Below are 69,213 nucleotides of genomic sequence, written 5' to 3' on the forward strand. Positions count from 1 at the left end.
CCGTTCCCTCTGCTCCTGTCCCTGTTCCCTGGAGCACAGCCCGACCCCCCGGCTGTGCCCTCCTGGCAGGAGCTGTGCAGAGCCACAAGGGCCCCCTGAGCCTCCTTTGCTCCAGGCTGAGCCCCTGCCCAGCTCCCTCAGCCCCTCCTGGGGCTCCATTCCCTGCCCTGGCCATTCTTCAGTGTCCTCTCATTGTCCCTCTGGCTGTGAGTGCCCAGAACTGGCCCCAGCCCGGGAGGGGCCTCAGCAGGGCCAGCCTTGGGGACAATCCCTGCCCTGGGGGTGTCACACCACGGCTGGCACAGCCTGGGGGCCATGACCTGGTGTTCAGCCCTGTCACCAACACTGCCAGGGCCTTTTCCAGCCCTGTCACCAACACTGCCAGGGCCTTTTCCAGCTTCCCAGCTGCTCCTCCCTGAGCCTGCAGTGTCCCATGGGCTCACAAGGAGCTGGCCCTTGGCCTTGCTGGCCCATGGATCCCTCTGCAGAGCCTTCCTGCCCCCCAGCAGATCCACATCCCACCAACTCTGTGTCTGCAGCTTCCTGAGGGTGCCCTCCATCCCCTCAGCCACATCCCTGATAAAGATCAAAATACTCAACAGAGCTGGGCCCAGTACTGAGCCCTGGGGAACCCCACTGGTGACCAATCCCAACTGGATTTAGTTCTGTTCCCTCCTTTCTGGGCCCAGCCTTCCAGGCATTCACTTTCCAGCCTTTTTTTCCTTTTCTTGGGTTGAAATCATTCCTGTTCTGTGCAGGAGCTAGGAAGGAGGAGGAGAGCTTTTTTTCTGTGCTCTTCCATCACTTATCAGTGATAGAGTGGCACAGACTCCTGGGCATGCTGCAGAATTTGGGAGAAGTAGCTGAGAGCTTCTGCCATGCACAGTAAACAACACGGAGTCAATCATGCTCCCCCTCAACACAGAATGTTTTTCAAAGGATTTTTAAAATAGCCATAACACATAAATATTTGTGTCTTTGTGGAAAGTTGCTGTTTCTTACTGCTTTGGGGGCTTGCTCACATCACATCCCATCAATTCTGTTTACTGAAGCTGCAGCTTCCCACTGCCTGTGCCATTCCTCCTGTGTTGGGTGCCCCAAGGAAATGTTCACACCTGCTGGTTCTTGGCTCTCAGGAGTTCTGCATTTACAGGGTGATGCTTCAGTGATGCTGTGCCTGGGAAGGGTGCTTTGTGTGCCATGCAGTGGCAGTGTTACCCCAGGGGCAAACCCAGAGCACACAGGCAGGAGAGAAAACAGTGATGGAAGCACAAGTAGGCTCTGAGCTCCCCATGTTCACTGGCTGACAGCTTTTCTTTCAGGAAAAGACCTTTTCCAATATTATTCACAGAGTAGCACAAAGGGAATTGAAATATTTATATTAGAATAAATATGATTTTGTTCTGTGCTTTGCTGCAAGTGCAGTGATGCTCCTTCAAAGACAGGGACTTCAACACAGAGATCTGCTTTGGAGGGCAATTGAAATGTGTTTGCTTCTACAGCTCACTTCCTAAATTTTGGATCCAATATTTAAATCCACTTGCTCTTTGGTTTGCACATTGATTGTCCTTGTTCCAGGAGTGGGATCAGTGGTGGGTGGTGCTGCTCCTCCAAGCTCCTGGGGTCCTGCTGGGCCAGCTGCTTTATCACTGCACTTTTTCCTCTGTGCCTGAAGTGTTTCTTTCATATCCCCTTTAATTTGCAAATACATTGGATAAAGGACTGTTCATATATATAAACCTGAGCTTTCTTATCAGAGACAAAAGAGTTAAAATATGGGAATGAACTGAATGGGATGGCACTTAAGGTATGTTCCTTTCTCAAAAGATGTTGACTTGGAGTTTTTTGGGGAGGGGAAAGATAAAAGAAAGTCTCTTTGTGGTATGAAATAATAGAAAATATTTTTTCTGAATTTTTGTTTCACACTTTAGGAATAATCCTCTTCCTAATTCTTTATGCTGGATTCCAATACCCTCTTCCTTGCCTTGCTAGGGTGCAAAGTGCCCTTGCTGTTGTCTGGTTCTCCTCCATCTCCCCCTCTACCCTGCTTTTCCAGGCTTCCATGGGCAGCATGAGACACCGAAGGAATGGCAATTTTGAGAGCTCCAGGCTCCTCTATTCCAGCATGTCTCGCAGCATAGACGTGGCTTGCAGCGATGCTGTGAGTACCTGGTGCATGCTGGTGCCTTGGGAGGGGCCCACGGTGGGGAATTCGGTCAGGTCAGGAGCAGGATGGGATGGATTTGTCACTTTCCCCTTTGTGGAGACACTTTCCTAACCAGTGACCTTCAAGCAGCAGCTGGCATGGTGAAACCCTGAGGGTGGATTGCCTTCCTTTTGAGCCCTGCAGCTCTTCATTGTGTTTTCTTCATCACTTCTGGTTTTAAACCACGTCCCACGTGGCAGCAAGAGGCAAATTTGTGTGTGTAAAGAACCACCCCAGCTTGATGGCCAAGGCAGCCAACATATGGTTCTGTTAAACATCCTTTCATGCCTGAAAGATTGCTGACTCCAGCAACTGTGTGGCAGATTCCCTGCTCCTGATGGCTTAGCAGAAAGCCTCAATGGCCAAATCTTAGGACTTCAGCAATTGCTTCCCTCTCCTTTTATTTTTTTTGGTCTTGCATGGTTGTGACTTTTACTGGTTGAATGCGTTCCCTTCCATTTTCCTTGTTTTGGATATAATGCTTGAAAGGTTTTTTTCTGCTTGGAATAACTTTTTCTACCTGCTGTTTAACCACAAGTGTTGTGTTGAACAACTGAACTATGGCTGCCTGTCTTCCCTTTGTGTCCCAGGTGAAATCTTGCCCTACAAATCTAAGCTGTACCTAAAAGCAAACAAAACCCCCCCAACACTTCATCAGCACGTGAGAATTTCTCTTTGCTTTCTTAGCTTGCAGAGGCAGATGAGGGATGAATTTGCATCCCCCGAGTGTGAGAGCTTCTCCGGGGAGTTTCAAGGTTAATAGCAGAGTTAATGGTTAAACAAGCTGGAGAGACTTCACATTCCACTGAGCTCCCATAAAGGAGGACTTGAAGTAGTTCTGGACTCCTGCTGGGGTCTGTGTATTGAATTAAAACAGCCCCTACCCTAAAGAACGTTCCAGTGTTCTCTTTTTAATCTTTATTTTTTTCTTTTTACCATTGGGAAGAATGTTTGCCATAGTGTTTTAAGCAGTATCTTTGTGTTCACAGTGTCTGTGAAGTTACTGAGGTCTCATCTGTTTTGTGAGTTATCAGAAATAAACTTATAAAATTTATCTTCCAGGATTTGGCCAACTTCATCCAAGAAAACTTTAAGAAGAGAGAATGTGTCTTTTTTACAAAAGACACCAAGTCCATGTAAGGAGGAGATATTTTTCTCTTGCTTTTCAAGAATGGGGGGCTGGTACATGAGGGGATTTCTGTCTGCAAAGGCAGGGGGAAAAGTTTTGGGGTTTTTTGTTCAGAGCCTGGATCTAGCAGTGCAATCTCACCTCAGTCTCCTTGTTTGAGTTACTCCACAAGTAACTTGATGCAAAACTAGGGATCTCATCTTCCAGCAGCTCTGTCACAGGGTTTAATATCAAATTCCCTATTTGAAGCATAACTGGGGTAATAGGATGCTTGAAGGATGCAGCACTGTTATTGGTATATGACAAGCTGTATGCATCAGAGGTTTGCATAATTTAAATTTTCCTTTTAAACCCAAATCACAAATTTCATGCACAAACCTTACACAGGCACTAAGTTTTGCTCAGGCTGATGTTCTCTTAAGACAGGGTATTAAACTGGCTCCATTTTCAGGCACAGGTACCAGTGCAGTGCTGGTTTGAGGACCATAATGTTGCTTTGTGGTTTTGGGGTGGGTTTTTTTTTGTCTCAGGAGAAAAGTGATCAAACTAACACAGCTGCAGAAATCCTGATATTGAGCTCTGAGGGATCTCTGACACCACTCTTCTCTGAAGCTGGGAGGGAAATTAGTCTCATTTCAGAAAGTCTCACTCAGGGTCCTGCTCTGCCACCAAAAATGGGATGTCTGGCAAGGCACCAACAACGGATGGAGGAGCTGGTGCTCATCAGCTTCTCTTCCTGCAAGCCCTCTGGGAGAGGATTGCAGGACTTGCTGGGTTATTTTTTCTAGATATTTTTAAGGTAAGCAGGTCTCATTTGCAAGGTACAGCAGAGTAAAAGAAACCTTTCTAAAGGAGACAAGCAATTCCCCCTTCTCCATGTCCTGTGAGGAAGCAGGAATGTGGGCTGTGGAGAGGACCTTTAAAATCAAGCCAGCCCAGCACCACCACTAAAGCATGTCCTCAGGTGCCACATCCATGTGATTTTGGAATACTTCTAGGGATGGTGGCTGCACCACCACCCTGGGCAGCCTGTACCAATGCCTGACACCCCTTTCCATGCATTTTTTTTCCATGATATCCAATCTGAACCTCCCCAGGCACAACCTGAGGCCTTTTCCTCTTGTCCTGTCACTTGTTACCTGGGAGAGGAGATGCAGTGAACTCGTCCTGTGTGGTTAAGGGCAGAAAAAGGGGAAGAAACCCCTCAGCATAGCCTGGTTCCTGAGCTGGGTTCCACTTCCCAGTGCTGGGCAGAAGCAGGTTTGGGGGGGAGGAAGCAGGATCAGGTGCTGCTGTGCATTGTCAGGTGCTAAATCCCAGTAGAGTCCCACACACAACTGGTTCTGTAGCTCCACCTGCTGCTGTCCTTGCTGGCAGAGCTCACTTTCCTGTGCTCAGGATTCCTCAGGGATGGCTATTCCCTCTTCTTTCAGGGGTAACTTATGTAAATGTGGATACCCTGAAAATCAGCACATAGAGGGCACCCAGGTTAACACCACTGAGAAATGGAACTACAAGAAGCACACCAAGGAGCTTCCTACTGATGCCTTCGGGGACATTCAGTTTGAAAACTTGGGGAAAAGAGGAAAGGTAAGTGGAAATATTAAGGATATTCGCGAGGGCCCTGTGGAGTACCAGTGGGAGCTCCTCAAAAGCAAGGAAAGTGAAATTGATTTTATTCTGATGGCAGGAGAGAAGCTACAAAGGACACAAGCTTGTTTTTCAAGCCTTGAAAATAGGTAACAAAGGATAATTCCCTCTGTGTTACGTGTTGGTGAGGCTGGTCATGGGAGTGAAAAGAGATTTTCTCTTTCCAGGCATGGCAGGAGAATGGGTGAATGAGAGTGAATGGATAGAAAATAATCCCTGAATTATTTTATATCCACATAGACCAGCTTGGTCAGGCCTATAAACGATTGCATATTGAATGTTTCCCAGGATGGAGAGTTCTGGAGGGATGTAAGATATTTGTGGAACTTCAAAACTTTGATTCAATTTGTTGGTTTTTTTTTCCTTGTGTCTTTGCTCTGAGTGTGGACAGTGGAGGTGTGGGAAGAAGAAAATAGCTGCTGTTGCTGTTTCTGGTGATTTATACTGATGCTTGTGACAAGTCACATGTGGCTGAGCTCATCTGCCTCCTCTAAATGGCTGACATTTAACACCAGTGCAGGTTGCTTGGGACAATCAAAACAAATGAGGAAAATCAGAGCCTGCTATGTAAATGAATTTGGTTTGTTTTATGCAAAGTAGCAGAAATAAGAAGCACTTGAGTGGGAAATGAGACTGGAAATTTCAAATCAGGCTTAAACAGATCCATGTACTTCACGTGTTTTTTGATATGCAAGTTTTAGCTTTGTAATGCTTTGTTGTAAGCTGCTGTGTGACTGTACTGGAACAAAAAGTGCTTTGTTCTCTTGCAATATTTCAGATTTCTCAAAGGTTAAATGTTCTTTCCTTAGGTTGTGTCTTCTCCACTTCCAACTCTGGGAATCAGTTCATGGGCCCTCAGTTGTTTCACGTGGACTCTCAAGGCCACTGTGCATATTTCAGAGCATTCTTTGTTCAAACACTACACATAGCTCTCCTAGTCCATCCCATCGGAATGTTGGCTGGAATCACATCTCAATTCCCCGTTCTTATTCCCTACACAGCAAGGCACCTGCTGCTCCTGAAGATTGCCAAGTGTTTTCTGTTGATGCACAGCAGGGAGGACTTCAAACTCAGGGTAACCTGAGAATTGCTGTCAATTACCAGTGAGGGATGGGAAGTTTTGTACCCTGCATTGTGCTTTTTAGGACACACAAGTCCTAAAATGTTCTGAGCAGAAATGAGATGTGAACAAACCCATAAAGAGGTTTGAGGATGGCTGGGAGAGCTGAGGGTGAAGAAGAGAAGGTTTTGAAAGGGAGAGCTCAGAGCTCTTCCAGGGCCTAAAGGGGCTCCAGGAGAGCTGGAGAGGGACTGGGGACAAGGCATGGAGGGACAGGACACAGGGAATGGCTCCCACTGCCACAGGGCAGGGCTGGATGGGAGATTGGGAATTAGGAATTGTTCCCTGGCAGGGTGATGAGGCTCTGGCACTGCCCAGAGCAGCTGGGGCTGCCCCTGGATCCCTGCAAGTGTCCCCAACCAGGCTGGACAGGGCTTGGAGCAACCTGGGGGATGAGACTAAAGCATCTTTAAGCTCCCTTCCAGCCCAAACCAGTCTGGGATTCTATAAAATCCCACCCTCTCTAAGTCCAGCTTATGAGCTCTTCATTTCTGCTGTGCTGCTCAGACCCTATAACATCCACGAGCATCTCAGTCGCTGCATTTACTGTTCTGGGAGCCCAGACCCCAGAAAGGCTTCCTGTGTCCCAGCCCTGGCCTGGGAGCAGCATCCAGCAGCTCCACGAGATGGCATCCTTGCACTGCGCAGGAGGGAGGCGCTGAGCCCAGGAGTTCACCGGTTGCACTGGAGCTGACACCTTTGCTGTGGGCAGGGCTGACCCCAGGTATTTTTCCTCTCCTATAGGGGATGCTCTCCAGAAAAACACCCAAAGCTTCATGAGACTGAGGCTTCTTAAGGCAGAAGCTGTGGGAGTCCCTTAGCTCACCTGTGTAGCTGCTGGAGCCTGCTCAGCATCCTCTGTGATGCCCTGAATGCTTTAACTCCTTCTGGGAACCTGTCTTGGAGCACATAAATATTTTTATTCAAGTTCAGTGTCTCTTAGGTGGAGACATTTCCTCTGCAAAGTAATCCTTTCGTGTTGCTCTCCTGCAAGTACTGGGCAATCAATATTAAATCCTCTATGGTTCAGGTCCAAGCTCCTCCTTTTCATCTCCTGATTTGGCTTGTGCAGCCATGGATGTCTTCCAAAAGTGGGGAAACTGTGAAGGGGCTTTTGAATAGCAAAGCAAGACAAGGCCAGAGAAGCTTTTAAATAAATGGAGACATGTTAAGTCCACCTGAAGCCAGATTATCTCTCTTAGATGGTTTTTGGCATCTTTGTAGAGTGCTCAAGCTTTACTACAAATTTAATGTATTTGTTTTGTCTTGTACTTGAAGCACTGGAGTGGGTAAGTGTTGTGATAGGGACACCTCTCACATAGAGCCTGGAATTTATTTGAATAGTGTAATCAAAATACAACTGTCATTATTATTATTATTATTATTATTAGTTCTCTTGCAACAATGCTGCCTCTGATTCATAATCCAAGCTTTAAATAGTACCACTGGAGTTAATTGCTGTAGTGGTGGTGAGTTCATCCTTGCAGAGCTCCTCTGAAGCCCAAGGTCACTGCCTGTTGTATTTACTGGGAAATGCCCCAATGAAGGAGGGAATGATGCATCTGACTCCATGTTCTCTGAGGGCTAATTTATTATTTTATGATACTATATTCTATTAAAGAATACTATACTATACTAAAGAATACAGAAAGGATACTTACTGAATGCTAAAAAGATAACAATGAAAACTTCTGACTCCAGAGTCTGACACAGCTTGGCCCTGATTGGCCAAAGAGCCAAAACAACTCCCAGCAGAATCCAATGGAACAATCACCTGTGGGTAAACAATCTCCAAACACATTCCACATGAGCACAGCACAGGAGACGCAAATGAGATAAGAATTGTTTTCCTTTTCTCTGAGGCTTCTCAGCTTCCCAGGAGAACAATCCTGGGCAAAGGGATTTTATCAGAGGATGTGAATGCCACAACTGCTCTTACCTTCTCTAGAGGAAGCTGGGCTGGGTGCCTGCTTGTAGGGGAAGGATAAAGGTGCTTCAGAGGAAGAAACAAGGATTTCATCATCACCTTGCCTTTCATCTCCTGGCTGCTGGAACGAGGCTGTGCAGCAGAGAAGAAAATGCAATTGCTGGCTTGTTCCCAGCCACCTCGATTTATCTCCTCTATGTTTGTTCTCCTGTTTTCTCTCCCCAAGTACATCCGCCTGTCGTGTGACACAGACTCAGAGACCCTCTACGACCTCATGACCCAGCACTGGCACCTGAAGACCCCCAACCTCGTCATCTCCGTCACGGGCGGCGCCAAGAACTTCGCGCTCAAGCCCCGCATGCGCAAGATCTTCAGCAGGCTGATCTACATTGCCCAGTCCAAGGGTAAGCACCTGCTGCTGGGCCTCTGCCACTTCACTGCTGCACTGCAGGGCTGCAGGGGCAGCAGCTCCAAGGGTCTGGGGGGGCACAGAGGGCTCATCTGGCTGCTGCACTTGTGATTTATTAAAAATACGGATATTGATCTAGTACTGATATCCAGCTGTGATGGACAAAGACTCTCCAGCAGTTTAAAGTTAGAAAGTGTGTGTTTCTTGTGGGATAGCTCCCAAATGCACACCGTGATTTACAGGTGATTACAGAGTCCTTTTATCTATACAAGTATTGAATACCCAAAATACAAATACATATTCATAACTTTGGTACCTCTCATTCCCTGCTCCGTATGGTAATTAGTTTAAAAGCCATTAAGCATGTGCAGTTTGTTCCTTGAAATGAGTTGGTGGTCCCTTTAATGGGGAGGGGTCCCAAAATAAGGAAATAAATGAAGTCTTCCTTGTTCTGACCTTTCTACCTTCTCAATGCAGATATGACAAATGAACCCTTGGTAGAACTCCCATTCCCCATCTTCAATTGGTTTCAGAACAGAGGAGGCAACAATTGTCTTATGTTCCTAAAAGCTGTTTATCAGTTCCTATATTCTCCATTAGAAACCCAGCTAACCAAACGTTATGTTGACAAGCAATCAATTATTACTTAACTACTGGGTGATGGTGTGGTGGTGTTTGCAGGTGTCCCAAGACCAGGGAAGAGATGAGAATGTTGACTCCATGTTTCAGAAGGCTTGATTTATTATTTTATGATATATATTACATTAAAACTATTCTAAAAGAATAGAAGAAAGGATTTCCTCAGAAGGCTAGCTAAGAATAGAAAAAGAATGAATAACAAAGGCTTGTGGCTGACTGAGACAGTCTGGACAGCTGGGCTGTGACTGGCCATTAATTAGAAACAACCCCATGGGTCAATCACAGCATCTGTTGCATTCCACAGCAACAGATAATCAATGTTTACATTTTGTTTCTGGGGCCTCTCAGCTTCTCAGGAGGAAAAATCCTAAGGAAAGGATTTTCCATAAAACATGTCTGTGACACTTAACTTCATCAGGGCCTGCCCGTTTATTTTGATTAACTCTTATAAAGCTTATCTCTAACTAAAACCTCAGCTTCTGTAAAACCCCTAAATTCATTAAAGTTTACGTCCCGCTTGGGACACGTGTGGCATTAATGGTTTGGAAGTAGCAGGAGTGGGATTTAGGGGAGTGGACTCAGGGGTGCCTGTGATAGCATAAGGTGAGTTGTGTAGCTTCTCTTTTGTGCTTAATTGAAGAGCCACCCCCCAAGGTCACAGAAGGGGTTTGGTTATGTCTTTGATGCCGTGGGAGGGTGGGTGTTTGGCTGTGCTCCCCCAGGTGAGCGGGTGTTGTTCCAGGAGCCTGGATCTTCACCGGGGGAACACACTACGGGCTGATGAAGTACATTGGGGAGGTGGTCAGGGACAACACCATCAGCCGCAGCTCCGAGGAGAACGTGGTGGCCATCGGCATCGCTGCCTGGGGCATGATCTCCAACCGGGAATCGCTCATCCGCACGGCCAGCAGCGACGTAAGGAGCGGGGCATGGCTATGGGAAGGGTGAAAGTTTGACAAGGAAGTCTCACAGATATGTGTGCTTGGCAGAAAGATTTTTACATGTAGAATCTGAAGAAAAAATAGGAATGAAAGCAAGTTTTGATATAGAAGAGCCAGTCTTACTGGCTAACCAAGGAGGCAAAGGCTGTGTTAGTTAGAAGGGGTTTTTATGGCTTAGAGCAAAGGATAAACCCACCCCAAACCAGAAGAAGTTTTTACCAAGCAGAAAGAGAGCACAGGCAAACAAGGCAGCAAAGTTGCAAGTAGAAAAAAGGTCTCAGAATTTCCCACTGCAAGAAAATTGAAAAACAACTTCCAGCTGAAACTGTAATGTACTGACTTTTAGTGATTGGAGAACAGTAACATGAATATGGTAATTATAGTAGTTATGATAGGCTATAGATAAAAGTTAAGGTATAGATTGGTTCTACTGTATGAAGATGCTCAGCAAAGAAAAGTATATAATGCATTGTAGCCAAAAGAAAAGTATAGAATGCATTGTAACCAGAAGAAAAGTATATAATGCATTGTAACCAAAACCAGGGGGTCTCCAGGCCTGCCTGAAGCTGGAGCTGACAGCTGTAGGCACAGCTCTGTCACCCACAACCCTGAATTGCTGTAACCTCTTGGATGGAATAAACTGCATTTTGGAGAGCTGCCTGGAGTCCCACATATCTCATTTAGGCTCTTACAATGGGGTTATTAATGAGCTTAAAATTAAGGTTGGACAAACTGGGACTTCTGAGAGTCCAGCTGTCAGCCCAGTGCTGCCACCATATTCACAGTTTAACCACATCCTCAAGTGCTGCATGGATGGGTTGGTGGGGAAAGAAAGAGGAGGCTCGGCCTCAAAATGTCAAGAGCTCTTCCCAGAACAGAAGGAAAGTAAAATGTTCTCATGCCCAAGTTAGTCCCACACATCAGGCCTGGTGAGGAGGATTTCAGCTGTGCCAGATTTTGGCATGTCTGTGTGGGAGTTCAGCTGCTCTGACTCTGTGTCTGGGATTGCTTTAGGGTATAACCCACTCCCATGGTTATTCCAACTGTGAATTCCCCATGCACTCCCCCACAGCAGGGGTTCCCATGAGCTAAGGCACATGGTAGGTATGTGCTGCTGCTGTTTAGGATCTACATCACAGAATCACAGAATAATGAGGTTGGAAGAGACTTCTACTATCATCAAGTCTGACCTATGCCCTAACACCTCACCTAGACTATAGCACCAAGTGCCATGTCCAGTCTTTTTTTAAACACATCCAGAGATGGTGATTCCACCACCTCCCTGGGAAGAGCATTCCAGTACTTTATTATTCTTCCAGTGAAATTTTTTTTCCTAATATCCAACCTGTACCTTCCCTGACATAGCTTGAGGCTGTGTCCTCATTGTCACTGCCATCCTTCCTATCAGAAGCTCTGGGGTAGCCCCCCCTTGTCTCTTGTCCACCAAACACAGCAGAACACCTCTAAAAAACTGTCCCACCACATAAATAAGGTGTGTGTGTCCTTGAATCTTTGTCAAACACTGTGTGTGCCCTTAGGGGAGCTACTTGGCCCACTACATCATGGATGACCTGAAGAGAGACCCCCTGTACTGCCTGGATAACAACCACACCCATCTGCTGCTGGTTGACAACGGCACCCACGGGCACCCCACCACAGAGGCCAAAGTGCGGACCCAGCTGGAGAAGTACATTTCAGAGAGGGTTATCCCAGGTATCCTCCTCCTTCCTGCTGCCTCTGCATGCTTTGGGGCTGAGCCACAGTCATTTCCTTGGAATAAGAAAGCACTGGCAGCATCCTGTGGCTGCTGAGCTGCAAGGTTCACACCATGTGTCTGAACTGCAGTGCATCTGGAGCTCTTTCAGGAGCAGCACCTTCCCTCATCTTCCTCTCTGTGTGTCCTTTGTGTCACAGCAAATGCATCATTTCAGCTACACAGCCCTTCCCTCCCTTCCTCTTAGAAGCTGGCCCTTCTATATCCATCCCCCTGTCACTGAATTCCAGATAGCTGGAGCACAATTACACAGGAGCTGAAGTTAGGCTTTTTCCCAAAATATTTATTTATGAGGGTGATTGAGCTGCCTGCAACCTGCTGCTAAATAATTTCTCTTTCACCCACTTCTTTACCAAACAAAAAAAAAAAAAAAGAAATCAAAGGTCTTAGCAGGAAATTCTTAAAAAGCTTTTGGGTGTGTTGTTGTTTGGGTTTGGTTGTTTTGGGTGGTTTTTTTTTGGAATGTCTCTCAGACACTAGCAGCTAGAGTTATAGAATTCTTACCTTTCTTTTCCCATAGAAATGTGAACTCAGAGGTTCTGTATCTTGACTTTGTGATAAGAACCTTTCTCTGAGACTCAGAATAGTGAAAGGACTGGATAAATACAATAAAATTTAATTTTAAGGACTTCAGAGATAGCAAAAATTAGGATTTGTAGAACAGAAAGCTTCTTTTGGAGAAGGGTGTCTGAATGTTAGGCAAAACTGAGTTTTTGTTAAAAACAGCTGTTAGTAACTCTGGCAAAATCAACAGCAAACTAGTATTTGCATTAATGGTTTGGAAATTCTTTCATTGTACTCAGGAAAAAAAATTGTTCAAACTGCATTAATTGATTTAATATTTTCCCTTCTTTTTTCTTTTTGCATATTTCACAGAATCTAATTATGGTGGGAAGATCCCAATTGTGTGTTTTGCCCAAGGTGGTGGGAAGGAGACTTTGAAAGTAAGTTCATTTCTTTTCTTTATTTCCAGGAATGACAATAGGGGCATTGCTCTGATAGTGAAGACTGATTGCTCCAGAAGAAACTTGATGAAGTAGAGAGTGCTGTTATTTACAGAAGCTTGCCTAGCACTTGCTACAGAAGGACCTTGTTTGCAATTTAAGTTTGTTTCTGTTAAATTTTTTCTGCCTTGGGCTGACATCCTGGAAAAGTATTGGCTGGGACATTTCAGTTGTCTCAGTTCTTCCACACCCCAGCATGTGAAGGGACATCCACCCAATTCCATGGGCAGGAACACCTTCCACTATCCCAGATTGCTCCAGTCCCCATCCAGTCCAGCCGTGGGCACTTCCAGGGATCCAGGAGCAGCCACAGCTGCTCTGGACACCCTGTGCCAGGGCCTCCCCACCCTCACAGTCAATCATTTCCTCCTAATGTAAATAATAAATTTCTCCTCTTGTAGTTTAAAACCATACCCTCTTGTCCTATCACTATCTACCCATGTAAAAAGTTTCTCTCCCTGTTTCTTATAAGTGCATTTGAAATACATTTGGAGTCTAGTTTAGATCTAGACCTGGTTTAAGTCTTGGCAGCTGAGCAGGGCAGGAGGGCTCTGCTGACTCTGACCCCTACAAGGAGAAGAACCAGGCATCACCTTCAAACAGATGACAGTCAGGAGGAGGCTGAACAGAGCAAAGAAATTCCTTGAAACAGGATGTGTAAGTGACTCTGAGGGGAGGGGGAAAGGGAGATCCCTTCTAAATCTCTCTCAGGGTTAAAACCCAGGGTTGGTACTTGCCCATCCACCTTGCCAGAGTGAGGATGAGGGTCTGAGAGAGCAAAGGGACCTGACCCAGGGCTTTCAGAGTGAGGGGATGTGGAGTCAGGCTGTCAGGAGTCAAGGGAACAGGAACAGTGAGGACAAGCTCTGACCAACTGCAGGAAGAGCTGGTTTAGCCTGTACAGAGCTGGGAAAGGGGCTGGATTGTGCAGTAGAGTAGGATGTAGAAAAAATAAGTTGAAGCAGCATTATATATTTGATTTTGTTTTTGTAGGTGTTATCTTCCTGTTCTCACCAGAGCTGTGCTGTCACTGTCAAGGTTAATCAAACTTGGCATGTCAGGAGGATAAACAATGTGAATTCAGAGCATGATCTCTGCTACCACTTTGTTGCTGGTGTTAATCAGTTGGTTTGAATCAGTGTGTGAAATTCCAGATTGCTATCCCAGCCTCCCTGCATGTTTCCTGGGAGTTTGGTTCCATTCACATGATGAATTTTGTCTTTACCCAGTTGTAGCTGAATGCAGATGCAGTGTTAATCAGAGGTCCTGAGATGAAATTAAGCATCCTGTCAGGTTTTAGAGGAAAGCTGTGCTCAGAGGGTTGTGTTGAATATGTCCATTTCCTTTTAGCTCCAAATTGCTGATGTTTGAGAAAGGAGCTGACTGACTGCCAGGTGCTGTAGCTGTGCAGACTTATGATTTCACAATTTTTGGAGAGACCTCAAACCCACCGTTCAGCAGTGATACATAACACAGACTTAGTAGCTGCCTAACCAGAATGAGTAAAAGCCTTGTTAAATCAAATGCATAATTCCTGGCAAGAGTTTCCTCTAGGAAGTACCTGGATGATGGTTCCTTTAAGAGTTCATGCCACCCTCTTGGCTATTTCATAGAGTCATGATAACACTGAAGTTGGAAAAGATCTCTTAAGATCCCATGGTCAATCTAGCACCATTATCATGTTCACCACCACATCATGTTCTCAGGGGCTACATCCACACATTTTTTGAACACTTCAGGGATGGTGACTTCCTTAAGCAGCCTGTTCCAATCCTTGATAACCCTTTCAGTGAAGAATTTTCCATGATATCCAACCTAAACCTCTCCTGGTGCAACGTGAGGCTGGTTTATGCCATTATTATTATTATTATTATTATTATTATTATTATTATTATTATTATTATTTATTTCTCAGTGTAGGAAGTGCAATGAGCTATTTTGAGATGAAGCCTTTTTTCAAGGAGTAAGTTGAGTCTCTGACCAGCCCAGATGACTCAGCAGAGTCCATGCTGTGGATGTCTGTCCTTGCCATGCCTTGGTCCTGGCAGTGCTGGCCAGGAGAGGTTCCCTCTTCCTCAGCTTCTGTGGCTGGTGCGTGATGACAAGAATCAGCATCAGTGAGGGAGAGGTAAAACTGCTCCAAGCTTCTGTTTGAAATTTCCCTGTGATGTAAAACATGCACTTTAGCTGAACCCTTCTTTAGAAAACCCCTTTCATCTAGCTGATAAGAAAAGCCTCCTTGCCTTTGTCAGAGACCTGCTCCAGTTGACAGGAGGAATGTGTGCACGGTTTTGATGACTGAGTTGATTTTTTTTTGTTGTTGTTGTTGTTGTTCTCAAGAAACTCTCTTACCTAATAGCTGTTCTGTCTTTCCAGTGCTTGGTGATAACTTGCAATGACTCCCTTTGTGCAATGTGCTGGCAGCCAGCTCATGCTGTGACTCTGTTCTCAGTGTAGGGATGCAAATGAAACCAGTGTCTCCTATGGTCTTTGCACCAGGAGGGTTAATGGTCCTTCCAGCACGATTCCAGCAGATGTTTGTCTTGCTGTTAATCCATGTACAATGTTGCTGTGTGAGAAATTATGTCAGTGGCTACTTGGAGACTTTCAGTAACATTAGAGTTTGATGTTCTTGGGATGCTACAGAAGTGATCTCTCTGTAAAACACTGCTGCTGCTGCCTCCAGCAAATAAATCCAGAGCCCTTGGTCTCAGCTGAGCAATGCTGTGCCATAAAGCAGCAGTGACTGTGGCTGGGCAGCACTGTTGTGTGACCTGAATGCCATTTCCACTTGGCTCTTGTCCTGATCTGCTGATCCACTCTCAAGCTGAGCAGCCTGGCCTAGTGGAAGGTGTCCCTGCCCATGGCAAGGGGTGGAACAAGATGTGCTTTGAGGTCCCTCCCAACACAAATTGTTCTGTGATTCTGTGAAAACTTGGCAGATGGTGATTTCTGACCCTCAGTCTCTCTGGGGCTCTCACAGCCCTCTCTCATCAGATGATGATGATGCTTTAAAGAGTTGTCACTGGTAATGTAGCAGTGGATAACAATAAAAATACTGCTGGGGACCGTGGGTTACTGTTGTTCTCTAGGCTTCCTTACTCAATAGCAGGCTCCAGTAGCAGTCATGCTCAAGTGCTCTCCTCTCCCTGTGTGTCCTCAGTCCATCAACGTGGCCATCAAGAGCAAGATCCCGTGCGTGGTGGTGGAGGGCTCGGGGCGCATCGCCGATGTCATTGCCAGCCTGCTGGAGGCTGAGGGCACCCTGGCCTCCTCCTGTGTCAAGGAGAGCTTGCTCAGGTTCCTGCCCCGCACCATCTCCAGGCTCTCCGAGGAGGAGACTGAGAGCTGGATCAAGTGGGTGAGTTGATGCTGTGGGAGGAGGCTGGAGGGAGCAGCTGGTGCCTTCCAAGGCAGGGGAGTTGCTGTCTGGGGATACCTACGGGGTGTGCAGGGCTCCTGGCCATGGTACAGCTATTCTCCATCTACAGGGATTGGAACAAAAACATTGGGGGAGCTGCAATCAGGTCAGCAGGTGTCTGGTCACAGGACAGCTAAGAAGGTTCCAGAAGGATCTCTTCCCTGTGGAGGGTGGAGCTGCTGAAGGCAGTGTTTGTTCCCTGTCTGGCCACTGTCCTCACAGCTTCTGCTGGGCTGCCTTGGAGTGCACCTCCTCCTGCATCAGAAATGGACAATATTATTTGTCTTCTGTATGCTAAAATGAAATGAACTCTACAAAGCTTCATTATGGGAGAAATTATCTGGTTTTGACAAAGCACACAGAGCTAGAGACTGTTCTCTAGCAAGCTGCTTGACATAAGTTGAAACTTGTGCTGTCACAATCTTTTCTACTTTAAGAGTCACTTCTAATTACTGAGATTATATCTTCTTGTTAAAGATGATCTGCATAGGGGAATCACAGTTATTTGCTCTATGTTCAGAGGATAATTATTGTTGTCCTTTGGTGACTTTAAAATCAAGCTCATTATCTACTTCTATTTGGGTTTGTTTAAATTTGTTAAAACCCAGGACTGATAAGAAGCCGTTTTGCTATGATGTGGTGACAAATTTCTTTTTAATAGGAGATCTGCGACTAAACAGCCTTGATAGCTTTGAAACACAACTTTTCTCTTTTTTTTTGTTTTTTTTTTTTGTAGATCAAAGAAGTCCTTGAGAGCCCTCATTTACTGACAGTGATCAAAATAGAAGAAGCTGGAGATGAAATTGTGAGCAATGCCATTTCCTTTGCCCTGTACAAAGGCAAGTAATTGTTCTTCTGAGTTTGTTTGGGGATTTAAAAATAAATGGCAAAAGGATGGCTGTTTATTCTCAAGAAGAAGTTTGCTTAGAGCAGTGCCATCTCTCCACAGCTAAGCTCCTGCCACAGTGTGGAGCTTGCCTTCCCCTGAAGGGATGTGGGCAGGCTGCAGCAGCAGTATGGGATCTCTCAGGGTGGGAAAGATCCAAACCAGGTAATTGGGAAGGCATTTTGGAGAGCCCTGGGGATGCTGACAGGGCCCCATTGGGAATCCTGCAAGATCTCTCCTGTGTAGGGAGTGCAGGACTCTGAGGAGCCTGAAGGAAGTGTTGTGCTGATCTTGGTAATGAGGTGCTCCTGGCAGCTCCTTTGTGGTCTGTCTTGGACCATAAATACATCCCTGAGCCTCCAGCATCCTCCAGCTCCCAGCTGGGAAGATGTGCATGAGTCTTGGAAGGAGTCTTGTCCTGGTGGCGTGTCACGGTCACAGTTTCTGATAAAATCCCTTCACCCAGGATTTTCTCCTGGGAAGCTGAGAAGCATCAGAGAGAAAGGAAAACAAATTCTTATCTCATTTGCTTCTCCTGTGTTGTGCTCACATGTGGAATGTGGTTGGAGATTGTTTATCCAACAGGTGATTGTTTCATTGGTTTCATGTGAATTGTTTTGGCTCTTTGGCCAATCAGGGCCAACCTGTGTGGAGGCTCTGAAAAGAGTCAGGAGTTTTCATTATTATCCTTTTAGCCATCTGTAAGTATCCTTTCTGTATTCTTTAGTATAGTTTAGTTTATTATTTTTGAATTTAGTATGATAAAGTAATAAATTAGCCTTCTGAGAACATGGAGTCAGATCCACCATTCCCTCCTTCGTCTGGGAACCCCACAAATACAGTAGTAGTGTGAGAAGCAGAGATGATAACTATGCCTGGCCTTGACCAGAGGTTGTTCCTGCTCTGCAGCTTTCAGCACCAACGAGCACGACAGGGACAACTGGAATGGGCAGCTGAAGCTGCTGCTGGAGTGGAACCAGCTGGACCTGGCCAGCGACGAGATCTTCACCAACGACCGAAACTGGGAGGTACAGCCCCCTCCTGAGTGAGTGCAGGGGGCTCTGGGGAGGGACTCAGCCCAACAGGAGCCCCACTGTCCCAGCACCTCAGCCTCTGTGCTCAGAGTGTCTTCTGCTCCTGCATTGATTGTCACATGCCATTCAGCATGGAGAAGAGGAGGTCAGACCTCCTTGGGAGCTGCTGCTTCCTCCCGAGGGGCAGCTCCAATCTCTGCTCTCTGTGACAGGGACAGGACCCAGGGAGCAGCTGGAGCTGTGTCAGGGGAGCTCAGGCTGGATATTCTTCCCCCAGAGGGTGCTGGGCACTGCCCAGGCTCCCCAGGGAATGGGCACGGCCCCAGGCTGCCAGAGCCCAAGGAACATTTGAACAATGGTCCCAGGGATGCACAGGGTGGGGTTGTTGGGCTGTCTGTGCAGGGCCAAGGGTGTCAGACTTGATGATCCTTGCAGGTCCTTTCCAATACCTCGGGGTATTCCATATCCATAAATGATCATTTTGGATCATTCCAAAATGATCCATTGTCGCCCTGATTTTTTAAGTTCTTCTAAGCCTTCTGATGTTTACATTCTAGTAATGAACTTTCTCACACACGTTATGTAAATAACTCATTGTTTTGCATTCTTTTATGGAAGAGGAGAAATTTAATGGACTGTTGGTTTGTCCAGTGTCATTGGAGAGGTGGCACTGTCACCCTCCAATCCACTGTCACTTTTGGAAATTGATAAATCTTGGAGTCAGAAAATAAAAAGGCCCCTTTTACCTTGGAAAGAGCAGCGAGTCTGCATCGTGTTGTTTTGTGCCCTACAGTGACAATCCATCATTCCATGATGATCCCTTGTACAATCAGTGGTTGCAAAGGTGATCTGCCCATGCCAGAAATGCTCTGGGCCACCCAGTCAAGGCAACTGTGTACAGGGAAAAACCTGATTGTGATGAAAACGTGACAGTAACTGCATGTCAGGCCTTAGATAAGGTGTACACTCTCACATGATCCCCAACATTTGCTTTTCCATTCCTCCCTAGTCTGCTGACCTGCAGGATGTGATGTTCACAGCTCTGGTGAAAGACAGGCCCAAATTTGTCCGGCTCTTCCTGGAGAACGGCTTGAATCTGCGCAAGTTCCTGACCACAGAGGTCCTGAGGGAGCTCTACACCAACAACTTCAGCAGCCTGGTGTTCAAGAACCTGCAGATTGCCAAGAACTCCTACAACGATGCCCTCCTCACCTTTGTGTGGAAGATGGTGGAGGATTTCCGGAGAGGTTTCAAAAGATATTACAAGAACAGCAAGGATGAGATGGAGATACAGCTCTCAGTGAGTGATGAGCAGCTTGATCCTGCTCTGAGTGAGGTTATCTGGCTGCAGTGATTAAAGCAGGAAGTGCCTTTTACACAAATATTCTTTAGTACCACTTCAGGAAAAACAGAGAGGCTGATTCTTCCTTGTCAAATACAAAGCTTTAATAGAAACATCAAATATAGCCTAACTCACAGTAGTGTGTGACAAGTGGCAGAGAGCTGAGAGAAGGGATTGGTGAGGTGGCTGTGAAACAAAGATACAAAAACAGGAGAGTCCATGCTCAGACTTGTTCCAGTTGAAAACATTTGGTGAGCTCAGGCCTGAATTCTTGCTCTCTCTTTCAGGAGGAGTGTCCTATCACAAGGCACCCATTGCAAGCTCTGTTTATTTGGTCAGTTCTTCAGAACAAGAAAGAGTTGTCCAAAGTCATTTGGGAGCAAGTAAGTTGAGTTCTCCTTTATTTCTCTTTGCAGGCAGTGCACTGGGGTTCTGTGTCTTTGGTTTATTGGCCTTTGAAGGCTCCACATCCAGCTTCAAACACACCACCACAAGAGATGATTGCTAGATGACTCTCTGTAGGTTCTATATTGCCCATTCTATGTCTGGGTGGGGACTTGATACTTTGATTTCCTAAGGCTGTGTGTGAGTCAGCAGTGCACATCCACTGTCTGTTGTAACCTGTGCCTAAGCTGAGTTCCCACCCGTTCCACAGCATGGATGGGTTCTGATTCCAGGTGTTTGATTGAAATTCAACTTCTAATTTGGATTAGAAAATGTAATTTAATGATTGTAGAAATCAAATAGATCATTCTGGACTGGGAACTGAGAAGGTGCAAAAGGGAGGAGAATTTTGAAAGGATTCCACCTGGTGTAGTGGAAGGTGTCCCTGCCTGTGGCAGGGGGTTGGGATGAGATGGTCTTTAAGGTCCTTTCCAACCCAAATCATTGTGGTTTCAGGGTTCTATGATCATGTTCCCTTCTCAGAGGGATGTGCATGACTTCACTCTCTCTCCACAGACCAGAGGCTGCACTTTGGCAGCCCTGGGGGCCAGTAAGCTCCTGAAAAGCATGGCCAAGGTGAAGAATGATATAAATGCTGCTGGTGAGTCAGAGGAACTGGCTAACGAGTATGAGACAAGAGCAGTAGGTAAGTGCCTGCTCTGTGAGTCCTTTAGAAACTTAGTGGGAAGGGTCAGAGAGCAGGGAATTAAAACCTAGATATCCAACATTAAATACATTTCTCCTTTATGTCAACATGTGATTTTACTGCTTGGAAATTCCTTCCACACCATTTGTTCCTAGTAGAAATTTTGTGTCCTGTCTTAAGAGCTTGGCTTCAAAAGTTGGGTGTTGTGAAGTGGGGCTTTTTTTGGGGTGGAGAATTTCTTTCATGGGAAAGAAAGGCTATTTAGCTCCACTGGCAAGGCTGAAGAAGGATACTCACAAACAGAAAGGAGAATATGGAAAAGGGGAAACTTTCCTAATGAATACTGGTAGGATTCAGGTTGGGAAAAAGCACCCTTCAGATTTGTGGGAGTACTTCTGGGGAGTGAGAACAAGTTGCAGGTAAAAAGTAGATTGATGGTTCTGTGACTTTATAAGGACCAGCTCAAGGCCATGCTGGAAATATCTTGCTTGTTTCCAGAGAGTATCTCTTATTCCACAAAGCAAAAACTGCTTAAATAGACTTTTTCAAAGGTATCTACATCCCTCAGGCCTGATGATTTAGCAAGACACTAAGGAGTGAACGGTGCATTTCCCAGTGAAAAAGCATCAGATTCTGAATATTTCAACCCTACTGCTAATTTTGGACTGACTATAATTCATCAGATCAGTGCCAAACAGAATTTAAGAAAAGAGGATGAAGCAAGTAGATTTACTGAGTCATTTAAGAAGAAATTCACATTTTTTACTCAATTTTTTAGTGCAGAACTAAATGCTCTCTGTGTGATTTAGTGTTACAGTTTTCCATCCAGGCTCAAACTCTGTATCAAAAGTTGAAGATGTGCAAGTGGGGTTGTAAAGGGATTTCAGCACACTCATTCTGCAGTGCTGAAAATGTGATATTACAAATACTACACTAAAGATATTTGCACCCAAGTTGGTGGGAAATTGAAGTTGGAGCTGCTTCTTCCTTCCAGAGCTGTTCACCGAGTGCTACAGCAACGATGAAGAGCTGGCTGAGCAGCTGCTGACTTATTCCTGTGAAGCCTGGGGAGGGAGCAACTGTCTGGAGCTAGCAGTGGAGGCCAGAGACCAGCAGTTCATTGCCCAGCCAGGTGTGCAGGTAATGGCAGTGAGGGAAAGGTGTGCAGGTCACTGCAGCTCTTGTGCTCTGACAGGGGCTGCTGGCTCCTCTACCCACAAATGTTAATCAGGAGGGGAAAAAAAAATCTTGGCTTGGGGCTATAAATCATAATGAACTGGGTGATAAAGACTGCCTGAAGTGATTTCTGCTCTTGGCTTGCACAGTGTGGATGTAATGCCCAGCCTGGATGAGCATTGCATATAATGCAGTGGTTTAGAAGTGTTTTATCAATAAGGTCAAGTCCTGCTCAGCCTCATTTTTAACTCCTCATCGTGTAGATGGAGCATGGCTGCCCTAAGGAGACAGAGACCTTTCTGGTTTGTTGCAACAGAAATCTCTAGTATTTTGACTGAAATCTCAAAGTTTGGGGTTTATTTTTACCAAATCAAATGTTCTAAATAGCATTCCTAGGTGATTTTGTTGCTGTAAGCACAAATGAGGGTGTTTCCTTCTTCCCTGCAGAATTTCCTCTCCAAGCAGTGGTATGGAGAGATTTCAAGAGACACTAAGAACTGGAAGATTATACTGTGCCTGTTCTTTTTCCCTTTAATAGGCTGTGGTTTCATCTCATTCAGGTAATCAACTGACTTTTCATTAGTGGGAAAATTTTTCAGAGGGAAAGCAAGTTAATTATTGTAGAATCTTAGGGCAAGTCAGGCTGGGTGGAGATCATCCAGTCCAGCCCTGTGCTCAGACAGGGTCAGCTGGAGCAGGTTGCCCAGGACTGTGCCCAGTTTTGGATCTCTCCAAGGGTGGAGACTCCACAGCTCCTCTGGGGAAGCTGTTCTAGTGTTCAGTCAGTCTTAGATAAAGGGATTGAAAAGCCAAATGAGCTTTTTGACAGTTTGTGTTTCACTCTGATCTTGGATTTAAGATCATAGAATCACAGGATGGTTTGGGTTGGAAGGCACCTTAAAGCTTATGTTGTTCCAACTCCTGCCATGAGCAAGGACACCTTCCACTATCCCAGGTGACTCCAAGCCCCATCCAAGCTGGAAGATTACCAGTTTGCTGGAGTGCCTGAGGGCAGTGGGTGCAGGATGTCTTTACCTCTGAAGTAACATCCTGAGCTAGACTTTGCACCCTTTGCTCTTTCGCCTTTAAGAACACAGATGTTTCTAGGCATTAAAAGCTATGCTTTGAGACCTTTTCCCTCTTTTAATTCCTCAGGAAAAAGCCTGTGGAGAAGAGTAAGAAACTCTTCTTATATTATGTGTCTTTCTTCACCTCCCCCTTTGTGGTCTTCTCCTGGAACGTCATCTTCTACATCGCTTTCCTGCTGCTCTTCGCCTACGTGCTGCTGATGGATTTCCAGAAGGAACCCACGGCCCTGGAGATCATCCTCTACGTGCTGGTCTTCATTCTGCTTTGTGATGAAGTGAGACAAGTAGGCAGCTCCTGCAACCCCAGAGAGTTTAGTGTTAGAGCCACAGCCTCGTGGCTTTTTCCCTCCAAGGCAGTGCAGGTGCTCAGAGGAGCCATTTCCTAGCAGAGCTGCTCAGGGCTCAGTGAGGGGTTTTTTCCTCTGGTGTTTCATTCCTGCCTGTGCCCCTGTAGCTGCAGTGTCTGTGCACCAAGGGGATGATGATGCCAGTGCAGATGTTCCCCAGGAATGCCTGGCTTGCCAAGGTAGTTGGTAACAAAGGGTTAAATTTAGCACATTTCTCTTGGTGCAGAGCTTTAGATTAATCATTTAGATTAGCTTTAGATTAAGTCATGCCTGCCTCTCTTTCCTACATTCCACCCACTTTATTTTTTATTTTCCCAGTAAGCTGCATACCTTTATGCATTTCCATTTAGCTTTTGATCATCTGTACAGCTTTTGGTGGCTCAGTGCAGACTCAGGGACCAGCTGTGATGTGGGGCTGCCTTTGTAGCCAGCCACTTCGCTGGTATCTCCTCCTCACTTCACATGGAATCTGGTGGGTTTTGGGCAAGCTGCTCTCTGCCAGTCCATGGCCAGAGCAGTGGGAGGATGCTGGGGCAGTCAGAAGAGCAGTGGGTGTGTGGGTCTGGTGCTGCTTTCTGACTCTGCTCTAAGGTCTGAGCCCCCTTGTGAGTGTTTGTGGGTGATCTGCTGGATCATCCCACCCTGCAATAATGTTTTTTTACTTGAGCTCAGATGACATTTCTGATGCTGTTGTTACTGTGGTGTTTTCCCTTTTTAATAGTCAAGGTGGAGCTGTGTTTATGGCACCTTTACTTGCTAAGAAAATGGGGGAAAAGTAAAAGACATTTTTGCCATGAAAACACTAATGGAGTGTTTGTTTCTGCTGATTTAGGTTCTGGTGTCTCTGGACCTGTCCTTGCACGTCCTGTGTGTACCCAGCAAAAGTCCTGGGGAAAACCTTAGGGATAGAAACCTTATTTTCCTATCAATGTCCCTTTTTCTTACTACCCTGAGCAAGTAGAACTACTGCAATTCCCTTTAGTAAGGGAAAAATTGAAGATTTCGAGTTATCTGCAGACAGTGTTCCGGCTCCTGAGGAGGAGAAATGGAACACAAAAGCAGAGCAGTGTCCCAATCCTCTAAACTTCTTGGGGAAATTCCTCCCTGGCTTCCCCTGAGATAGACAATGTGTGCATTGCTCTAACTCTGCATCAAAATTGTGTCTGTGTCCTTTGTATTTAAAGAAATAAAAGAGAGGGGTATCTCAGATTGTGCTTTTACATCCAAGGCAAGTAAGGGCAGCTTGCCTGGGCTCCCATGTAGCTGTTGCAGTCAGATACCCAGTCCTGGAGAGAAATCAGCCCTTGGTCTGGAGCAGTCTCTGAAATGTAAGCCACTGGCTCAGCCCTGCTTTCACTTCTGGTGGTCCCAGGGATTTGTAAGTAGCTGGAGCTCTCCCAGTCCTGTTTAGAGCCATAGGGAAATTGGAGAGGCCTTTTCCCTGCTGTCTCCTTAGGCACATGGAGGTAGCCTCCAGCCAGGTGAGTGGGTGCACTGGTGGGGTGCGAAGGAGAGCCCTGTTTTCTCCTGTGGAGGAGGAATCTGGACAGAACCTCTGTGCACTTCACCTCTCAGCAGTAGGAACTGCTTGGAATTTGGAGAACTGCACCTCAGTCCCAGATGTTTTGTTTGATTTGGGAGCTCCTGGGCAGAGACAGCACCTAGGAGAGAGAATACTCCTTTTGATTTCTGATTGTTTCCCATAGAAGCACTAAGGCCAGAATTGCCTTCCTTGGATATGCCAGTTAGAGATTCACTGAGCAGTACTCTCCAAAACTTTGATTATTTCAGTGAAAATTGAAATTAAAAAGAATTATGATTGGGGATGCAGTTTATTTCTCCAGGCCTGGCAGAGGTTTGTCCTGGTGAAGCTTCTTGTTCTCATGAGTCACCTCTGAATTGACTCCTGAGGTTGGTTCTTGCACAGACTTGGGATCCAGGCTGCTGTGCCAGTCAGTCTGGGAATGAGCAGGGATTCTCACTAGACTTACAATTCAGAAATAGAGAGCTCTGTAGTTAAAAGAATAAATTAAGTCTGCATCTTGAATCCAAAGCATGTGCATGTAGCTGGGGGCAGATCAGTGAATGAGCTCTGTGAAGGGAGAGAAGCCAGGATGCATCAGCTACCCCTAAACTGTGACACCCCTCCCCTCTGCAGTGCTTCCTGGGTCACACCAAGACCCAAAAAACCAGCTTGCCAGTCACTTGTGGCATTGCTGGGTACACTAAAGCCCTCTTTCTGGGGAAATTGAAAGCCATCTGAACTTGGTGTTATCTGTTGTGTGACAAAAAGCTAATTGGGCAAGGAAACTGTGCTGTGTGGAGGTTACTTTCTGTTCTCTTTCCTTCCCAGTGGTACATGAATGGCAGCAAGTATTTCTCAGACTTGTGGAATGTTATGGATACCCTTGCAATCTTCTACTTCATAGCAGGGATTGTGTTCAGGTGAGTAGTGCCTTCTCTTGTGTCCATCTTACAGCTTTGCTTCCCTCCCTTAAGGTGGGTTTTTACTACAACCTGTAATGAAGTTTTGGGGAGCAGTGTGTTCATGAAATTCCCTTTATGAAGGCCCCAAACACTGACAAAAAAAAAAAAAAAAAAAATCAGGGGATCTTTAGGATTTTCTGTGGCTCCTGTTACTGGCTATTTAGTATGACCACCTGGGCCTTGTGTTCTATTTAAGAGGACTGGGATTGTCCCTACAGCAGCCCAACAATGTCATTATCTCCCAGAAGCTGCTCTACACGATGGGGTCAGTTAAAAACCATGGCAAAGAAATGATGGAAACACGTTTTCCAAAGGAATTGTTCAGTCAGCTGTAACTTAGTCCTTGTTGCCTCAGGGCAGTGGAGCAGTTGTTGCACTGTGGTGGTTTCACAGGGCTGTGGGAGTAGCTCCAGGTACAGATTTCTGTGCAGTTAATAGCTTTAAGGGTAAGAGAAAAAATGAGCAGGGATATGATGCATGTCAGGAAGGAAGGGTGTAATCAGTGTCCCTTAACCATCTCTGTCACCTGTCATTACATGGGGGAGGCCATGGGGCCCTGCATAGCTGTGCTCTGCTTTCCAATTACTCACCTTCCACTCTCCATTTCAATGTTTCTGTGTGGTTTTACCTGATTTCTGCATGATTCACCCAAGGCTTCTCTTTGTTTTCTTCTGCTGTCTCCATCAGGCTTCACTCTGATGAAAGCTCTTGGTATTCCGGGAGAGTAATTTTCTGTTTGGACTACATAGTTTTTACCCTGAGGCTCATCCACATTTTCACAGTTAGCAGGAATCTAGGACCTAAAATTATTATGCTGCAGAGGATGGTAAGATTCTGGCAGCTATTCAAGAGAGTCTAAATAAATGATGTGACACTTTTTTTTTTCCCTTCCCTCTTAAGAGCGAAATCACCATGTTCTGGTGATGGCAGCAAGTTTAATCTGCTAAACAGGATGAATTAAGATTTAAATGGGATCTAATTAAGAGCAGGGCATTTTTCTGTGTCAAGAGAGAGAATAAGGATCAGGCTGAAGAACAGAAGAGGAAATTTGCTTCCTGGTAGCTTTTGTCTTCCATACCTCAAACGTTTCAGTGGTATTTCTGTTGCTCCCATGAGTATTCCCCAAACAAGACAGTGATGATAGAGGGTACAGGAGGAGGATTTTGGTCCTCCACTGCATCCATCACACGAGTTCCTGAGGAAGAGGGTGCTGAGGGTCCTCTCCTACAGTGCTAGAAATTCATGAGCCCATTGGCCAGAGTGTCTGTGCTGTAAATGCTGGTTGGAAGCCATCCAGAGTGGCATTTCCAGAAGCTTTCATCTCACAGGGATAAGGTGAGCCACAGTCCTTTTTACCTGGTTCTGGCTTTTGTGGAGCCTGTGTGATGCCAGGGGGATATCCTGTATTCCAAAACATGCCTTGCTTTTGTGGTTGCATAAATACCTTTGAAGTTCTCTGAATGGGAGTGGTCACTTGTTACCATGTGCGTTGGTGAAACGAGGAGCAAAAAGCCATCCATGTGTGGCTTGCACCATATCTACAGTGGGGCACTGATTGATGCCTGCTGTCCCTTTTTCAGATGATAGATGTCTTCTTCTTCCTCTTCCTCTTTGCTGTGTGGATGGTGGCCTTTGGTGTGGCCAGGCAAGGCATCCTGAGGAAGAACGAGCACCGCTGGGAGTGGATCTTCCGCTCAGTCATCTACGAGCCCTACCTGGCCATGTTTGGCCAGTACCCTGATGATATTGATGGTATTTACCTTCTGGGCGGTCTCTCCTGGCTGGGTCCAAGGCTCTGTACTCCTAAATGTTGTCCAGCCCTGTGCTGACCCCTTGCCTCCAAGTCTAAAGGGGAGCAAGGATGGAGGGATGAGGGCAGGAGCTGGGGCTGGGCCCATGTCTGGGTTTGAAAAGATGGGTGTCTGCTAAGGAAGGCAGGAGCCTCCCCTGAAATGGAAAATGGAAAACCACCCCTCCCTTTTCTGAATTGCTATAAATTTTAAATTAAGGGGATCTCAAACAAAAAAATATGGGAGCAGGAAATAACAGTTCTTTAATAGGCAAGAAGATAAAAAGATAAACAATGCAATAAACTAAAACACTGACAGAGTCAGAACCCAACCTGACACCCTGTGGGTCAGGGTGTTGGTGTCAGTCCCATTGGAAATGTGGCTGCAGCCCTCCTGCAGTGTCAGGGCTGGTTCTGTTGGAGCAGGGATCCTGTAGAGAAGGATGGATTCTTCCTCTGAAGATCCAGTGGAAGAGAGCAGCTGCTGTTCCTCTGGGAAATCCAGTAGAGAAAAGCCATGCTGGTGTTCCAGAACCTCCACATTATATTGGGGTAGAATGCTTGGCTCCTCCCTCTGGGCTCACATCTCCCAGTGGGATGCTGTAGTTCTTATCAATCATGCAGTGACATTCAATAGCCTCTTATCAGCAGGTGTCTCCCCAGACAACAGCCATACAGATGGTGAATAGAACACAATTTGCTTGGCAATCCAGGAGAGCCCAGCAGAACAGGAGCTCACTGTTTGCTCTGCACTCTCTCTCTGAGGTACCACCTACAACTTTGACCACTGCACCTTTTCTGGGAACGAGTCCAAGCCCCTGTGTGTGGAGCTGGATGCCAACAACCAGCCCCGCTTCCCCGAGTGGATCACCATTCCCCTGGTGTGCATTTACATGCTCTCCACCAACATCCTCCTGGTCAACCTGCTCGTGGCCATGTTCGGGTGCGTACCCCAGGAGCTTCCCGGCCATCCCAGCACTGGCATTTCCCCGGGAAAGGGAGTGCACTGCTGGAAAAGAGGAGGAAGCCACCCCATGCCTCTGCAGCTGTCCCTGCAGCCTGGGGGAGGTGGTGCAGTGTCCTGGGCAGGGATTGCTGCCTGTCCTTGGCCTCCATCTCTGAGCATCCTCTGGGCTGTGGGCTTGGTGTGAACGCCCGTGGGTCACACAGGGGGTGATGCTGGGTCAGGGCCTTCTTGCCCAGTGTGAGCTGCTGCCCCAGTGACCTTGCTAGAGTGAGTAAATGAGTTGTTCTCACTCTTCAGGACACTGTGGTTTAGTTAACCTGAACTTGCTCCTCCAAAGGTTGTTGCTTTGCTGGGTTCACACAGTGCTTTGTGCTGCAGGTTTGATCTGTGTCTGCAGTGTCCTTAATACCTCTACTACAAATCTTAGGAGCTTTTAAATTTCTTGTTAGTGTTCTAGATTTAGATTTGGGCTTTTTTTGGTTTTTTTTTTTTTTTTTTCCTAAGAAGAGAGTTATCTGCTCAGTTAATAAGACACAATATCTTGTGAAGAAGCATCCTGTTCTCATGTGTCTAGGCTAGAAGATTGCTTAGAGCTGAGGTAGTAAAAGTACATGGAGCATTTTCTTCCTATTCAGATTTTTTCCAGTTTATTTGTAACTTCAAGGGGTTTTTTTCCTACTGTCTTAGTTCCACCCATTTGCAAATTACTAAGAAGGAGAACAGGCTAAATAACCTCCTAGTCAATAAATGAATGATTGGGGCCCCTAACATCAGAAGCTGCTGGGATGAGTCCAGAGGAGATTTTCCAAGGGCTGGAGCCCCTCTGTTCTGGAGCCAGCCTGGGAGAGCTGGGGGTGCTCACCTGGAGAAGAGAAGACTCCAGAGAGACCTCAGAGCCCCTTCCAGGCCCTAAAGGGGCTCCAGGAGAGCTGGAGAGGGACTGGGGACAAGGCATGGAGGGACAGAACACAGGGAATGGCTCCCACTGCCAGAGGGCAGGGATGGATGGGATATTGGGAATTAGGAATTGTTCCCTGGCAGGGTGGGCAGGCCCTGGCACTGCCCAGAGCAGCTGTGGCTGCCCCTGGGAGTGTCCCAGGCCAGGTTGGACAGGGCTTGGAGCAACCTGGGATGGTGGAAGGTGTCCCTGCCCATGGCAGGGGTGGAATGGGATGAGCTTAAGGTCACTCCCAAGCCAAACCACTCTGAGATTCTGTGGCTATAAAACCATGGCCTGGTACAGTAGAGGAATGCTCTGTTCTTGGCTCTGCTGCAGCTCTTTGGTGAATAACTCATGCTGGGTGTGTTCTCTCTTTCCCACCAGCTACACAGTTGGATCAGTGCAGGAGAACAATGACCAGGTGTGGAAGTTCCAGCGTTTTTTCCTGGTGCAGGAATACTGCAGTCGCCTGACCATCCCCTTCCCCTTTGTCATCTTTGCCTACATATACATGGTGCTGAGGAAATGCTTCAAGTGCTGCTGTAACAAGGAAAGCAAAGAGCCATCCATTTGTTGTGAGTTGGATTTGTCCTCGTTGCCCAAAAGTCACCTCTGCAGCAGGTGCATTGTAGTGCCTCCATGGCATCCTGTGCTTATTCCAGGAATTTTGTGCTGTGCTGGGAAATTTCCAAGGGCCATGTAGACATCTGTCATGCAAATCCACTGTGCTGCTGGAAATCTCTTCAGTAAGATGGAAGTTTTCAAGTGAGATTTAGCCAGTGCTCTCTTGTCCAAGCCATTTTGATGTAGAATTGCCTTGTGTGTGTAAATCATTAAGACTTCACATTAATCCTAACTCTTTAAGGCTGCCTGTGCTGTTTCCCAGCTTTGCAAGGTTTTTTGTAATTCATTCTGCTTGCTAGGGAGTGACTGAAAGAAAATAAACAGTTTCCATGTAGCCAAATGAGCAAACCACCTCCAAAATGACAAATCAGTTCTTGAGCTATTTCTCCTTTAATTTCTCTGTCAGAGGACACAGATAGGAATTGTTTTAACAAGCTTTCCCCCCACCTCTCCAGCAAATGCAGTGTTTTCTCAGCTGAGAGAGCATAAGTTGAGTTAATTGACAGGCCTGCTCCCATCCATCAGCAACCTGCCTGTTGCTCTGCAGCAGAAGCTGGATTTGTTACCAGTTTAGGAGGAAGAGCCTGCTTTGGCTATAAAATTGCTTAGCACTAAATCATTTTGGCTGTCCAAATTGCTGTGTGGATTCCTTCCACATTCCAGAAGCTGTTGGATGGCAGATATTCCTGCTCAAATGATGCACAGTGGATGCTGCAGCTCTGAAAGAATGGGAGAGTTAATTAGAGCCAGAAAATTATTGTGGTTTTGCTGATGATGGGAACTGAGAACTCTGTGGAGGAAGCACATTGATGTATTGACTGTTATAAAATCCTGCCTTCCCATTTAACTCTTATGGAAGTGGTTGGGATTTGGGTGCTTAAATGCTTGTTGGAATGTAGGAGAACAGCTGAGGGGTGTGTGAGCTCAGAGGAGCACTGGGTGGATGGAAAGGGACTTCAGCCCTGGGCTTCTTTTGTCTCAGTTAATTTTATTTTTTTTTCTTTAAATCCCTGTGGTTTACCCTATCCTCCTGGAACATGATAAAATGCTGAAGTATTACCCTGGAAGGCTTTGATGCCTCAAAGTGGGCTCCTCTGTATCAACTCTTGAATTTACAGCACCACCACAAAATGCTTCTTAGAGAAGACAATTTTTCATCATTCTGGAGGGTTTCAGTTCAGTGAAAAATCCTACATTGTGGTTCTTAGAAGTGTTACTCTTAATGATCCAATATGGGATAATGTAGAACAAATGGAAAGCTCAAACCCAGATGGGAACTTGCTAGAATGTCCTGTACCTGTTGAAGCAGAGGCACCTGTGTTAACCAAGACTCAGAGAAGTCCAGAAAGACTTTTGGAGCTTGTAAGGTTGGGGAGGATGGGAGGTGTTTTTTGTTTGTTTGGCTGTTTTGGGTTTTATGTTTGCTCATATTTTGTATTTTTAAGTGACTCTGGAGCATTCAGTGCAAGGTGTTGGTGTCACATCTGTCAGGGGTGGGCAGTGGGGCTGTGAGTGCTCAGGATGTGGAGAAGGGAATCATTCACCTCAGAATGCACACACTGACCCAGTCTTTTTGCACCTTGGCTTTGGAAAGACAAATTAAGCTTTTTTTTCCTTCAAATACATTTCCCAGGCTCAAGAAATGAGGACAATGAAATCCTGGCATGGGAAGCTGTCATGAAGGAAAATTACCTCGTGAAAATCAATACAAAAGCAAATGATTCATCAGAAGAGTAAGCCTGCCCATCTTTGTCTTCATTCTCTTAATTTTCTCTTGAACATTTCTAGTGAAGGCAAGTTTTCAGCAGCTCTAAATGTTTACAAATTAATGAGTAAGTAAGCAATCTCAGCATAAACATGCTTTTTATTTCTAAAGTGAAATGGTGCTTTTTTTTTTGCCTGCTGCAGAGAGGAAAATGTCTTCCCATGGTGTTTTGAGATCTCATCATGGGAAGCAGTGCCACAGCTGACTCTTGTTGTAGGACTAGTTTAGGTTGGATGTTAGGAAAAAGTTCTTGATGGAAAGGGTTGTCCAGCCTGTCCAGCCCTGGAACAGACTGCCCAGGGCAGTGGTGGCACCCCTGTCACAGGGTGGGGATTTAAAAGCTGTGTGGATGTGGCACTTGGGGACACAAGTTAGTGGTGGAATTGGTTGGACTCAATCTTTTCCAACCCAGATTATTCTATGGTTATACATTTAGCAGAGAATGTTTGCCACTGGATCTGGAATCTCTGACATTCCCACAGCAGTAATCCAGATGGAGATGTGTACTTAATAACATGAGTAGGGAAGACCTCTGAGGAGGGGAGATGATCTTTGGAATCATGGTATTTGGGGCTTGGACACTTAGACTTGGATGTTTCTTTGACTGCCAGCTCATGAAAACATAATCTTTGGGATCTATCTCACTGTTTTCAGAGTAATAGTATAAGAGAAAAAAGAAACAGAAAGAAAGCAAGAAAACAGAATGCTGCTAGAGAGCAAAACCTGCTCTGTATGATTGTTTAACTTTGCTAACTTCGGGCAGCCTGAGTATTTCCCTTCATCAGAGAGAGCTGATAGGAATGGGCAAGAAAAACCACACCCTTCCTATCTGTGGGCATGAACATTGCTGTCCACAGATAAGTGTTTAGGATAACATTACCCAGAGACACCCAGCATTGGGTAAGAAGCCAAACAAATACCAAAACCATCTCCTTGGTACTGGAAGCAGAAGTGTCTTGAAAAGGAAAATGGAATAGCATCCTACTACTACTACTACTAATAATAATAATTTCCATGTTAGTTCGTTCACTTGTACTAAAAATGATGCCAGTCATGTGCAGCCCTGCTTCCCTGGGAGGATGAAGCCCTGGGGGAGGTGGGGTGTGGTAATTGGCCAAGTTTTCCTTGGTATCCAGACTGATCCCTTTGCTCTATGTTCTTCTTCTGCTTCTAGGATGGTGCATCGATTCAGACAGCTGGATGCAAAGGTACTTCTGTCCCAGACTGCTCTGGGCAATGTGATTCTCTCTGGTGAAGCAGGGGATGTTCCATGGCAAGGAAAATGAGCCTCCCAGAGTTGTGTGCAGTCTTTGTCACTGTCACCAGGGCCCCATTTTAATTTTACCCTGCTGTTTTGATTCCATGGACAGGAACGTGTAGGGAGTGTACTGATTAGGACAAGAGGGAATGGTTTGGAACATAGAGCAGGATTAGGTGGGATAATGGGAAGAAATTCTTGGCTGTGAGGGTGGGCAGGCCCTGGCACAGGGTGCCCAGAGCAGTTGTGGCTGCCCCTGGATCCCTGGAAGTGCCCAAGGCCAGGTTGGATGGGTTTGGAGCAGCCTGTGTCCCTGCCCACAGCAGGGGTGGAATACAATGAGCTGTCAGATCCCTTCCAAGCCACAAGAGCTTCATATTGTGCAGGAAAATGAAGCAGAAAGACACTTGCTTAGTGCTGGAGGAGTGTTTCTCAGTATTCCTTGTGGGATGGAATAAAATAAAAGCAATTTCCACCTTAAACTGCAGCACTGAGCTGTGTAACAGGCCCATGAAACACCAATGGGAAGAAGGGGTGTCACACACCTGACATGTCCCCTTGCCAAGGTGTCTGTCAATTTTAGCTTCTGGTGCTGTTGGCATGGGGTCATTAAGCAATAGAAAGCTACCAATCTACCAGAGAGCACATTATGAGAATTGCCATACAAATAATCTTTTTATGACTGTGATGTTGAAAAGACCTTCCCAGTGGGTATTTTCTGAGGCTTGACTGAATTATCTGTTTGGCCTCTGAAGTGGGGAGTGGCTTTGGTATGAAGCACAGACTTTTGAGAAGCTCACAGGTGAAAAGAGCCACATATACTTCAGAGTACATATTTTGGTTGCTGTCAAATAATTTAGATTGCAAAATGATAGTTTGCTTCCCAAGACTGAAAGGGAAGTGGTGAGTGAGTCTGTGGCTAGTGATGCTGCTCTTGAAACTGAAAGGAGATCCTCCTAACCTTAATTCTCTCCTGAAAAGAAATAGCCATCTCTTGTTTCCCTCTTCTGCTAACTGCTGGTTAACCCACTGAAATACAGAGGCATCAGGGCTGGCTGCATTAATTGCCCTGATGAACACTGTAATTGGGAGTGTCTTCTTGAGCACTCTTGCATTTGGTGCAATACTTGAAGAGGCAATTACTCATTACTTCCTTTTCTCATTAGCATTGCTTTCCTTCAGCTAGATAGACTTTACCAAAATAACCTCCTTCTTCTTTGTTTTTTTAAAGCTCTCTGATTTGAAAGGCCTTCTGAAAGAGATTTCCAGTAAAATTAAATGAGTGCAACTGAAATCCAAGAGCAGCTACTGGAGCAGGGTAAGCCCTCTTTAAATCCATTCTCTGCCTTGAAAAAGCCTACCAGCATTTATGGTGTTCAATAGGTGTGTCTTTGGAAGAAGAGCTAGCATTAATTGTTGATGCTTGTATTCATATTGTCTGATACTGGGAAAGAAAGGAGACTGGAGTTCTGTTCCTCATTTGTGTTTTTCTTTCTGAAAAAATACAGTTTTCCATCTGGGGTTTCTATCAAATTTTGGCACTGTTTAAAATACCTTGTTTTGCTCACTTGCCTTTGAAAAACTGTGACTAACCCAAGGTTATTTCAGTTGTCTTTGTGTTGGAGGGCCTCTAGAAAATGCAGGGCTGCTGTGCTGGATCCTCTACCCTTGGTACCTTTTAACTCTGAAGAGCAGTCAACCCGAATAGAAAAGACAGAAGTGAGGGCAGGAGTAAGGTTTATTTTTCCATTATCAAAGTGGGGCATTAGGCTGAATTAGCCTTCCTGTGTCCTGTACAATAAACTGCAGTGTGACGAGCTGACCCAAAGCCTCTGGTCCAGCTGAGTGTCTGGTCATCAGCTTCTGTACTTTCACCTCCAGTTTTAAGGAAGAATTAATTGGCTTGGATCCCACAGTGGGGTGTGAAAGCAGACAGAACACTGATGGATGCAGAGAACACTGTCATCTTTAGAGACAGCAGGTTAAGAAGTGTAACTGCTGAATGGGAGAATCTGGAACAACTTGATCAGCCTGGACATTAGGGCCTGGCTTCTCCTTCCACAGAGTGGTTTTGTCCAGGAGAACTTAAACCTGTGCCAAACATTCCCAGTTTTCCTGGGAAAACTGAATATTCACTTGAGCCAAGTTCCATTTAGTCATGAATGACTTGCAACCACCTAATAAAATCTACAAGGATCACCAGTTCCTGGGCTGGTTCTAGGAGGTGCTGGACTTCAAGTGGCCTAAAAAACAGGCTGTAGAAGAGATAGTGGAACACTGGAGGCCATTTAGGCCAGCACAGATCAAAGGGAGCTGCAGTGTGGCTGGAAAAAGGCTGTAATTAGATACATTGGGCCAGCCTGGGACAAGGCTCAGCAGCTTATGATGGAGCTTGTGGAAAGGGATCTCTCATTAGAGATGATAGTGCCTTCAGAAGAATCCTAGAATCCCAGAATGGCTTGGGTTGGAAGGGACCTTTAAGTTCATCCAGTTCCACCCTCTGCCAGGGCAGGGACATCCTTCCCTGGACAAGGCATCCAGTCACCTGAGCTGATGTGGAGAGGATGAAAGCAAAGCCTTGAGGTGGGCTGGGAGCTCTACTCTCCAATTCTTTCTGTTGCTCACACAGGTACCCATTCATGAAGAACAATTGCTCGGAGCTGGCAGTAACCCCCAAGCAGATGGCAACAGAGGCACCAGACTATCACTGTCTCAGCAGGAGTCAGCAGGATTTTCTTGCTATTTTTATTTTTGTTGATCAAACAGCCCTTTCTGCTTGTGGCAAGGTTGTGGGGAAACAGGAGATGACTGCTGATCTCCTGACATGATTCCTGCATTACCCAAACTCTTCTCATCTTCCCTAATGTCCAGTGGCAGCAATTAGTCCTTGTAAGCTGCTGTTGCAAAGCACTCCTATTTTTAAGAGTTCTGCTACTGTTGCCAAAATCCCTTTGCTTTTCCATTTCACTCAAAGGGACCTGTGCATGGGTTTCCTTCAAGCACTAATTGCTTGTCTGAATGAATCCACCTCCCTTCCCATTCCATCCTGTAGTAGCTGGATCTTGCTTGTTGCTTGCAGAGGCTGTCTGTCAGACCTGCTGGGGTCTGGAATGCTGGTGTGCCAGAATGCAATGGATTTTGGCATCATCCCCCTGAGGAAAGCCTTTGGTCCAACCCTGCATCCCTATTTCAGACTGTACAGGAACATTGTGGACTTGTTCCCACCCTACCTGAAACCTTTCAGCACTGCAGAAGTTCAGCTATTACAGCCCTGCATGGAAGAGACATTAATTCAATGTCTCTTCAATGTCTTTCACTGATTCACAACCTGGAAGTGATTCCAAAGGCTTTGTGGGCAAACCTTGCTTGGTTTCATTAGTGAAAATTTGCATCCTGGGAATGTTGGAACTCATTTGACTTTTCCAACGTGTGTTTGCTGATGTTTCCATCTGGAAATGGAGAAGAGGTTGTTGGAACCTTTAAATAGAGCAATGCTCCATATGGTGAGGTGGTGCTTTGTGCTTTCTGTCTAAAACTGCAGCTGAATTCTGTCACATTTGTTTGGTACAACTGAGAGCACAGCCAAGTGAAGGCACTACAAAGAGCATTTATTTACAGGGCACTGTATCAATCTTCCTTCCCAGGGTCTAGGAATCATGGAATCATAGACTCACTAGAGGAAAGGGCCTGCAAGGATCATGGAGCCCAACCCCTGGCCCTGCACAGACAGCCCAACAACCCCACCCTGTGCATCCCTGGGACCATTGTTCAAATGTTCCTTGGGCTCTGCCCAGCACCCTCTGGGGGAAGAACCTTTCCCTGATCTCCCTCCTGCCCCTGCCCTGCCACAGCTCCAGCCATTCCCTCAGGTGCTGTCCCTGTCACAGAGAGCAGAGATTGGAGCTGTCCCTCAGGAGGAAGCTGCCAGCCATACTGAGACCTCCTCCCTCTCTCTCCTCCTCTTCTCCAAGCTGAATAAGCCAATTGAATTCAGCTGTTCCTCATACAGTTTCCCCTCCTGTCCCCTCATCATCTTCATGCCCCTTTTTGGATACTCTCTGCTAGCTTTATATCCTTATGATATGTTCAGAGAGGTTGCTGCTCTTCTCTCCCTGCATCTCATGACCCAGCTGTACTGTATGCTGTGCATGACACCATCCTGGGGAATCCAGCACTAACAATAGCCCTGGTATCTGTTTACATGGGGAAATACCTGCTGCTGAAAAGTAAAGGAGCCAGGCTTTCACTGATTCACATGGCAGTTAGCTTGCTTCATAAATTCTTGAGATAAGGTTGCTTTCTGGAAATTATTTTTCCCATATCATCTGTCTGTCTTGGATGTGAAAATTGTGCTTTTTGTTCACTCCCTTCCTATATAAAACCTGTGGAATCCTTTGAACCCTTCAGGGAAATCCCAAGGGCCTTGCCTTGGAAGAATATACAATAGAGTCTCCACCTAGACTGAAAGAGAAGACTTCTGGACTTCTGCCATGGAGCCTTGCAACACTATGAACCACCCTTGTTCCTTCCCCCATACGTCCCAAACTCTCATGGTTTTTCCTTTTCCTGTTTCCTCATTGGTTGGGGTACCCCTGGTGGCCAGCCCTGTCTTCCCTGAAAGCCAATCCCTTTTGCACTGCCCTTTGTGCTGCCCCCATTTGCCCACTGACCCCTACTTAACCTGGTGCAGAGCATATGTCCAGGTCTTTCTCCCTGATCCCTTTGGCATGGTGGATGCAATAAACCTTTACTGGAATACATCATACAAAGACCCTTCCTGTCTTTCCTCTGCTGAGCTAGCTGTGCTCTGTGTGTGTGTGTGTGCAAGGACTTGAAATGGCTGCTCTTGTGGCCTTGCTCCAAGCGGCGTCTGAAGGAGATGCTTTGAAGAAGGCTGCAGCACTTCTGCCACGCTGCCACGTGGAAACAAAAACCTGCTGTGTGATTGCCCAAAGCTCTGGAGATATGTTGCTGTGTGAATGTAACTGTGAAGCCTTGTTCTGTCAGGTCTGAATTCTGGAGTCAATCCAGGTCCAGCGCTGCATCCAGGGGCGCCAGCCTGCGCCTCACACGCCGCTCCCTTCCCAGAGGCCACGGGGGCTCTGCTCCAGGCTCCCGTGGGCCCCAGCCGGGTGCCCATGGAGCTCCGGCCCGGCAGGGCTGCGGGCCGGCACCGCGGCTCCCCGGGCAGCAGCCGGCCCTCTGCCCCCTGCCCTCGGGAGCCCTTGGCCAGCGGCTGCTGGCCGTGCCTCAGGCCTGTGCGGCCTACTTTCAGCACTTGCATTGGCTGCTCCTTTAGGGTGCTTGCACCATACTCAGAGACACAGAACACCTTCTCTTTCTCCTCCATGAGTTATCCCTGTCTTCTGCACTTTCCCAATGCATGGGATATTAGGTGCTGGCCTCAGACACACAAACAATGCTGCAATAAACTTTAAACTCGACTGGTTTTTTATTCCAGAAGGCACGAAAAACCTGCAGAAAAGTCCAGAGAGACATGATTGTGTCTCTGTAGAGTCTCTCTATCCTGTGAAATGCAGTAGCTGTTGGTGCTTTTGTGCAGTTGCTAATCCCTACTATGGAAAAGTACATTTCAGGAAGGAGCAACATCATCTAACAGAGACCAAGTGTTGCCAGCAGTTGCTCCAGGTGCTCCGGCCATCAGCCCCTGCAGGAAGGAGCACAGCCCCCAATGCAGGTGGGCTTTGGCTCCCTGTGGCACAGAAGCCCCCCGGGGGCACAGGTCTCTGGGGCAGGAGAAGGGCACCAGCGCTGCCAGGGCTCAGGGGGTGGCAGCTCTGCTTGGGCAAGGACTCTGCCATGGAATGGAACCCCGTGTCCAAGGCCCCTTTGTGACACGTGGGAAAGAGAAGCTTGCCCAGGTTCTCTGAACACGCAAGGGGGCACAACGGGACAGAGCAGTGCTGTGAGGAGCCCTCGCACAGTGCAGTCGTTCGTGTCCCACCCAGAGCTTTTCTGAAGCGTTGTTCCTTTAGCTGAGCTCGAGGCCAGACCACAGGACTTGCTGACCCGTGGTCTCCCTGAGGCCTTCTGCAGCTGCCCTTGAGGGCAGAGTGTGGGACTTGGTGTCCCGGAGCTTTTCCAAGGCATCTCACCTGCAAGAAGCTCCAGTCACTGACAAGGAGCAGAGAGCCCCGAGAGTGCTCAAGATGGCCTGGGTGGACGAGGAGGAAGAAGGCCCTGGAGCTGCCCCAGCACAGGAGACCGAGGAGGTGGTGCCATTCCATCCACCGCAGGAGGGTGAGTGGCACAGCTGGGCCGCAGGAATGGTGCCTGCAGCCGGCTTGACCCCATGCCATGCCATGCCATGCCATTCCCTGGGGAAATGCCCACAGACAGAACGGAAGAGGGCCCGGGCAGACACCCTGCAGTGGCCCTGCTCCATCCCCCGGGGCATCCTGGGGCTCTCCCAGCCTGGGAGGGCGCAGGGCTGGGCTGTGTTCTCCGGCCTCTCCCGCAGCCCCTCAGCTCTGGCTGCGCTCGCTCTTTGCCAGATGCAGCCCTGGAGCGCACACAAGAGCAGGAATCCATCCGTGGCCGCTTCCGCAGCACAGCGCAGGTACCTGCAGCCACCCCCACCTGGGCTGGGCCTGCTGTCCCTGCTCAGCCCAGCACCGTGTGTGCAGCATTCCATGCAACATCCCCGGCTTCCTGCCCTTCTCCTACAGTTTTACTGGAAATTCATCAAGAGCATTCAGCAGGAAGACACCAGCACTATGGGGACTGGGCTCAGAGCACAGTCTGAGCTCCTCAAACATAAGACCAGTGCCACCCTGCTGCATTTCCTCGTGGAGAAGGGTGTTCCCAGGCCAGAACAAGTAAGCAGCCTGTGGCCAGGCTTCAATTCCCGCGTGAGTCATGTGGCTTCCCGAGCCATGCCTGCTGGTCCCTGGGGAGCCTTTGAGGCCATGGCAGTGCGCACAGAAGGGAAGCACTTTTCTGGGGAAGCTGGAAACTTTGCTCCATCTGGCAGCTTCCCAAGTCTCCCCATGCCTTCTACAGGTGCACTACCTCACTGAGCTGCCTCCCAGCTCTCTGCCCTCTCATAGGCACAGCTGCCAGGACGGTGCCCGTGCCCTGTGCTGCTGCCTGGGCCCAGCCCTGTGCGGTTCCGGGCTCCTGCCGGCCGGCTCCCTGTCACTGCCCTGTGCCTTTCAGGTCCTCGAGTGCCTGGACTTGAGGGAATGCAGTGACAGTGTTCTGGAGATCATGGCACAGAACCTGCAGAGCGAGCACAGGGCCAGGCGTTACTTGGCACTCACAAGCCGCATAGTGCTGGGCAGGAATCCGTTGATGGTGAGAAGGGGGCAGTGGCTGCAGCCGTGCAGGCAGCCTGGGGCTGGGCAAGGCAGTCGCTTGGCCTTGCCTGGGCTTGGGGCGCTGGGGCAGCTGCTCCCAGCTCACCTGCCTCCCGCTTCAGCTGCCCCAGTGCTTTGGGACAGGCCTTTGGCCTCTGGGCCCTGCGGCAGCAGGCTGGCCTTTCACAAACTTGTGTCCCACACAGGCTGAAAAAATGTGGAGCCTGACTGAAAGTCTTGTGGGGCTCCTGCAGGAAAATGATAGCAACATGATCAGGATGACCATTCTTCTACTCAGATATTTGCTCCTGGATAATGGTGCCCCAATACCCACCCCCATTGCCCTGCAGCTGGCTGAGGCGCTCCTGCCACTCTTTGACCACGTAAGGCTCTGTGCCCACAGCCTCGGCCACCGGCTGCTGCCCGGACACTTGGTGCCCTGTGCAGATGCAGGCCTGTGCCCTGGGGGGCCTGAAGCAGCTGATGCTGAGGTCTTTTGCCCTTCCTTTCATACAGGGTGATATCCAGGTGCAGCTGAGCTCCATGTGTGTCTTTCAAGAGATGCTGGACTTATTAACAGAAGATGGAAGAAAGGCCCTGAAGTCCCACGTGCGCCAGAGCCTGGTGCCACTCTCCTTCCACTGCCATGATGAGAATCAGATTGTTGCGGAGGTGACGACCTGTGGCCACCTGCTGTCCCCCTGGGAGGGTGCTGGGCTGCCTCCTGCCCTGGCACCTTGTGGACTGCAGCCTCCTTCAGGCTGTGGCACTGGGATGCTCCTGTGCTCTGGCCTGTGGGGCCATCTGTGCCTCTCTGCTGCTCTCCAGGCCTCCCGGGAAACGCTGCATTCTGCAGCCAGATTCCTGAAAAGGAGGGATATCGAAGAAATGCTACAGGTGGATCAGACCTGGAGGTTTGGAGAGGGCCTGGTAAGAGAAGCCGAGAAGCCCCAGGCTCAGCCTGGAGAAGGCCCCTGAGGGCGGTGCTCAGTGTGCGGGGCCGGGCAGCTGTGCCCCTGCCCGCTGCTGCAGCCAGAGGCCGCGGGGGCTCTTCTCCAGGCTCCCGTGGGCCCCAGCCGGGTGCCCATGGAGCCCCGGCCTGGCGGGGCTGCGGGCCGTCACCGCGGCTCCCCGGGCAGCAGCCGGCCCTCTGCCCCCTGCCCTCGGGAGCCCTTGGCCAGCGGCTGCTGGCCGCGCCTCAGGCCTGTGCGGCCAGGGGAGGCCGGGACTGGGCGCAGGCAGCGCCCGGCCCGGGGGCTGAGCCCGCGCCAACCCTTCCCTCCTGCCGCTCTCTGCAGCTGGCAGAGGACAGGAGCAGAGCGGCCGAGCACCTGCGCCGGGCCCTGCGCTACCTGCGGAGCCCACAGGAGCCCCTGCGAGAGGCGGCCATCAGGTTTATCGGTGAGCCCCGAGCCTGGGCTCCCTCCCCCGGCCCGGCCCGCCGCAGCTCGGCCCCAGCCCCGCCTGCTGCCCCGGCCGGTCCCCGGCAGGGAGCTGTGCCGCTGGCGCCCTGACAGGCTCTGTGTTCACAGGCATGGCCGGGCGGCGCCTGAGGGGGCAGCAGCAAGAGCTGCAGCTGATCTGCACTGGTGAGTGAGGCCAGTGGGCTGACAGCGGGGGCTGCCGGGGACAGCTGCAAGCCCTGCCCGGGCTGTGGAGCGCTCTGCTCCCGGGGGCAGAGCACACACAGAGATTTCAGCGCCACGTGAGCCATTCGTCGCCAAGAGCTTCATGCTGATCCCCTTGGTTCCTGCTCCCTCCTGGCCATGGCAAGAGCCGGCTGAGATGGCCCTGGCAGGGGGCTCTCCTCGGCTCCCTGCAGATCTGGGATCTGACCTTGTCTCTGTTCCTCTCTCTTGCAGCCCTTGAAGAAATGGCAAATGACAGCAGTCCTGCCATCAGAAATCTTTCAGCTGAAACTGGGTTTGTTCTCCGGGCTGTACAGAGAGCTCCCTACTCCACATGGCGTAAGCTGCGAGATCAATTCCGCAGTGCATGGACGAAACGGCCTCATCTGTGCAGCACTGCCTTGCTGTGCTGCTGGAGCTCTGTGGAGAGATGATCTGGAAGACACTGTCTGCTGGGGCCACTTGAGCCAGCAGGGATTTTCTTTTTCTTCAAGATTGTTCTTTTTCATATTTTCATTTTTCTTCTGTATGTAAATAAAAATTATGTATAGTAGACAGACTCCCAGGATCTTTTCCTTGCCAGGATTGGCAGGGCTTAGGGGAGGAGGATGAAAAGGGTGCTTGTGCTCAGCCAGCTGCCCAGGCGTGCAGTGGGCAGGGAAGATGGCCAGAAGCCCCTTGGCCTTTGGTGGTTCTGCTGAAGCCTTTGTGCTGCCCACAGAGCGGCTGGGCAGAGACCGGAGCTGCGGGGATCCCTGCCAGAGCGGTGCCTGGAGATGGCCACAAGCCCTGTGCCAGGCAGGAAGCGCCATCCGTGTCCTGCCGCCCGTGTGCTGCTGCCTGCCTTGCTGAGGGCTCCCAGGTGCCTCTGGATGGGGCTGCTCTGGAGCTGCTGTGGGGCTGCGGTGCTGCTGCCGGGCAGCTTGGCCGGGCTGGGGCAGGGCCTGAGGGGCTGGGGCGCTGGCAAGCCCTGAGCAATGGGCTGTCAGAGGCCACAAGCAGCCCCCTGGCAGCCGCCTTCTTCCTGACAGCCGGGTGCTCTGGCGCTTCTGCAGTGGGCGGTGTGAGGGACCTTCTGGAATCAGGTCTGGAACCCTGGCCCCGGCCTTTCAGGGCTGTGAGGGCAGGAGTTGTGGGGCTGGGCGTGTGCCCTCCCTGTGCTCCAGACTGGAGCTCCCAGCCCCTCAGCCTTAGGCATTGAGCTCCACTGCCTGCTTGCCGAGTCTTGTTCCTGTTGCCATGGGGGAGGCCGAGCTCAGTGCCTTTAGGCCCCATTGAGCCAGAAGAGCAGCAGCTTGAGCCCAAAGGGGCCACAGAAAGGCCCTCTGGACAAAGGGCATTCCTGGCATTCCCAGGGCAGGGACACATGGGAGTGTGGTGGGCACCTTCAGGGTGCCAAGCTGGCTTTGCACTGGGCCACCTCCCTGTGTGCAGGGCTGGCTCTTCGCTTTGCTGTCCTTGGCCTTTTGCCATTGTGCTCTTTTTGCTGTCTGCAGCAAGGGGCAGCCCTATAAGGAGGGTGAAAGGCCCTGTCTCCAACATCTCAAGGGGGAAATGGAGCTCTCCCGGCCCTCAGCCCATGCTGTAAGCAGAGCAGAGCCTTTTCCCCAGCCCTGATGGATTTCTGCCTGCTGCTGGCCCCTGGCCACCATGACCCACTGCACTCGCATGAGTCACCTACAGGATGGCTGGTGCCTCTTGATTTGCTGATGGGACGTGAAGGTCACTGAGGGAAAGGTGGGTGTCCCAATGCTGAGGGCACATGTGGGTCACTGAGCAGACTTGAGGCTTCCCCAGCATGTTGCAGGTGCCTTCTGTGTGACTGAATGGAAGGCAGATGCCCCATGGGTCGCTGAGGTGTCATGATGGTCTCTGAATGGTGTGCAGATGCCCTGCATGTCACTGAGGCCAGTGAGAGTCCCTGAGGGGAGGTGGGTGTCTGTCGTGTCCCTCAGGGTACAGCGGTGTCACTGAGGGAACGGGAGTGTCACTTGAGGGGGACACGGGCACGCCGCGTGTGGCTGAGCGCACATGCCGCTGGCTGAAGGGACGCCAGGGCCGCTGAGGGGCCGTGGGCTCGCCCTGAGGGACACGGCAGGGCCGGGCCGGTCCCCGCTGCGCCGCCGCCGCCACCCGCTCGCTCCCCGCCGCAGGGAGCGTTTCCCGCCCAGGCGCGGGCGGCCCCGCCCCGCCGCTCCCCTCAGCTGCGGGCGGGAACTCGAACCCGCTGGGGCCGCCCCGCGGGGCCGGGCAGCCTTTCAGAAGCCCTGGGGGAGCAAGCACTGACAGAGTCAGAGGAGCTGTTTGTTGCTAAAGGAAACCACATATTTGAACTGAAAGATCCTATATTTACTTTAGAGGTTCTTGCCAGCACCTTCCAGGACTCTCTGCTGTGCACACAGCACTTTTCATGCCCGCTCCCAACAGGCTTTGGAACGCAGAGCCCAACCTGGCTGGCTCTGCCACAGCACAGCCCAAACACAGGCGGAGGAAGAAGCAGTGGGGGCTGTTTTGTGGCCATGCCCGAGAGAGACTGGAAGGGTGCCCTCCCTCTGCTCTCCCTTGGTTGGCTTTCTGACTGGCTCTGAGCCTGGGGCTGCCGTTCCTCACCTGTGGGGAGCAGAAGCACAGCCGGGATCCCGGCACTGCCCTGACAGCGCTGTGGGCACCGGCACGGCCGCATGTTCGAGTCTCGGGCACCGTGCTGCTGCTTCATTTGCCCTCAGGCACAGCCAGAGCTCCCTGCTAAGATCCCTGGTTCTGCCCTCTTCCTCATCCTGTGCAGGGATGGAGCACTGCTGTGCTTTCAGGAAGCTACTCTTGAAAACTTCCAGCATTCCAAGCTCCTTTGCCCTCCATGGATGCTTGCCATGGAATCCCTCACAGCTGAGTTCAAAGCATACTCAGGTTGGCTCTTCCAAAATTCAGGGGCTCTAAGGTGCTCAGCAAGATCTGGAACTGCACAGTGCTGTAGAACTGCACCTTCAGCACAGGGACCCTTCCAGCCTGACCTGCCCTCATTCCCCTTTGTCTGTGCACAAAACACGGCGTGGCAGAGAACGGCAGCAGGGGCCTGTGTGTCCCAGGGCCCCAGATTTGCTTCAGCTCCAGAGAGATGCAGGCAAAGTGAAGAAGCCAAACTGTTTATTAATGGAAGGCAAAGCAAAGGGATGAGCTGGGAGGGAAAAAAGGGGATCGGCAGGATCTGAGGGCTAAAGGGAAAGAGTTGTCCACAGGGAGGGAGAGTGGAGGGAAAAAGAAGGGCTGGGCAGAAGCTAAGGGCTAAAGGGAAAGAGTTGTCCACAGGGAGGGAGAGTGGAGGGAAAAAGAAGGGCTGGGCAGAAGCTAAGGGCTAAAGGGAAAGAGTTGTCCACAGGGAGGGAGAGTGGAGGGAAAAAGAAGGGCTGGGCAGAGGCCGAGGGCTGGAGGGAGGGAGCTATCTATAAGCAGGGAGAGGGCTGAAGCAATGCAAGTTTCCCGCAGGCCAATCATCAGCTGTGTCTGGAACTCCAGCTGGTCTCTTCTACTCTCAAGGTAGTCTCATCTTCCATTGCATTTGGAGGTCTTAAAGAAACACTCGCTCTTCTGAGCCACTTCTGCAGCTTTTTCACTGAATATCTGTTGAACAACTATGTTTGTCTGCGAAGGGCTGTCATCTCTCCTCAGGGCTAGAAGGGCTGGAAGAGAGAGGAACAGAGCCACGGTAAGAGCCTGGATCTGTGGGAATCCTAGGAGACCTTCCTGTGAGGGCCATCCCACCCAGCTCTTGCCACGGCCACAAGAGAGGGGGGTGTCTGAAACCTCTGTGCGCACTGCCCACGCCACTCTTCATCCACACAAGGAGCGAGGCCGGCCCCAGCCGGGACAGGGATTGCAGCTCCCTGCTCAGGCTCTGCAGCTCCCTGCGCCAACCCCCGCAGTCAGCCCGCTGCCGTCACTCACCCTCACAGATGACTTGGAGATCTCCTGGCTGCCCCTTGAGGAGCACCCCGGCGCTGCCTGTGAACACAGAGCCTGTCAGGGCGCCAGCGGCACAGCTCCCTGCCGGCGGCGCTGCCGGCGCTGTGGCCACACGGGCTGCTGGCCCGGCAGGGCTCAGCCCGGCCCTTGCCGCACGCTGCCGCCCCAGGGCACGGCTGCCAGAGGGCGGCAGCAGCAATGCCCAGGCCGGGCGGGGCTCCACGGCGCCGGGCCCGGCTGGCGCTGCCGGGGCAGCAGGCGGGGCTGGGGCCGAGCTGCGGCGGGCCGGGCCGGGGGAGGGAGCCCGGGCTCGTGGCTCACCCATGAACGTGATGGCCGCCTCTCGCAGGGGCTCCTGTGGGCTCTCCAGGTAGCGCAGGGCCCGGCGCAGGTGCTCGGCCGCTCGGCTCCTGTCCTCTGCCAGCTGCAGAGAGCGGCAGGAGGGAAGGGTTGGCGCGGGCTCAGCCCCCTGGGCCGGGCGCTGCCTGCGCCCAGTCCCGGCCTCCCCTGGCCGCAGAGGCCTGAGGCGCAGCCAGCAGCCGCTGGCCAAGGGCTCCCGAGGGCAGGGGGCAGAGGGCCGGCTACTGCCCGGGGAGCCGCGGTGCCAGCCCGCAGCCCCGCCGGGCCGGGGCTCCATGGGCACCCGGCTGGGGCCCACGGGAGCCTGGAGAAGAGCCCGCGCGGCCTCTGGCTGCAGCAGCGGGCAGGAGCACAGCTGCCAGCCCCGCACACTGAGCGCCGCCCTCAGGGGCCTTCTCCAGGCTGACACTGGTGCTTCCAGGCTGTCCTTACCAGGACCTCGGCAAACGTCAACAGGTTCTCTGTCTCCACCAGCTGCTTGAGTTCCCTCTTCTTCAGGAACCCGGCCGCACATTGTAGTGTTTCCCGAGAGGCCTGGAGAGCAGCAGAGAGGCACAGATGGCCCCACAGGCCAGGGCACAGGGGCATCCCAGTGGCACAGCCTGGAGGAGGCTGCAGCCCGCAAGGTGCCAGGGCAGGAGGCAGCCCAGTCCCCTCCCAGGGGGACAGCAGCAGCCCATGATTCCTCACCTCTGCCACATGCTGATTCTCATCATGGCAGTGGAAGAAGAGTGGAGGTAGGCTCTGGCACACAATTGACTTAAGGGGCTTTTTTCCCTCGTCTACTACCAAATCCATCACCTTGAAGAAGAGGTTAAGGGAGAGCAGCTGCACATGGCTGTTGTCCTAGAGGAAAGGAAAAACAAGTCAGCACCAGCTACTCCAGGCCCATCTGAACAGTACAAAAATCCACGGGGCCTAAAGTTTCTGGGCAGCAACCAGTGCCCAAGGCTGGGGACACAGAGCCTTACGTGGTCAAAGAGCAGCAGGAGCGCCTCAGCCAGCTTCGGGGCAGTGGTGTCAGATACCAGGATGTCATTGTTCTTCAGCAAGTTAGTCAACACAGAGAGCGTCATTCTGACCACCTCTCCATCTGTATCACTCAGCAGCTCCAGAAGGCTTTGAGAAACGCTGCATATACGCTTGGCCTGTGTGGAACCCAAGGCTGTGCTAGGAAGCCATGGTCGGCTGCACCGCCACCACCGCCCTGGCACTGCAAGCCCACCCTGCTACTGCAGGGCCCACAGGCCAATGGCCTGAGCCAAAGCACTGGGGCAGGTGAGGCAGGAGAGCTGGGAGCAGCTGCCTCAGCTCCTGAAGCCCTGCCAGCCCAAGGGGCAGCTTTCCACAGCACAGCTTCAGCCGCTGCCCCCTACTCACCATCAAGGGATCCTTGCTGAGCACCACGAGGCTTCTGAGTGCCAGGCGACGCCTCTCCCTGCACTCGCTCTGCAGGTACCTTGACATGATCTCCAGTGTGCTGTCAGCAGCTTCACTCCAATCCAGGCACTCGAGGAACTGAAAGGCACAGGGCAGTGACAGGGAGCCGGCCAGCAGGAGCTCAGAAGCGCACAGGGCTGGGCCCAGGCAGCAGCACAGGGCACGGGCACCGTCCCAGGCAGCTGTGGCTGTGAGAGGGCAGAGAGCTGGGAGGCAGCTCAGCCAGGCAGCGCTGGCCTTGAGGCTCACCTCCACAAGGAATGCCAGGGCGGGCAGATCCCAGTGTGGCTCCTCCCTGCCGAGCAGCCCAAGCAGGCGTAGAGCAATCCCAGAACACAAGGAGAGGGAGACAGGGCGCATCTTCCTGGAAGGGCAAAAAAGGCACCAAGACCATGAGGTGGAGGGGCAAACTTCTCCAGGACTGACTCACAGAGGTCTGGTCTTTCTCCAGCATCCCTGGCAGGGATGTGAGCGCTGTGGGAGGTGGCCCCTTCTGGGCACCCTCCTCTCCCAGCCTTTTCCAGTCTCCTTGGCCGTCCCTCAGTGACGAGGCTCTCTGACCCATGACCACAGGGACTGAGTGGGGCACAGGGCACAAATGCCGGGGGCAATGGGGAGCAGGGGGTCTCACCTGGCCAGCAGACCCACGGCATAGTGCTGGGTGTGAGCACACAGCAGCGTGTCCCAGCCACACTTGCGCTCTATAGACATCACCTCATTGTCACAGCTCAGTCGGTAGAGCAGAGCCTTCATGGCCTGCACTGCAAACCTGTGTGCAGAGCAAAGCCCAGGTCACACTGGGAGCGATGGCACTGGCCACAAGGGCATGGGAAGGCCAGGCGGACTGGGACCTGTTGGGCTTGTTGGGAACATAGTGTTCCTCCCGGCAATCTCTCCAGAAGGTATCAACTTCCTCTGGTGGCATCTGCTGTGTGGTGATGACAACATGGAAGAGCAGAGCCACAAACAGGCGGGAGGAGTAAAGCAGCATCGCCTCATGGCACTCAGGCATGATAACCCAGATCACCAGAGTTGCCTGCAAAAGAAGCAGCCCAAGACAGCGCTCAGTGCCGAGGTGTCCATGGGGCAGGGCCCAAGGGCAGATGCAGGTGGAGCAGCGGGCCTGGTGCCCCCTGAGCCTGCCCCTAGACCAGGGTTCAGCCCAGCGCCTGAGGCATGGAGAGGATGGAGAGCTGCTGGGGAGGTGACCGAGGGGTAAGCAGAGGCCAAATCCAGAAACTCACAGCCAGGGCAAAAATGTCCCTGTCGTCCCCGTCAGAGGAGCATGCGCTGTGCACAGGCCAATCCTCCATCACGCAGAGCAGTGTTGGCAGCACTTTCTCGACGGCTGGTCCCGATGATCCTATAGTTCTCCATATCATTGCAGCAGCTCTGTGGGATCAGAGCTCTGTGTCAGGGGCATCTCAGTGCCAGTACCGTGCCCTGTGCAGCTGTGGGGGCCCAGGTGACAGAGCCCCGGTGCCCTGAGGGGCAGGGAGGGAGCATTGGCAGCAGGATCGGGAAGCAGAGGGGCCCCAGGGTCTTGGACCTCTGTGCCTGTCTGGCAAAGCCCATAGCACAGGCTGTGCAGGGCCATGGGCCCCAAAGGCTGGTGAGCCCTGAGCTGTGCAGGCACGTGGGCCCCGTACCTGTCACACGTTGGGGCACAGCGCAGGAGGGTCAGCACCACGTCCACAGGGTGTTCTTCAGCCAGCCTCACAATGTCACTTTTCAGCCTGGCAACCACAGTGCCATGGGACACCAGCCTCTGGTGAATGTTCCTTACAATTGCTGGCACCTGGAGGAGGCATGGGGGAGATTTTGAGTGCTGTCCAAGGCAGCAACTTGCCCAGTTTCCCCCAAGAAGTGCTTCCCTTCCCGCCACACTGTGCTGGCCTCAAAGGCTGAGGGGGCCCAGTGACCATGGCTTGAGGGGACACATGCTCCTGGCAGGCCTCCAGGCCTGGCCCCAGGCTGCTTACCTGCTGCTGAGAAGGAACAGAACTCTCTTCAAAAGAATCCTTAGTGGGAACATGAATCACAGTGGGAGCGGGCATGGTGTCAGTATCTGTGATTCCCTGAGTCTCTCCAGTGTTGGCGGATGTGATGACATCCTCAGTCACTGCCATGTCATCCTTTGCCCTGTGATCACTGGAATTCATTTCAGCCTCAGAGTCTTCTGAGCGCTCAGCCGAATCTGGTTTGGTGTCAGTATTAGCGATGCCCTGAGTCTCTCCAGAGTTGGCCACATCGTCAGTCAATGCCATGTCAGCCTTGGCCCTGTCCTCATTCATTGCAGCCTCAGTGTCTTCTGAGCACTCAGCCAAATCTGGTTTGGTGTCAGTATTAGCGATGCCCTGAGTCTCTCCATGGTCGGTGTTTGTGATGGCCACATCCTCGGTCATTGATGTGAGAAGAGCCTTTTCCCAGCTTTCAGTCACTGAGGTGTCAGAGTCTTGTGAGCGCTCAGCTGAATCTGGGCTGACATCAGGCTCTGCCTGGAGCTCGGTCAGCCCCGACTCAGGCTGGGCTCTGCCCTCAGCTGCTGTGGTGCCAGTCTTCCTACGCCGAATGCGCAGGAATTTCCGGAACCTCTGCAGGAGAATAAAGAACAGAGAAGGCAGGGACTTTGCATGGCATGCTCCAAGCGTGGTGCTGGGCTGAGCAGGGACAGCAGGCCCAGCCCAGGTGGGGGTGGCTGCAGGTACCTTCAGGGTTTTGCGGAAGCAGCCAGGGCCGGGTTCCTGCTCTCGTGTCTTGTCCTGGGCTGCATCTGGCAAAGAGCGAGCGCAGCCAGAGCTGAGGGGCTGTGGGAGAGGCCGGAGAACACAGCCCAGCCCTGCGCTCCCCAGGCAAGGAGAGCCCTGGGATGGCCCAGGGGATGGAGCGCGGCCACTGCAGGGTGTCTGCCCAGCCCCTGTTCCATCCTGTCTGTGGGTATGTCCCCAGGGCATGGGATGGGATGGGATGGGATGGGATGGGATGGGATGGGATGGGATGGGATGGGATGGGATGGGATGGGAGGGATGGGATGGGATGGGATGGGATGGGATGGGATGGGATGGGATGGGATGGGATGGGATGGGATGGGATGGGATGGGAGGGATGGCATGGGATGGGATGGGAGGGATGGGGCCAAGCTGGCTGCCACCATCAGCTCTGTGGGCCAGCTCTGCCACTCACCCTCCTGCAGTGGCTGCAAGTGCTTGGGCTCTTCAGGCTGTTTTCCTGGGGCAGCTCCAGGGCCTTTCTCTTTTTTCCTCCGGAAGACTTTAAACAGGCTGAGAAATCTGCCTGCCATGCCAGAGTCTGTCCTTGAGGGCACCTTAAAAACACATGCCTTGTGAAAGTTCTGAGTTAGTAAGTCCTTTAGTTCTGCCTTGAAGGCATCTGAGACAGAGAAGCCTCATGAAGACTGCAGGACAGCAAGTCCTGCACTTTGGTCTCGAAGCCTCCTGCCACAAGGACAGGAGACACCTCGTAAACGGTTTTGGTCACTAAGTCCCAGGGTCACGCCTCGAGTGCACAGGCCAGAAGGATGGGAGATGCCTCAGAAAAGTTCTGAAGTCACCAAGTCTGGCCTTGCAGGCACCTGGAAAAGAGAATCCTCGGGAAAGCCACAGGCCACCAAGGCCAGCAGTCTTTCCACGAGGTCACCTGTAGGAGTAACAACTCGGAAGAGCTCCGGGTAGGACACGAACGAGCACGCTGTGTGGGGGCTCCTCACGGCACCGCACTGTCCTGTCCTCTCCCGTCGTGTGCTCCGAGCACTGTGGCCTGCTCCTGTCAACGCCGGCTCCTTTGTCACCACGTGTCACAAAGGACACCCTGTCCCATTCCATGACACGGTGACCGTGCTGCAGCATGTCACAAATGGCCCTTGCACACACTGCTGCCTGCCCTGGGGCCACCCCAAGCCCAGCCAAAATGGCCCAGGCTTGAAGGAATGCCTGGCCCCAGGTGTCTAAGGCAGCCCCACAGGATCTTTAGGAAGGCTCAGAGCATCAGCAAACGCTGCCCTGCTCTGCGGGCTCAGGGCAGCAGAAGGAGCCCCCAGGGCTGCCCACGCAGCCGTGCTGGGAAGGGCCCGGGGCCTTGCAGGGAAGCTGGCACGGCCTCCTTGGGACACGTCCCGGCCCGTGGCCATCCTAAACCTGCAGGTGTGACACGCACAGGGAACGTGTGGGCCCGGGCACGAATGCTGCTCTGAGCCCTGGGGCCCGGGCAGCGCTGACAGCAGCAGCTGTGGCAGAGTCCCCGCCCAAGCAGAGCTGCCACCCCCGAGCCCTGGTAGCGCTGGTGCCCATCTCCTGCCCCAGAGACCTGTGCCCCCGGGGGGCTTCTGTGCCACAGGGAGCCAAAGCCCACCTGCATTGGGGGCTGATGGCCGGAGCACCTGAAGCAACTGCTGGCAACACTTGGTCTCTGTCAGAAGGCAGAAGCTGTTAGTCAGTCCTGAAAGGATTTTTTCATGGAAGACATTGGCAGTAGCACCACAACACCATCAGCTGCTGAGTTTCCCTGGACGATTCGATTGTACAGAGGCATTGTCATGTTTAATGTGATCTTCTGTCAGTTCTTCTGGGAAAAACACTAGCCCAGTCTGTGATGTTCAACGCTCCAGGTGCTGCCCGTGTGTCTGTGTCGTAGATGATACAAGGCAAATAAATATTTCCTCCAGACCCAAAGAGCCTGAAAAGTCACAGGGCTGCATCTCTTTTTGATTCTTTATTTAATGCTTTCCAGAGCCTGCTGAGCATTCTCAAGGTTTTCTCCCTATCTCTAGGGCACCTTCTCCAGAAGTTCTGCTGTTCCATCCTTTTGCATTTAGTGAAAGCTACCTGCAGTGACCAGTCAATCAAAGCCCTGGGAAAACCTGAACTCCTGGGTGAAATTGGGCAAAACATTTCTCTCCCAGATCTGAAGCCATTAAGTGCCAAGCACTGTCCCCAGTGTCATACCCTTTCCCTTGGAAGTGTGCTGATGCCATTTAAGAGGGGTGCCAATGAAAACTACTTTTAACCGTTTTGTAATTTCTGCATTAGCATTCAAATCCTTGACCAGAAAAATCCCATGGAGACATTTCTGGGATTCTTAAATACCAAAGCTGTCATTTTTACACTGGATTTCGGAGTCTCTGAACAGTCACACAAGAGTTTAGTTCTAAACCATACAGAAAAATTCCCTGGTGTTCAGCTACAATTTTTCCATTGGCATATACTCCTTATGACTACTTTAGGCAAGAGCAGCAAAGCCAAGAATGAGCCAAAGAGGCCATTCCTGTGTTCTAATGTGCTGCACAGCACTAACTGGGAATTCAAGAATGGATTCGTGTCACCCTTGAGTAAGGAATGGGTAAACAAGTGACACACTCCATGCATCTTAAGATGGCATAAATGCTTCCTTTATTACAATCTCCCGACACTTCTAACCAACATGGTTCACCCAGAACCTGATTGGCTCTTAATAACACCTGTCACCTGTTGATTTATTAGGGACCACCCTTTGATAAACCATCTGATGAGAAAAGAACTGTTTCAAACACCAGCTGCAAGACTGTTTTCATTCTTTCTCTCTGCCTTCTCAAAACTTGCTAGAACAATTTCTGGGAAAGTTTATCTGGCTTTTTCTCTGACCAGGCTTTCAGTATCCACAGGATTCAGGAGTCTCAGGGTGCACAGGAAGCCCCAAAGACTTTGGGATGCTGAAATGGACCAGTGTGCTGCTTGTGCCTGGGCTGCACAGGGCTGAGCTCCATCTGGATGGTCTAACAAAGGCTGAATGGACATACAGTGGCCCACTGGAGACTCCTATTCCAAATCCTGGGAGCTACACTATTCAGCTGTAAGCAGCTGAATTTGTCATGTTAGCTTGAAATGCAGGGGAGGAAAAGGTAAACATGGAAAAGTGTTCTTCCAGTTCTACTGACAGCTGTGCCTGCACAGCACCTGTGCCCATGGCAGGGTGGTGGGAACTGGATGATCTTTGTGATACTTTGCAACACAAAGTGTTGTGGCATTCTGTGATTCCCCAAGTGGAGAGGAAAACTGACCCATGGAAGTCCCAGGTTTTCTCCAGCGCCTCCTTTGTTCCAAGCAAGTCCAGGATTTCATTTCAGAGCTGAGGCATGTGCCTTTAAGATGCCTGCATGGAGGATAGGGAGGGCAGCTGCAGCGCAGGGCTGGTGCCCCATCAGAGTGTCTCTCTGCCCATGGCACCAATGCCGCTGCCTTGGGACGCCACCTGGGGAAGGCGAGTCTGCCCTCAAGCCCGGCCATGGGAGTCGGTCAGGGGCACAGGCAGCAGCTGAAGCAGCCAAGCGTGGCTGTGAGGCTGGCAAGTCAAGAGAGAGCCATTGTGGCCAACTCTGCTGAGCCTTTTGCCAAAGCAGGGGCCATGGTGCCCCCGGGCTCCCCCCGTCTGGCATCCCGGCGGGTGCGGATGCCCGGCCGAGCAGGTGCCGCCCTTCGGGGTGCTGCTGTTGCTGAGCCCGCTCTGCTGCTGTTTCTGTGGGCTCCAGAGCCGCCGGGGCAGCAGCGACTGCGCAGCCCTGCTGGAGGAGACACGGCCGCCCTCCCCATGGTGGCAGCAGCTCTGCAGGCCCAGAGCTCTGGGTCAGGGGGGCCTCGGCCACGGCACTGTGGCCTGGGCAGCCGCCAGCCCTGCCTCTGCCCGCTGCCCCTTCTTGGCAGCACCCAGTGGCCGTGCCCTGGCAGCAGCCCCCTGCCCTCCTGTGCCCAGCCAGCCCAGCCTGGGCACCTCGGGGGTGTCCCCACCCTCCTGCTGGGGTGGTGTCCCAGCCTCGAGGGCTCTGCCGCAGGCCTGGGAGACGCTCTGGGGAAGCGCCAGAGCAGCCGGGTGCCAGGAACAAGGCGGCTGCCTGGGGGCTGCTTGTGCCCTCTGACACCCAATTCCTCAGGGCTTCCCAGCACCCCGGCTCCTCAGGGGCCTCCTGTCCCCTTTTAGCTTCCTGCCACCCACTCCCTCACGCATCCCCCTTGTTCCTTCCCACTGCCTTGTCCTGTCAGGGCTTCCACAGCACCTCATCCCTTCGTGGCCCTGTCTCCTCAGGCCCTGCCCCAGCGCGGCCAAGCTGCAGGGAGGCGAGGAGAGCCCCCTGCCAGGGCCATCCCAGCCGGCTCTTGCCATGGCCAGGAGGGAGCAGGGACCAAGGGGATCAGCCCAAAGCTGCTGGCCACGAATGGCTCACGTGGCCCTGAAATCTCTGTGTGTGCTCTGCCCCCGGGAGCAGAGCGCTCCACAGCCGGGGCAGGGCTTGCAGCTGTCCCCGGCAGCCCCCGCTGTCAGCCCGCTGGCCTCACTCACCAGTGCAGATCAGCTGCAGCTCTTGCTGCTGCCCCCTCAGGCGCCGCCCGGCCATGCCTGTGAACACAGAGCCTGTCAGGGCGCCAGCGGCACAGCGCCCTGCCAGCGGCGTTGCCGGCGCTGTGGCCACACGGGCTGCTGGCCCGGCAGGGCTCAGCCCGGCCCTTGCCGCACGCTGCCGCCCCAGGGCACGGCTGCCAGAGGGCGGCAGCAGCAATGCCCAGGCCAGGCGGGGCTCCACGGCATCGGGCCCGGCTGGCGCTGCCGGGGCAGCAGGCGGGGCTGGGGCCGAGCTGCGGCGGGCCGGGCCGGGGAGGGAGCCCGGGCTCGGGGCTCACTCATGAACCTGACGGCCGCCTCTCGCAGGGGCTCCTGTGGGCTCCGCAGGTAGCGCAGGGCCCGGCGCAGGTGCTCGGCCGCTCTGCTCCTGTCCTCTGCCTGCTGCAGAGAGCCAGGAGGGTGCAGTTGGTGCAGGCTCAGGCTCAGCCCCTGGGCCAGGCTCTCCCTGTGGCCAGCACTGGCCTCCCCTGGCCGCACAGCCCTGTGAGGCAGCCAGCAGCCGCTGGGGCTGGGCTCTGGAGGGGGCAGAGGGCTGGGTGCTGCCCAAGAAAAAATAAAGGAAAAAATCTGACCTCAAAAACAAATGGCAGTATTGGAGATACTTTTTGCAAGGGATGGACAAAATAATGACCTGGACAAGGTCAGGTGCACAGTGCAAATGTGGTAGAGCTGGGCACAGCAGGGGCCATCTGAATACTCCAGCTTCATGGGAACAATGCATTTTGCGGATAACCAAGAGACAGTGAGTTCTGTAGCAAGCAAACTCAGGAATGATGAGACCATTGTCCATGGCCTGATGCACACTCATGTCTCTGCTGTGGTTGAGTCTCAAGGATGAACAGGAAAAATTCAGAGAGAAGATGAGGAAGGAGATGAGCAAGGACAGTTCCCGTGTGGCACCACTGCAAACCAGAGGCCCCAGTGTCAGAGCCCAACATCCCCCAGCTAGGGAGAGGGAGTACACCCCCCGAGTGGGCCTGTGGTTCTTCCTGTATGAACATGGGCAAGACATGAGAGGGTGGAATGGAAAACTCATCTCAGTCCTAGCAGCCTGGGTATGCGAGCTAAAGGAGGAAACTACTAAGAGAGGGATTTACACCCAAATGAATGCAGCCCCAGCTCCCCGTGACCGAGCTGCCAGGTATAGCAGAAGGGAGCATGACATGTCAGATCCCCTTGAAGGAATATCCAGAATATACGGCCAGGGAGGGAACGGTAGCCAGGACTAGAGAGGCCCTGCCTCTAGCCAGGTAGAGGCCAGGGAAAATTGTGTCTTTTTGGGCTGTGTGGATCCCTGGCACACCAGAGCCATAGATATACAAGGCTTTTGTCAACCCTGGTGCGCAGTGTACTCTAATCCCTTCAGGACATGTGGGTGCAGAACCCGTTTCCATTGCCAGGGTGACGGGGGGATTGCAGCAGGTGATCCTGTTGGAAGCCAAGGTGAGCCTGACTGGGAAGGAGTGGCAGAAATTCCTATTGTGACTGGCCCAGAGGCCCCGTGTATTCTGGGCATCGACTTCCTCTGGAAGGGCTTTTAGAAAGACCCAAAGGGACTCAGGTGGGCTTTTGGAATTGCTGCTGTAGAGACAGAGAACATGAAGCAGTTGAACACCTTGCCTGGACTATCAGAAAACCCATCTGCAGCTGGACTCCTGAAGGTGGCAGAGCAACGAGTGCCGATTGCCACCTTGACGATGCAACACCAGCAGTATCGAACAAATCGGGATGCCGTCATCCCCATGCACAAAATGATCCATGAGCTGGAGAGCCAAGGGCTGGACAACAAAACCCACTCACCCTTCAACAGCCCCATCTGGCCTGTGCACAATTCTGACAGAGAATGGAGATTGACTGTGGACTATCGTGCCTTGAATGAAGCGACTCCACCGCTGAGCGCGGCTGGGCCGGACATGCTGGAACTCCAGTACGAGCTGGAGTCCAAGGCAGCAAAGTGGTACACCACTGTTGGCATTGCTAATGTGTTTCTGTCCATTCCTCTGGCAGCAGAATGCAGGCCTCAGTTTGCTTTCACCTGGAGGGGCGTGCAGTACACCTGGAACCGACTGCCCCAGGGGTGGAAGCACAGCCCCACCATGTGCCATGGACTGATCCAGGCTGCACTGGAAAAGGGTGAGGCTCCAGAACACCTGCAGTACATGGATGACATCATTGTGTGGGGGAACATGGCAGTGAAAATATTTGAGAAAGGAGAGAGGATCATCCAGATTCCCCTGGAATCTGACTTCACCATCAGGAAGAACAAAGTCAAGGGACCTGCCGGGGAGATCCAGTGCCTGGAAGTAAAGTGGCAAGATCTACGGCGTCAGATTCCCACTGAGGTCATTAACAAAAGATCACCGTGATGTCTCCACCAACCAGCAAGAAGGAAACACCAGCTCCCCTAGGCGCCGTAGATTTTGGAGAATGCACATTCCCAAGTACAGCCAGAATGTGAGCCCTTTCTAACTGGTCATCGGCAGAAAAGGACGATGTCCAGTGGTGCCCTGAACAGCAACAAGCCTTTGCCCAGGTCAAGCAGGAGATCGCTCATGCAGTGGCCCTTGGCTCAGTCAGGACAGGAGCAGAGGTGAAGAACGTGCTCTACTCTGCAGCTGGGTACAATGGCTTGTCCTGGAGCCTTTGGCAGAAGGTGCCTGGGGACACTCAGGGCCGACCACTGAGATTCTGGAGCCAAAGTTACAGAGGGTCCAAAGCCAACTCCACTCCCAGAGAGGAGGAAATCTTGGCTGCCTATGAAGGAGTCCAGGCTGCCTCAGAGGTAACAGGCACTGAAGCACAACTCCTCCTGGCAGCCCGGTGCTGGGGTGGATGTTCAAAGCAAAGGTTCCCTCTACGCACCATGCCACCAGTGCTACATGGAGCAAGTGGATTGCTGTTATCACACAGCGCGCCCATACTGGAAACTTGAATGGCCCTGGGATTCTGGAAATAATTACAAACTGGCCGGAAGGTGAAAACTGTAGTCTCACTGACAAAGAGGAGCAGGAACAAGCGACAAGGGACTGAAGAAGCTCCACCATAAAACCAATTACCAGCAGATGAAACACGCTACGCTCTTTTCACTGATGGCTCCTGTCGCATCATAGGGATGAACTGGAAGCGGAAAGCAGCCGTATGGAGCCCCACATGACAGGTTGCTCAAGCTGCTGAAGGAGAAGGTGGATCAAGTCAACTTGCTGAACTCAAAGCTGTTCAGCTGGCCCTGGTCATTGCTGAAAGAGAGAAGTGGCCAAAGCTCTACCTTTATACTGATTTGTGGATGGTAGCCAATGCTCTGTGGGGCTTGCTGAAAAGGTGGATAAAGGCCAACCAGCAGCATAGAGGAAAACCAATCTGGGCTGCTGATGAATGGAAAAACATTGCCTCTTGGCTAGAAAATCTGTCTGTGAAAGTCCATCATGTAGATGCCCATGTCCCCAAGAGTCAGGCTAAATGAGGAACACCAAAATAATGAGCAGGTAGATCAGGCTGCAAAGATAGAGATGTCAAAGATAGATTGGCAACATGAGGGGGAGTTGTTCCTAGCTCGATGGGCCCATGATGCCTCAGGCCATCAGGGCAGAGATGCCACCTGTAAGTGGGCATGAGCCCCAGGGGTGGATTTAACCATGGACAGTATTTCTCAGGTTATCCATGACTGTGAGATGTGTGCTGCCATCAAGCAGGCCCAGCGGGTGAAGCCCCTGTGGTATGGTGGGCGGGGGTCCAAGTACAAGTATGGGCAGGCCTGGCAGATTGACTACATCACACTGCCCCAGACATGCCAGGGTAAGCGCTACATGCCCACAATGGTGGAAGCCACCACTGGATGGTTGGAGAACTGCCCTGTGCTTCACACTACTGGCCTGAACACCATCCCGGGCCTGGAAAAGCAAATCCTGTGGAGACATGAGAGAACTAAGTTGGCCAAAGGGACCCATTACAAGAATTGCCTTATCAACACCTGGGCCAGGGAACATGGTATTGAATGGATATACCGTATCATGCACCAGCTGCTGGGAAAGTTGAATGGTGTAACAGACTACTTCAGACTACCTGAAGGCTCATGGTGGGGGAATTCTTAGAAATTGGGAAATGAACTTAGCAAAAGCCACCTGGATGGTCAATACCTGAGGGCCCATCAATTGAGCTGGTCCTGCCCAGTCTGAACTCCTGCACACAGTGGATGGAGATCAAGATCCTGTGGTACATATGAAAGGTATTTTAGGAAAGACTGTTTGGATTAATCCCACCTCAGGCAAAGACAAACCCATCCGTGGGACTGTTTTTGCTCAAGGACCCAATTACACTTGGTGGGTAATGCAGAAAGATGGAGAAAGCCAATGTGTACCACAGGGAAACCCAGTCTTAAGTGAGAAGTGTATGTAAGGTTTCAGTGTGATGCAGATGGAAATAGAATAAGGGGTGGATAATGTCCTGGACTGAAAGATAATGTGTGTATTCCATTTGCCACCTGTCAGAAGTAGGGCAGTTTTCTTTATCTCTCCCACAAACCAGTCCTCCCTCGGGGAAATATCTTGTGTTCATGGGCCATTGAGTGTCACTGCATGACTGATAAAATTACATCATCCCATTGGGAGAAGCTCCGCCCAGGGGGAGGAGCCAAGCATTCCTTCCTGGATATAATCTGATGGTTGGAACACACAGCACCTTTCCCACTGGATTCCCAGAGGAGCAGCCCTTTCCCACTGGATTCCCAGAGGAAGACCAGACCAATCTACCCCACCACTGGATCTTCAGAGGAAAACTCCACCCTTCTACAGGATCCCTGCTCCAGCAGAACCACACCTGTCTCTGCAGGAGGGCTGCAGCCACCCTTTAATGGGACTGCTGCCAACACCCTGACACACAGGGAGTCAGGCCATATTCTCACTCTGTCAGTGTTGTTCTGTATTACTGCATTGGTTTGGGGTTTTTTTCCTTCCCTATTAAAGAACTGTTATTCCTGATCCCATATCTTTGCCTGAGAGCCCCTTAATTTCAAACCTATAACAGTTCAGAGGCAGGGGGTTCACATTTTCCATTTCAGGAGAGGCTCTGCCTTCCTTAGCAGACACCTGTCTTTTCAAACAAAGATATATATCCTTGTTGGCAAGTTTATTGGCCAATAAATCCTTTTAAGGTCTTGTAACTAGGAGTCTTGTGACCTTCTGAGCTATGTAGGGGAGATGTGAGCCAATCTCACCCTTCCTGTCTATGTAGAAGATAAGAAAAATAAACGGCATCATCTAAAAAACAAAGAGGTCCGGTCTCTAAGTCATTCCAAACTCCTTCAAGTCCTCCTAAGTGTGATTTAGCTACAAATAGATGACAGGGACTCTTAATGCTGGCTCTTTGACTCCAAAGCAGCTGCTTTAGAAACTTTCACATAACCATATGTAGTTGTGTGCCAGCAATGGATCATTTGAAGAAACTTTCCCAACTGACTTGAATAGAGGTTTGTTTGAAGGGTGTTTGAGGGGAAAGACTCCCAGCAGAGGTCTGGGCTTTGACCTAGCTGTGTCCCCTGCTGATTGTGAAGTGTGCCATCAGAAGCAGGGTTTTCTGGGCTAAAAATATCATCAAGTCACCTGGACTTGCTCTTTTTAACCTATAAAAGCTGGAGCCACTTTTGGGGCAAATTTGGAGACCTCATCTATGGGTGAATGGATGACCTAGGATTTTCCCAATTGCTGGGAATAGTTCCCCAGGTCCTTGGCGTAAAATGTGGCTCCCCAGCAAGTGCAGATCTGCAAGATGAGAAACAATTTAGGCAATTGGTGATGATTCTTTTTAAATCGCTCTCCTTTCTCTCGTACGGTACTGATTTAGGTGCACTACCTTGCTTGTTTTTGCTTGTCATTAAAACCAAGCACATATTTTTTATTGAATGTATCATCTAACACTGTGGTTTCTTCATATTCCCAGTAAAAGAAGACCATTATTTCCAGTGATGTGTCCTTTAAATCGCCTCAGTCAATCGGCAGAACACCAGGAGGCCCCTGAGGAGCCGGGGTGCTGGGAAGCCCTGAGGAATTGGGTGTCAGAGGGCACAAGCAGCCCCCAGGCAGCCGCCTTGTTCCTGGCACCCGGCTGCTCTGGCGCTTCCCCAGAGCGTCTCCCAGGCCTGCGGCAGAGCCCTCGAGGCTGGGACACCACCCCAGCAGGAGGGTGGGGACACCCCCGAGGTGCCCAGGCTGGGCTGGCTGGGCACAGGAGGGCAGGGGGCTGCTGCCAGGGCACGGCCACTGGGTGCTGCCAAGAAGGGGCAGCGGGCAGAGGCAGGGCTGGCGGCTGCCCAGGCCACAGTGCCGTGGCCGAGGCCCCCCTGACCCAGAGCTCTGGGCCTGCAGAGCTGCTGCCACCATGGGGAGGGCGGCCGTGTCTCCTCCAGCAGGGCTGCGCAGTCGCTGCTGCCCCGGCGGCTCTGGAGCCCACAGAAACAGCAGCAGAGCGGGCTCAGCAACAGCAGCACCCCGAAGGGCGGCACCTGCTCGGCCGGGCATCCGCACCCGCCGGGATGCCAGACGGGGGAGCCCGGGGGCACCATGGCCCCTGCTTTGGCAAAAGGCTCAGCAGAGTTGGCCACAATGGCTCTCTCTTGACTTGCCAGCCTCACAGCCATGCTTGGCTGCTTCAGCTGCTGCCTGTGCCCCTGACCGACTCCATGGCCGGGCTTGAGGGCAGACTCGCCTTCCCCAGGTGGCGTCCCAAGGCAGCGGCATTGGTGCCATGGGCAGAGAGACACTCTGATGGGGCACCAGCCCTGCGCTGCAGCTGCCCTCCCTATCCTCCATGCAGGCATCTTAAAGGCACATGCCTCAGCTCTGAAATGAAATCCTGGACTTGCTTGGAACAAAGGAGGCGCTGGAGAAAACCTGGGACTTCCATGGGTCAGTTTTCCTCTCCACTTGGGGAATCACAGAATGCCACAACACTTTGTGTTGCAAAGTATCACAAAGATCATCCAGTTCCCACCACCCTGCCATGGGCACAGGTGCTGTGCAGGCACAGCTGTCAGTAGAACTGGAAGAACACTTTTCCATGTTTACCTTTTCCTCCCCTGCATTTCAAGCTAACATGACAAATTCAGCTGCTTACAGCTGAATAGTGTAGCTCCCAGGATTTGGAATAGGAGTCTCCAGTGGGCCACTGTATGTCCATTCAGCCTTTGTTAGACCATCCAGATGGAGCTCAGCCCTGTGCAGCCCAGGCACAAGCAGCACACTGGTCCATTTCAGCATCCCAAAGTCTTTGGGGCTTCCTGTGCACCCTGAGACTCCTGAATCCTGTGGATACTGAAAGCCTGGTCAGAGAAAAAGCCAGATAAACTTTCCCAGAAATTGTTCTAGCAAGTTTTGAGAAGGCAGAGAGAAAGAATGAAAACAGTCTTGCAGCTGGTGTTTGAAACAGTTCTTTTCTCATCAGATGGTTTATCAAAGGGTGGTCCCTAATAAATCAACAGGTGACAGGTGTTATTAAGAGCCAATCAGGTTCTGGGTGAACCATGTTGGTTAGAAGTGTCGGGAGATTGTAATAAAGGAAGCATTTATGCCATCTTAAGATGCATGGAGTGTGTCACTTGTTTACCCATTCCTTACTCAAGGGTGACACGAATCCATTCTTGAATTCCCAGTTAGTGCTGTGCAGCACATTAGAACACAGGAATGGCCTCTTTGGCTCATTCTTGGCTTTGCTGCTCTTGCCTAAAGTAGTCATAAGGAGTATATGCCAATGGAAAAATTGTAGCTGAACACCAGGGAATTTTTCTGTATGGTTTAGAACTAAACTCTTGTGTGACTGTTCAGAGACTCCGAAATCCAGTGTAAAAATGACAGCTTTGGTATTTAAGAATCCCAGAAATGTCTCCATGGGATTTTTCTGGTCAAGGATTTGAATGCTAATGCAGAAATTACAAAACGGTTAAAAGTAGTTTTCATTGGCACCCCTCTTAAATGGCATCAGCACACTTCCAAGGGAAAGGGTATGACACTGGGGACAGTGCTTGGCACTTAATGGCTTCAGATCTGGGAGAGAAATGTTTTGCCCAATTTCACCCAGGAGTTCAGGTTTTCCCAGGGCTTTGATTGACTGGTCACTGCAGGTAGCTTTCACTAAATGCAAAAGGATGGAACAGCAGAACTTCTGGAGAAGGTGCCCTAGAGATAGGGAGAAAACCTTGAGAATGCTCAGCAGGCTCTGGAAAGCATTAAATAAAGAATCAAAAAGAGATGCAGCCCTGTGACTTTTCAGGCTCTTTGGGTCTGGAGGAAATATTTATTTGCCTTGTATCATCTACGACACAGACACACGGGCAGCACCTGGAGCGTTGAACATCACAGACTGGGCTAGTGTTTTTCCCAGAAGAACTGACAGAAGATCACATTAAACATGACAGTGCCTCTGTACAATCGAATTGTCCAGGGAAACTCAGCAGCTGATGGTGTTGTGGTGCTACTGCCAATGTCTTCCATGAAAAAATCCTTTCAGGACTGACTAACAGCTTCTGCCTTCTGACAGAGACCAAGTGTTGCCAGCAGTTGCTTCAGGTGCTCCGGCCATCAGCCCCCAATGCAGGTGGGCTTTGGCTCCCTGTGGCACAGAAGCCCCCCGGGGGCACAGGTCTCTGGGGCAGGAGATGGGCACCAGCGCTACCAGGGCTCGGGGGTGGCAGCTCTGCTTGGGCGGGGACTCTGCCACAGCTGCTGCTGTCAGCGCTGCCCGGGCCCCAGGGCTCAGAGCAGCATTCGTGCCCGGGCCCACACGTTCCCTGTGCGTGTCACACCTGCAGGTTTAGGATGGCCACGGGCCGGGACGTGTCCCAAGGAGGCCGTGCCAGCTTCCCTGCAAGGCCCCGGGCCCTTCCCAGCACGGCTGCGTGGGCAGCCCTGGGGGCTCCTTCTGCTGCCCTGAGCCCGCAGAGCAGGGCAGCGTTTGCTGATGCTCTGAGCCCTTCCTAAAGATCCTGTGGGGCTGCCTTAGACACCTGGGGCCAGGCATTCCTTCAAGCCTGGGCCATTTTGGCTGGGCTTGGGGTGGCCCCAGGGCAGGCAGCAGTGTGTGCAAGGGCCATTTGTGACATGCTGCAGCACGGTCACCGTGTCATGGAATGGGACAGGGTGTCCTTTGTGACACGTGGTGACAAAGGAGCCGGCGTTGACAGGAGCAGGCCACAGTGCTCGGAGCACACGACGGGAGAGGACAGGACAGTGCGGTGCCGTGAGGAGCCCCCACACAGCGTGCTCGTTCGTGTCCTACCCGGAGCTCTTCCGAGTTGTTACTCCTACAGGTGACCTCGTGGAAAGACTGCTGGCCTTGGTGGCCTGTGGCTTTCCCGAGGATTCTCTTTTCCAGGTGCCTGCAAGGCCAGACTTGGTGACTTCAGAACTTTTCTGAGGCATCTCCCATCCTTCTGGCCTGTGCACTCGAGGCGTGACCCTGGGACTTAGTGACCAAAACCGTTTACGAGGTGTCTCCTGTCCTTGTGGCAGGAGGCTTCGAGACCAAAGTGCAGGACTTGCTGTCCTGCAGTCTTCATGAGGCTTCTCTGTCTCAGATGCCTTCAAGGCAGAACTAAAGGACTTACTAACTCAGAACTTTCACAAGGCATGTGTCTTTAAGGTGCCCTCAAGGACAGACTCTGGCATGGCAGGCAGATTTCTCAGCCTGTTTAAAGTCTTCCGGAGGAAAAAAGAGAAAGGCCCTGGAGCTGCCCCAGGAAAACAGCCTGAAGAGCCCAAGCACTTGCAGCCACTGCAGGAGGGTGAGTGGCAGAGCTGGCCCACAGAGCTGATGGTGGCAGCCAGCTTGGCCCCATCCCTCCCATCCCATCCCATGCCATCCCTCCCATCCCATCCCATCCCATCCCATCCCATCCCATCCCCTGGGGACATACCCACAGACAGGATGGAACAGGGGCTGGGCAGACACCCTGCAGTGGCCGCGCTCCATCCCCTGGGCCATCCCAGGGCTCTCCTTGCCTGGGGAGCGCAGGGCTGGGCTGTGTTCTCCGGCCTCTCCCACAGCCCCTCAGCTCTGGCTGCGCTCGCTCTTTGCCAGATGCAGCCCAGGACAAGACACGAGAGCAGGAACCCGGCCCTGGCCGCTTCCGCAAAACCCTGAAGGTACCTGCAGCCACCCCCACCTGGGCTGGGCCTGCTGTCCCTGCTCAGCCCAGCACCACGCTTGGAGCATGCCATGCAACATCCCTGCCTTCTCTGTTCTTTATTCTCCTGCAGAGGTTCCGGAAATTCCTGCGCATTCGGCGTAGGAAGACTGGCACCACAGCAGCTGAGGGCAGAGCCCAGCCTGAGTCGGGCCTGACCGAGCTCCAGGCAGAGCCTGATGTCAGCCCAGATTCAGCTGAGCGCTCACAAGACTCTGACACCTCAGTGACTGAAAGCTGGGAAAAGGCTCTTCTCACATCAATGACCGAGGATGTGGCCATCACAAACACCGACCATGGAGAGACTCAGGGCATCGCTAATACTGACACCAAACCAGATTTGGCTGAGTGCTCAGAAGACACTGAGGCTGCAATGAATGAGGACAGGGCCAAGGCTGACATGGCATTGACTGACAATGTGGCCAACACTGGAGAGACTCAGGGCATCGCTAATACTGACACCAAACCAGATTCGGCTGAGCGCTCAGAAGACTCTGAGGCTGAAATGAATTCCAGTGATCACAGGGCAAAGGATGACATGGCAGTGACTGAGGATGTCATCACATCCGCCAACACTGGAGAGACTCAGGGAATCACAGATACTGACACCATGCCCGCTCCCACTGTGATTCATGTTCCCACTAAGGATTCTTTTGAAGAGAGTTCTGTTCCTTCTCAGCAGCAGGTAAGCAGCCTGGGGCCAGGCCTGGAGGCCTGCCAGGATCGTGTGTCCCCTCAAGCCATGGTCACTGGGCCCCCTCAGCCTTTGAGGCCAGCACAGTGTGGCGGGAAGGGAAGCACTTCTTGGGGGAAACTGGGCAAGTTGCTGCCTTGGACAGCACTCAAAATCTCCCCCATGCCTCCTCCAGGTGCCAGCAATTGTAAGGAACATTCACCAGAGGCTGGTGTCCCATGGCACTGTGGTTGCCAGGCTGAAAAGTGACATTGTGAGGCTGGCTGAAGAACACCCTGTGGACGTGGTGCTGACCCTCCTGCGCTGTGCCCCAACGTGTGACAGGTACGGGGCCCACGTGCCTGCACAGCTCAGGGCTCACCAGCCTTTGGGGCCCATGGCCCTGCACAGCCTGTGCTATGGGCTTTGCCAGACAGGCACAGAGGTCCAGGACCCTGGGGCCCCTCTGCTTCCCGATCCTGCTGCCAATGCTCCCTCCCTGCCCCTCAGGGCACCGGGGCTCTGTCACCTGGGCCCCCACAGCTGCACAGGGCACGGTACTGGCACTGAGATGCCCCTGACACAGAGCTCTGATCCCACAGAGCTGCTGCAATGATATGGAGAACTATAGGATCATCGGGACCAGCCGTCGAGAAAGTGCTGCCAACACTGCTCTGCGTGATGGAGGATTGGCCTGTGCACAGCGCATGCTCCTCTGACGGGGACGACAGGGACATTTTTGCCCTGGCTGTGAGTTTCTGGATTTGGCCTCTGCTTACCCCTCGGTCACCTCCCCAGCAGCTCTCCATCCTCTCCATGCCTCAGGCGCTGGGCTGAACCCTGGTCTAGGGGCAGGCTCAGGGGGCACCAGGCCCGCTGCTCCACCTGCATCTGCCCTTGGGCCCTGCCCCATGGACACCTCGGCACTGAGCACTGTCTTGGGCTGCTTCTTTTGCAGGCAACTCTGGTGATCTGGGTTATCATGCCTGAGTGCCATGAGGCGATGCTGCTTTACTCCTCCCGCCTGTTTGTGGCTCTGCTCTTCCATGTTGTCATCACCACACAGCAGATGCCACCAGAGGAAGTTGATACCTTCTGGAGAGATTGCCGGGAGGAACACTATGTTCCCAACAAGCCCAACAGGTCCCAGTCCGCCTGGCCTTCCCATGCCCTTGTGGCCAGTGCCATCGCTCCCAGTGTGACCTGGGCTTTGCTCTGCACACAGGTTTGCAGTGCAGGCCATGAAGGCTCTGCTCTACCGACTGAGCTGTGACAATGAGGTGATGTCTATAGAGCGCAAGTGTGGCTGGGACACGCTGCTGTGTGCTCACACCCAGCACTATGCCGTGGGTCTGCTGGCCAGGTGAGACCCCCTGCTCCCCATTGCCCCCGGCATTTGTGCCCTGTGCCCCACTCAGTCCCTGTGGTCATGGGTCAGAGAGCCTCGTCACTGAGGGACGGCCAAGGAGACTGGAAAAGGCTGGGAGAGGAGGGTGCCCAGAAGGGGCCACCTCCCACAGCGCTCACATCCCTGCCAGGGATGCTGGAGAAAGACCAGACCTCTGTGAGTCATTCCTGGCAGAAGTTTGCCCCTCCACCTCATGGTCTTGGTGCCTTTTTTGCCCTTCCAGGAAGATGCGCCCTGTCTCCCTCTCCTTGTGTTCTGGGATTGCTCTACGCCTGCTTGGGCTGCTCGGCAGGGAGGAGCCACACTGGGATCTGCCCGCCCTGGCATTCCTTGTGGAGGTGAGCCTCAAGGCCAGCGCTGCCTGGCTGAGCTGCCTCCCAGCTCTCTGCCCTCTCACAGCCACAGCTGCCTGGGACGGTGCCCGTGCCCTGTGCTGCTGCCTGGGCCCAGCCCTGTGCGCTTCTGAGCTCCTGCTGGCCGGCTCCCTGTCACTGCCCTGTGCCTTTCAGTTCCTCGAGTGCCTGGATTGGAGTGAAGCTGCTGACAGCACACTGGAGATCATGTCAAGGTACCTGCAGAGCGAGTGCAGGGAGAGGCGTCGCCTGGCACTCAGAAGCCTCGTGGTGCTCAGCAAGGATCCCTTGATGGTGAGTAGGGGGCAGCGGCTGAAGCTGTGCTGGGGAAAGCTGCCCCTTGGGCTGGCAGGGCTTCAGGAGCTGAGGCAGCTGCTCCCAGCTCTCCTGCCTCACCTGCCCCAGTGCTTTGGCTCAGGCCATTGGCCTGTGGGCCCTGCAGTAGCAGGGTGGGCTTGCAGTGCCAGGGCGGTGGTGGCGGTGCAGCCGACCATGGCTTCCTAGCACAGCCTTGGGTTCCACACAGGCCAAGCGTATATGCAGCGTTTCTCAAAGCCTTCTGGAGCTGCTGAGTGATACAGATGGAGAGGTGGTCAGAATGACGCTCTCTGTGTTGACTAACTTGCTGAAGAACAATGACATCCTGGTATCTGACACCACTGCCCCGAAGCTGGCTGAGGCGCTCCTGCTGCTCTTTGACCACGTAAGGCTCTGTGTCCCCAGCCTTGGGCACTGGTTGCTGCCCAGAAACTTTGGGCCCCGTGGATTTTTGTACTGTTCAGATGGGCCTGGAGTAGCTGGTGCTGACTTGTTTTTCCTTTCCTCTAGGACAACAGCCATGTGCAGCTGCTCTCCCTTAACCTCTTCTTCAAGGTGATGGATTTGGTAGTAGACGAGGGAAAAAAGCCCCTTAAGTCAATTGTGTGCCAGAGCCTACCTCCACTCTTCTTCCACTGCCATGATGAGAATCAGCATGTGGCAGAGGTGAGGAATCATGGGCTGCTGCTGTCCCCCTGGGAGGGGACTGGGCTGCCTCCTGCCCTGGCACCTTGCGGGCTGCAGCCTCCTCCAGGCTGTGCCACTGGGATGCCCCTGTGCCCTGGCCTGTGGGGCCATCTGTGCCTCTCTGCTGCTCTCCAGGCCTCTCGGGAAACACTACAATGTGCGGCCGGGTTCCTGAAGAAGAGGGAACTCAAGCAGCTGGTGGAGACAGAGAACCTGTTGACGTTTGCCGAGGTCCTGGTAAGGACAGCCTGGAAGCACCAGTGTCAGCCTGGAGAAGGCCCCTGAGGGCGGCGCTCAGTGTGCGGGGCTGGCAGCTGTGCTCCTGCCCGCTGCTGCAGCCAGAGGCCGCGCGGGCTCTTCTCCAGGCTCCCGTGGGCCCGAGCCGGGTGCCCATGGAGCCCCGGCCCGGCGGGGCTGCGGGCTGGCACCGCGGCTCCCCGGGCAGCAGCCGGCCCTCTGCCCCCTGCCCTCGGGAGCCCTTGGCCAGCGGCTGCTGGCTG

General features: G+C 51.6%; 2 protein-coding genes across 2 annotated transcripts; one reads left to right on the forward strand and one right to left on the reverse strand.

Moving 5' to 3' along the window:
• The first annotated feature begins 3,295 nt into the window (after positions 1-3,295).
• On the forward strand, positions 3,296-37,773 carry TRPM8 (transient receptor potential cation channel subfamily M member 8). Its single transcript, XM_036387211.2, has 24 exons — positions 3,296-3,342; positions 4,769-4,925; positions 8,259-8,436; positions 9,823-9,995; positions 11,560-11,734; positions 12,672-12,739; positions 15,963-16,160; positions 16,957-17,059; positions 18,016-18,134; positions 19,150-19,440; positions 19,770-19,865; positions 20,443-20,572; positions 21,567-21,712; positions 22,196-22,308; positions 22,904-23,120; positions 25,537-25,628; positions 26,358-26,496; positions 27,251-27,422; positions 28,225-28,402; positions 29,751-29,941; positions 31,624-31,723; positions 32,930-32,963; positions 34,245-34,331; positions 35,643-37,773. Coding segments are annotated over exons 1-23 (3,123 nt in total). The 5' UTR covers positions 3,296-3,340; the 3' UTR covers positions 34,296-34,331; positions 35,643-37,773.
• A 7,309-nt stretch (positions 37,774-45,082) lies between these two features.
• LOC118689125 (maestro heat-like repeat-containing protein family member 6) lies at positions 45,083-51,021 on the reverse strand. Its single transcript, XM_036387210.1, has 15 exons — positions 50,904-51,021; positions 50,429-50,493; positions 49,703-50,314; positions 49,370-49,518; positions 48,965-49,112; positions 48,534-48,756; positions 48,352-48,481; positions 47,970-48,084; positions 47,661-47,798; positions 47,252-47,428; positions 46,971-47,126; positions 46,713-46,814; positions 46,242-46,344; positions 45,903-45,959; positions 45,083-45,637 (listed from the first exon to the last, which is right to left on the reverse strand). Exons 1-15 carry the CDS (start codon positions 51,019-51,021, stop codon positions 45,501-45,503), a joined length of 2,430 nt encoding a protein of 809 aa, XP_036243103.1. The 3' UTR covers positions 45,083-45,500.
• Between the last annotated feature and the right edge of the window lie 18,192 nt (positions 51,022-69,213).

The sequence above is a fragment of the Molothrus ater genome, chromosome 7 (assembly GCF_012460135.2).
Source record: "Molothrus ater isolate BHLD 08-10-18 breed brown headed cowbird chromosome 7, BPBGC_Mater_1.1, whole genome shotgun sequence".
Lineage (NCBI taxonomy): Eukaryota > Metazoa > Chordata > Aves > Passeriformes > Icteridae > Molothrus > Molothrus ater.

Coding starts and splice junctions, on each gene's coding strand:
- TRPM8 (XM_036387211.2), top strand. Junction 19,441..19,769: donor AGATGGAGATACAGCTCTCA/GTGAGTGATGAG, acceptor TCTCTCTTTCAG/GAGGAGTGTCCTATCACAAG. Junction 22,309..22,903: donor TGTGGTTTCATCTCATTCAG/GTAATCAACTGA, acceptor TTAATTCCTCAG/GAAAAAGCCTGTGGAGAAGA.
- LOC118689125 (XM_036387210.1), bottom strand. CDS start 51,021: ATGGCAGGCAGATTTCTCAGCCTGTTTAAAGTCTTCCGGAGGAAAAAA. Junction 50,494..50,903: donor CTTGCAGCCACTGCAGGAGG/GTGAGTGGCAGA, acceptor GCTCTTTGCCAG/ATGCAGCCCAGGACAAGACA. Junction 47,799..47,969: donor CCCTGGCATTCCTTGTGGAG/GTGAGCCTCAAG, acceptor TGTGCCTTTCAG/TTCCTCGAGTGCCTGGATTG.